Source organism: Dipteris shenzhenensis, chromosome 31, assembly GCF_047967505.1.
Source record: "Dipteris shenzhenensis isolate YYH24624 ecotype China chromosome 31, Dip_SZ_1.0, whole genome shotgun sequence".
Lineage (NCBI taxonomy): Eukaryota > Viridiplantae > Streptophyta > Polypodiopsida > Gleicheniales > Dipteridaceae > Dipteris > Dipteris shenzhenensis.
The window spans coordinates 3,174,910-3,235,857 of NC_141626.1; the positions used below are offsets into that span (position 1 = coordinate 3,174,910).

Here is a 60,948-nt window from a genome sequence, read left to right on the forward strand (position 1 = left end):
AGAAGTGAACGGGACACAAGGTGTTTGAGGAGCACATCATACACATGCTAGATACAATGCAGGTCGGTGGTGCCTAAACCAGCCTGGTGCTTGTTTGTGATTGAGCTTTGGGATAGTTTACTTGTTTCATTTCTTAAACTAGGCTTGGACTAGTTCAGCTCAATCCACTAGTTATGTGATTCTCCTGAACCAGTATGGTTGAATAGACATTAGTTGTTGTCCAGCCCAATGGCATGGTTGAGCAAAAATTAACAGCAATATATTGTTATTTTATTAAACTAGTCCGATGGTTAGAACATCATACAGTCATGGCTGCTTCAGCTCAATCACCAATTATGTGATTGTCCTGAATTAGTGTGGTTGAACATACATTAGTTGTTGACCAGCCCGGTGATTGAAATAATTGTGTTTCTTAGTACTTAAATTCGTTAAATTTAATTTCTTGCTATTCAGGTCATATACCATTGTTAAATTGTGGAATTTAGAAATGAATAGCAATATATTGTTATTTTCTAATGGTATAATTCAGACTGTCAGGCTAAACCATCCTAGTGGTTGAAATTGTGACAGTGTCCTAAACCATCCTGGTGGTTGAAATTATGACTATCCTAAACATGTCCTAAACCAACCCAATAGTTGACTGTCCTAAACGTGTCCTTAAGCAGCCTGATGATTGCAATTGTGTCTATCCTAAACCAGTGCGGTGTTGAAAATTGTTCACGTATAGTCATTTGCTTTTGATTCTTCCATGCCTGATGCCAATCTGCTTGTTGACTCACAGGAGTCCAGGTCAATGCAACACACTTACCATTTCTACATTTTAGATGATAGGGAACATGACACCCTATTTGTACAGCATGCTTTTCTACTGCATTGGGAATGGCTGAAAAAGGAAAATCCCCATGCAGAAAATGTAAAGCAACATTAGGTGTGGTCAGATGGTGCTGCCTCTCAATTTAAATCAGCACATGGATTCTACTTCATCTTAAGGTTCAAATCCTTGATCGGTCTAGACATGATGTGGAATTTCTTTCGGTCTAGCCATGGCAAGCGTGAACATGATGGATGCGGTGTTGTTATTAAGCAAGCTCTGTTTAAACACCAATTAGCATGCCCTCAAGAAAACTCAATGATGCTCATGATGTTGTAACATGGCTTACAACCAACCTCTCCACAGGCGTGCATTCAACATACAGTAAACAAAGCCTTGAGAATACTGTAGTATCTAGAGTGTCCCATGATGTGAAAGTAGATAGTGCAAAGGAGAATCCAGCATGATTGCAAGAAAATTAAAGGAGTTCATGGTCTGCATAGCATATGGGGCTTTTCAAAGAACCAACTGATTAAAACAAGAAAACTTTCTTGTTTTTGCAGTGCATGCATCATAGGGGATCATGACGATTTTGAAAACATTGCAACTGCAAAGACATGGGAGCGAGTTCAAATTTCCCCTCTACATCCAGATGGAGCGACAAACAATGGAGAGACAAACGACTCACCACATTTTGGGGAGAGTTTTGATGACCTCAATAACTATCTGGAAGAGGGGGATAACTTTGCAATTGTCGTAGATTTTGGGGAGAACAAGGAAGATGACCCATACTTTCTATTGCAGTGCATAAAACCTAAGTACAAGGTTGAGGAAATATTTAAGGATAATTGGGGAACAACCTATGAGAAGTGAGATGTAGTAGTCGAAGCTTTTTGGTACAAAAAAACATCCAAGAGAGGCCACAATTACGAACTGCTACATAAGAGTCCACAAACATGTGTGTACTCTCATCTAGTAAGAGCTATTAAGTTCCAGATGCAACCTTTGCCACAATGAAAGAAGGGCAAGAATGTCTTCAAATTGGATTTAGACATGCATGATCACAACAACCATACTTGTTTTTAGTATATCCCAACAACCACCGTGCTGGTTTCCCATAATGAATCTACAAATCCTACAAATCCATTCATCTTGTAATAATAGAAGCAAACCACCACACTGGTGGTTGTTAATATCCTAGTGCAAACCAACCACCATGCTACGATAACTTATCTTGTAACTGTGCTATCCGTACACTACTACCGTGCTATCCTAATATTTGTTGCACAATGCTATACTAAAATAGTGGCCGTTAGACTGTTTATCGTTCCGTTAACCATCATATTTCATCCCATGCTTGCTTTTAGTATATGGATCTCAACAACTACCGCACTGGTTTCCCATAACAAATCCATTCATCTTGTAATAATAGAAGCAAACCACTGCACTGGTGGCTGTTCATATCCTAGTGCAACCAACCACCATGTTGGGCGATAACTTATCATGCACTACTATCGTGCTATCCCTACAATACTGTCGTGCTATCCTAAAATTTATTGTATAGTGCTAGTGCCCTTTAGACTGGTTATAGTTAACCGTCAGATTTTAACCACTGAGCTACTTAAAACATTTAAGTACTAACATGGAAGTAGGTTGATACAAAATCAGGTATTACGAGCACCATGAGAATATCCACAAGTTCAAGAAATGTTTGCAAGATTTGTATTATTCCAAAACACAATGACATTTTGCTTTTTCAAGAAATTCCAAACTTCCAACTATCTTATCGACCTCTCTATAGAAAGCATCTCCTAGCTCTTGAGGCCAGTTTGGTGCACAATGGTAGACCTCTTCACACACTCGGATTACACACTGCTTGCTTGACTCTACTGACTTATACACCCATAGTAACTCCTCCTTTCGTTGGGGGTCATGTCCTACCAAAAGAAGCCTACATCATGAGCTTGACAAGTACCTTAAAGGAGCAGAGTACCTTAAAGGAGCAAGAAAGACAATAGCCAGGGAAATTAATATTCACCATCTGTGCCGACTCTAAGTAATACACCAACAAAAGCATTCCAAAGTCTTTTGGGTATGCCATCAATTCACAGTAGGTGGATCAGTGTACAGAGTTTTGGGGCTAGATTTTGTAATGGGCTCTTAGTTGTGTCTACACTACACTTAAATAGGGAGAGAGTTCATTGAGCCCGACCTTCTCATTCTTCAGTCTCATGTTAGTTGTCTAATCTAAATCTTTTGTCTATTAGTTGTCTAATCGAAATCTTTCGTCTCACTTTAGTTCATTTAAAATCAAAATATTTTAGTCTCACATTAGTGATCTAATTGAAATCTTTCATCTCATTATTATCACCGCACTGGCGTGGATCAAATGATACTATCTAGTCACATGGCTAAGAAAACTATTGTAGCTATCAATATCATAGTCTTGCTCTGTATATGACAAAGTGCTTCTTGATTCCTTCCTCCCTCATCCTAAGGTTGCGTATGTTCTCCTTCATCTCCTCCAATTTTTTCTCTCTGTGCAACAGCTTCATCTAAATCCCTCAGCATCTTTTGAAGTTGCGTAAATTGCTGAAAAACATCTTCATGGGCCATTTCCAAGACTTCCACTCTAGTTTGGAAATATCTCAGGATGATAGACTACTTTTCATAACTGTCAAAAGCCACGACAAGCTCGCGCAAACATCTATCGTGATCTTCTTGCAGGGTCTTGTAGCTTGCTCTTTGGACTTCCAATAGTGTTTCAAAAAAACAACCCTCACCATGGCTACTACAAATTGCTCCACTGCGGTGGCTGGAACTTGCTCCACCGTGGCTGCTCTCTTTTCAATGCTCCATGAGATTTAGCTGAGCAAACCTGCTTGCATGTGAGCAAGCAAAGTCCTTTTTTTAAAGATGCTTTTTTCATAAACATTCCAAAGCCAAAGTCATAAACTGATCAATGTGCTTATGAGACAAATATAGTAATGAGAGATAAAATTGAATGTAAGCTACAATGATGGACTACACAATCCTCAATCTAACATGCAAAGGACCCAAGCAGCTGGGTTAACATTTGCTTGGGTGTAGCCAATCGCGAAACTATTTTTGGGGCCATGATGCGATGCGTCCTTGGGGGAATATTTGAATTTTACGCAGACCCGCACTCTCGTCACAAATTTTTCTAATGTCATGAAGGCGCATTGGTGTAATAATGAGACACAATCTATTTGTTTAGAACACCGCACAGCTCAACACATGGCATCTCTACTCTGCTTCGTGCCTACTTCGTGCAGTGCAATCTCTAGAATATGTTGCCCGATCACTTATCATCACATAGCGTCCTTTTGCTATAGCTTTGCCACATGTCATTGGGCATTGAAGGTTGGCTTGGAGAGACCACCGCGTTGGTTCTTGGCATAATAATTAGATGCAATCCATCATTCTGAACACTGCCACAATGTAGTCTCTGGCCTGACCACATATCATTGTGTAACCTTTTGCCGCATCTTTGCCCACAGCCCATGCGAATCATAGCTTGGCTTGGAGAGACCACCACGTTGGTTTTTGGTAGAATAATGAGATGCAATCTATCATTCTGAGCATCGCCTCAATGCAGTCTCTGGCCTGACGACCTGTCATCGCCTAGAATTCAAGGTTATCTTAGAGAGACCACCGCATAGGTTCTTGGAGTTATAGCTCCGTTACCTATTTTTACCTATTATAGGAGGAGGTCTATGACAACCAGCATGTTGGCAAATAGAAGGAGATCTATGAAAGCTACCGCACTAGTTCTTGGAGTTATATATATGTGTACCAAGGAAAATATATTCCTTTGTGCAACCAAGCAAAATGCAATTGACGATATGGCCCTTGAGGGGTCCCCTTTAGGAGCAAGGGCCATATCGACATGCCATTTCTATCTAGTGGCATCCTTGATATTGTATAATGCACATCGATATGGCCCTTGCCCCTAGAGGGGACCCCTTAAGAGCCATATCATCAATTGCATTTTCTAAAATTTTAATTGTATTTTTCTAGATGTATCTCCATACAACCACAATGGTGGGGTCGTTGGAGTTATTTTAGGGCTATTTTGGTCATAAACCAAGGAAATTATAGTTCTTTCCTAGTATTTTAGTCCTTGTTGCAGTAAATATAAATGAGGACAAAAGTACAATTTATCAAGTGAAAATTGAGCAAAAGAGATTACAATGTACATTTGTGTCCAATAACAGGTTATATAAAAATTATCAACTTATACCGAGCAAAAATTGAACAGAGGATCTTACATTTATAAAAACTCAGTAATTGCTAAGAGCCTTAAAGGCCAAAATATTACAGGTAATGGCCATAACCATTCAAATACAAATATAAAAGTTAACAACAGTGCATACTGAGAGCCTTAAATTGAACAAAAAGAGATTACATAAATGCCTTAGAAACCAAAATATTACATCCAGTGAGCCAAAAGATTGTTGAGAGCCCAAAAGATTACATCCAGCCATTGCTGAGACCCTTGTCTGAGCAAGAGGGGATTTGTACAACTCACTTTTTTGCCAATTTAGCTTGTTGCATTAAAAAATTTTAGGGAGCTAAAGGAGGATACGATGGAGAGGTCAAAGACCATGCACATTACGAAGACTCAGATTACGGACCCCCTAGCAAGTCGACAGTACTCTACTTTAAAAATACTGAGGCCTTTGTCGACATCTAGGGGGAACCCATATAGCACAGCCATAAAGAGTTCCTCTGTGAGTATGTCATCTAAGGTGATGACATTTAGATGTGTGGGGAATCGCCTGTGGGAACGAAGGGTCTCCACTAGTGCTAGCATTTCTACTCCAGGTGAGTGCAACACAATCACCTTATATGAGAAGGTAGATATTATTGGGATCATAGAGCATCGAGGGGGGGTGGTAGTAGGCATGATGAAGATGAGTGCGTGAGCATTAGATGAGCAGGGGAGCAGATGCAGTGACGAGAGTTGGAGGAGGGAGCGTGGAGCAAAGTAGAACAGGGGTGGAAAAGAGCTAGAGGAGGGGTGTGGAGCAAAGTAGCAGAGCATAGGCAGATCAGAGCAATGTAGTAAAATGCCAAATGCCACGGATCTTATATATATTATAAAGTTTGAGCCACCGCCACAGTGGCTAGAGCCCGAGGTTCCATCCATATTAACTATAGGCCACCACAATGGAATCCCCCAGATAGGCTGGTAATCATGAAGAAGACACCATGTGGTGCTACTCTAGTGGCTGGTAATTAACTTTGCTAGCCTGGTGGAATCTTAGCCACGAGTCATTATTAACAAATGCCAGGTCATCCATGTATTTGAATGATAGATAAAAAGATTTAAGCATAGCTTTTTGCTTTAATTTGGAAAGCTTTTAAATAAACTTCAATTCAAACCATGCAAGATAAAGGTTACACCACAAGGGTGAACCGGAGTATCCCATAGGAACACCTTTAGTTTGGATAAATATTTTATCACCATGTTTAGAAAAACAATTATCTAATACAAAGGTATTTAAAGAAATAAAATCATTGAAAGAAATCCCACATTCTTTGTTTTTCTTAGATAGTAGGAATGATTTTCTATGTTTTTTGAACCACAATAGCCAAGGGTTTGTATGATTTTAACAAAACTATGGAGTGCCTTAATAAGACTATTAGGTGCATGATGTGGGATGGCTTCATGGCAAGAAGTAACATCAAATGTAAATAGAGCAAATATGTTTAGGCAGATTCACAAGGAAATCATATTAATTTAATATGCATTAGTCCTCACTCTTGAAAAAGTATATAGGTCTTTATGGAGCCTATCTATATATTCTTGAATACCAATGTCCAACGCCTTAAGTAGTTTAGTGATAAGATCAGTGATGTTAGAGAATATACAATTATGAGCATTAGTCATCCATCTAAAGGAATTTTTATGTATTCTGTATGTGCCCATAATGTATGGGTTAATTTCAATTGAATGTGAAAAAGAGGCAACTAGATAAGCAACTTGATCTACATTCATAGAGGAAAGAGAAAATTCAGGGGAATTAAGTTGCTGCTACTGCAGAGCAACATTTCTAATGAGGGATTTACAAATGAAAGTAGGGGTCTAAGCCGATTTATCAAGTCTACCACAAATGAAAAGGTGGTTTATGAGATAGCTAATTTTGTCCAGAATATCAGGGTCTTGAAACCATGGTGTCTGATTAGATCTATGTAGAGGGAAGAGATCATTAAAGTCTCTTAAAACATTTTTTCTAATAAAACTAAATTGGTCAAAGATTTCATTAATGCACATCCATTTAAGCTTCTTTTATCTTGGTTGGTTTGAGAATTGCTTCAATTGTGTTGGAAACTGGCATATTTAGTAAGTGAGGAAGCAAGGGGGAGTTGGGGGTGTACAGAGCAAGATTGCGGGCTGCACCTAACATGTATTCATGGAACCAAAAGTAAACCAAGAGTGTTGTTCGAATTTCGAATGGAAAAGAAGAAACCCAACCAATAAATGCATACACTAGAGCTAGACCAGAGGAGAAAGGGAAAAAGGGGGCCCAGAGGTTTTAAAACACATACCAAAGGAGGTGATCAAACCAAATGATAGAGGCAGAGCATGATGAATTAGGATTAGTTTTTTTGCATTGACATTTGAGAAAGGGCCTAAACGTGTTCCAGAAATTTTTGAGAAACTTTTTGGGTTCTCGACTTTTATCTTGATTGATTGGTCCTTTAGTTCTAGCAATAAGGGCAAAACTAGAACATTTTGAGGAGTCTATATCTGAGAGTTTAATTTCGCTTAGCTCAAAGCAAAAATCATTGGATAGTAGGTGTTTAGCTTAGATGGCTATTGATTTGCAATAATCAACAAACTCTGAAGAGAAACTACAAATCAAAGCAAGGGAGGTAATAGAAAAAAGGGGCTCTATGATTTATAACCTCAGAATCCCATAATTTAGGTCTAACCGAATAGAGTCCCCAACTCAAGTTGATGAGAGGGGGAGGAGAGGAATGGCACCTAAAAAGGCTTGGGAAATACCTTTCTGGGAGAAAGCAAAGAGTGGCTGGGAAGTTAGGGATGAAAGGGCCTCTTTCTCCTCATTATCCAATAGATCAAAGTCAACGAGGGGTTTAACAATGTCAGGAGCATTTTTTGCTTCTAAGCTATATGAGGCATGTTATTTAATTGGAAGAGTTTGTTGACAATAGAAGGGAGGGTTGAGAAATAGAAATTAAGGTCACAAGAATCTTGGCAGTCTATAATAGGAAGAGAAGAGAGTAGTTTATTGAACGCTTCCAAAAAATCCAATTGGTCCCATTTTGAGGCAACCAACAATGCAATCGAGTCATTCACAGAATAAAAGATGGGGGGGTCTTTTTAAGAGAGGCTCTTATTTCAAAATCTAAGAGTTTTTTTGTGGAAATATGGCCCCTTAAAACAAGACAAGATGCATTGGGTGCCAATAGGAGGAATGAGTAGATTGACATTAGTTGTAGCATATCCCAACTTAACAAGAGAAGGGATCCAATGAATCTGCACAAAGGGAGAAGGTTAGCATAACAAGTGTAAGGTGAGGGGGAAATTTAAAAAAAAACAATAATAACCTTCGAAAGAAATGTATGGTAGTAGCCCGCCCGACCAAAGGCTACTTGGGAAAATTATGTGTGTGTAGATAATTCAATATCCCATCACACTAATGAACCATACATTTGATTCAAAGTAGTATAATTAAAGACAATATTATTAATTTAAAAGAGGGGGGAAATGAGAAGAAAAAAGTGAACATTTTAATCAACATTTGATTACAAAAAAGGAGATCAATATTTGATTACAAAAAAAGAAAAAACCATACAATATTCTAGGTAGTAACAAAGGGATAACACTAGTGTAGCCAGGGTAGTTGTGTCCTTGATGTCAATTATTCAAGGAGGAAGGTTCTTGACTATACCTGCCAACCAACCAAACAATGATCAAAGTTAGAACTTTAATGGTCATTGAATAGGTGATAGGTATCCAAGCATTCCCTCCACACTTGTTATTGTTGTCACAAATAATAATCAACAAGTTAAACAATTAACTCAACAAAAAAAAAGAGAATTTAAGGGAAAGTGTAAATGGAAATCCACCATTATTTAGGAAAAGTCTTTGCTTTTCTAGGAAGGTAATGTCTAGTCCTAAGATTTTCTTTAATTTTTTAAGAATTTTTTCGAGCTTTCTCCATCATTTGGTTGATGAAGGATATTTTGATAGGATCCAGGCAAGCGAACATTCTAATGGTCTTTTTACATGAAGGGGTGTTCGATTCCAACATTTTCTATCAATAATCATATATGTAACAGGCTATAAGACTACATATTTTGAAAAAAAAACATTATTTAAAATCAAAGCAATAAGAATATTAGAATAAATGAAATAATGTATCATTGAGAGGGGGTTTAAGCAAAGAGTTGACACAAAAAAAGGGGGGGGAAAGAAAGAAAGAAAGAAATTAGTGGGTTAATATAAGGTGAGTCAGTTAGTAGTAGAAGGATTAAGAAGGTTAGCATTTGGTTAGTCAACATGGTTAGAGAATAAAGTTAAGAAATAGGCTGCTAATAATAATAGTTAAACAAAGTTCGAAGGATGCAAGGCCAACAGATGGCATATGGGGAATGGGAAAGGCTATCACCAATGTCCATTATGAGGCATAGGAGGGTAGTAGATACAGTAGGGAGTTAGGATGGCTACAGAGAACAGAAAAGAGCAACGAAATAGCTGTCATAAAATATATTACAAGACCCAAATTAGCATATGACTAAAATGAACAAGTGTGTGTTAAACCTAAGAGAGGTCTAAAAGAATTAGAAAAAAACATAAGTGAAAACTTTTGCAGAGATGGTGGAACTCCAAATTATACAAAAAGCCGAGACTTACGTACCTACAGTCTGCCATAAATAGTCAAGACAATTGCAAAAGAGACTATTCTACCAAACTATGAACACCTAAAGCAAGGCAAAACAAATAGTTGACATATAACACTAGCACACGTTAAATTAACAAACAGAACAATACACAACTAACCTACCAGACTAAGCTAAACAATCAACACACAATTGAATCACACATAACAAAACATCATGCGACAACGGCATACCACACCACACAATTTCCGATCAATAGTATATGTTACACAAATGACCAAATCATTACACGTCCAACTTACCAGACCTAGCACCATAACATAGACGGGATGCATACTGCCACAATGGAACTGAGAGAGACAACATATAGCATCTTGGTGAAAACACTAGCGCATACGACAGAGGCAAACGACAAACCATCTGCAAAACTTTACGTAACTGCCAGTAAGGGCAATCGCAAGCAAGAACACGATCATGAAAGGTAAGGATTTGTACAATTTTATACGTAAAAACTTATAGTGGAGAAGCCTTGTGTTGGTGGAGGGATGGGTGCGACCAGGGAGCACGCCATCAAATATGTAGGAGCAAGAGATTAGGGGGGGAGCAAGGAGTGTAGTGTTCAATAGGAAGGTTTGAGGCTAGAGTAGTCGAGAGTATAGAAGGTTGAGGCTAGAGTAGAAGAAAATATAGATATGAAGATAGAGGTCATGTAGGGGGTATAAAATAGGGAGATGATAGCATGAATTTTAAATGCAGCTCAAAGGTGGGTGTGACTCTTTTTTTATCATTTTATTAATTAGAAGCTTATCCAAACGATGGATCCATTATATATACCCATAGCAAAAAAGTCCATGATAAACTCCTTCAATTACCAAAGCTTACAAGGTACCACTAAAGCAATTTCAAAGGTCGTTGCACAAGTGTGTGCTACATCGATATTTGCACAAAGAACATTATGGATACCATGTCTTCTAGGTAAGCTGCATCCCACCAACAAAATATATCAATTAAAAAAAAGGGGGGTGTTTATTTGAGTGTAAGTGTATGTATGTTGGGAAAAAGTGCTAAGTGAGTGAGTGAGTGAGTGAGTGTGTGTGTGTGTGTGTGTGTGTGTGTGTGTACATGCATGCGCATGTACGCATGCACGTTGACATGTGCATCTGCGTGTGCACACACACATGTGTGTGTGTAAAATATATATTTTATACCTTCAAATGAAAGTAAATGTAACCTAATTAATGTGATAATTTGATTAGAGTTGACTTTAATTCAATTACTACTGAATAAGGCACTTCTAGGGTTGGAATGTGGTTGCAAATTTTATTAAAAAGTATAGAAATGTTGAGACTGTAGCCACTTGCTTTCACAAAGAGAGAGAGAGAGAGAGAGAGAGATGTAATGGTAGAAAGAACATTTTGCTCAACTGAATGCTCTTAATAGAGATTAAATTTGAAATTCTTTAGAAATTTCTCAAAGTTTGAGATTTATAAAAAATAAAATTTTAAATTTTACTCCTCAAAATTAAAGGCAAACTATGATCCCAACTATGAGATCCAGCAAAGCAGGTCTCTAACCTGTCGTAGACATGTCATGCTACTCATAATCATTCAAAACCACTTGAAGGATTCAACATCAGATTCTGGAGAGATCTATGCCAAGCGAGTCTAGTTAAAGATGCTTTTGAAATTCAAGAAACCCAAGACTTCAACTAGCCTATTTCAACTATCATGTTGGGAAGAGAAGATTCGATGCTACAAACTAAGAATCATAATGTGACAAAAAGGCAAAAAATTCATAGAAACCCTAAACAAAATTAGAATTGCACGGCATAGTGACAATGGCTTGCAATATTTGAATGAAAATTTTCTCGATCAATGGCCAACTATTACAGATATTTCTCACATTTTCGACACAACCAACATGTCTTCGATAGCCTGCCTGGCACCGGCCACATTCTCATCGCAATCAATAAAAAAAGTAAGACATGTAGCAAGCACCTTAATGCCCTACAAACCCCAAGCAACAGCTGGCTTGCATGCGACTTTATCCTTAAAATCACGGAGGATACTCAAAATCTATAGTGGTAACATAGACATACCTGACAGGCTAGTCAATAACGTTGAGGGCATGTTCTAGTATGTTAGTACCAGCAGCCAACCAACAATAATATAGATAGACTTTCACAACGACTATCACAATGTTGGCTCAAAGGCACGATATAAAAATCATCACCTATACAATGACACAATCTCGTCAACATTGACACCAATACAACAAATCATGAAAGAATTCCAAGTTTGGCAAAAATTCTCTAAACACAATCACAAGAAAACAATTCCCAATATAGCCCACCAATGCAAGAACAATACATAGATCCCAAGGATTGACAATGGCAAGTGTGGCTTTTGACCCACAAAACATACGAACCCATGGGCTAACGTTAATACACAACCCTCTCTCTTGCACTTCGTTCACCAAAAACCTTTTCTTACTTAGCAAACTAGAGAAGCAAAATATCAAGGTCAACATCGACGTCTTGTAAGAGATTGCACGCTTGCAAACGGACGCAAAATGGAACTGCTTTAAAAAAGACTTGTCAGAATATAATGACACCCACACAATATCTTCGAATGCACACTTAGAGGACATACTGCATGACAAAAGTATGGTGGTTGCTAACGTCCTATATGTCCAAGAAACAAAATAGTGAGCATCAAGCAATGTGAATTTGGCCGACTTTGACCAGATATCTTGCTACAGACACAAACCCTAATTACACACACTACCAGTGTCCAGAACAATGTGAAGCTAATAAGCGCAACTTTTCACAACGAAACACACAGCAAACTACACATAGGAGTAGCTTGCAAATTGCCGAAGGCAAGCCTCCATCCCTTCGTGTAGAGCTTGGAAGAAGTTCTAACAACAATAGATACAAATAGCCCGACCATTATGCTTTGAGATGCCAACATTGATTGGTTGAAATTAGCGCACACATTGAGTATTCTAGAGAACACCCTAGGAAAAGCATTGTGCACTCAAACAATCAACCAAGCAACAACAATTTACCAATCAGCTCTAGACCACATTTGGACCAACATCAAAGACCAAGAGACGCTATCCGGCACAATCATTGCTATTGGTCCGACCACTCCAGTATCTACATTCTACTACCAAAGAAGAACTAAACAAAAGACCATCGACAATGCATCGGTAGCACTCTCCACCTACTACGACCTCCTGCATCATACTAGACAATGCACCTTGCTTCTAGTATACATCACCACACCCTTAGGCGGCTCTACTCAAAGGTCCATTAGCACACAGAACAACATGGAGCTGCCAAGCGCAACTTTTTGCAGTATAATAGACATCAAACTACCCATAATAGCAACTTGCAAACAACCCAAGCGAGCAACCAGCTTCCAATACCATACAAGAAGAAACAAACATTAATTGCGCACCACCAATGCGCATAACAACATGGACCTATTAAGCACAAACTCCGAGAATGAACACACAACAGACTTCACATAATAGTACCTTATGGATCACCCAAAGCAAGCATCTAATACTTGAAAGAAAGCCTAATGGATGCTTCGATTCCAACAGGCACCAGTAATTGAGTCACTAGACCTAGGGAGATCAAGATCGTCCCACACATCCTAGCAAGTAATATGCTAACATGAAGCGACACCTTCATTGCGGCTATAAATCTTGAGACCCTTTCGCATGTCTAGTGAAAATTTCACCTTGTTAATTAAAAAAAAAAGAATTTAGAAGAGCTTGCAAATGAACGGACACTAAATATTGATGCCTATCTCGCCTCTATTCACTCGCCTTCGAAAATTCGACTAATTTGTCTCTCCTTTCTCAGCCTCATCGTTGATTAAGGTATGCTATTTAATCTTAATCTATTGATCGCGTAGTCGTTATCCCTATCGCAGGTCTTATCGTAGGCCATGTCTCCTCCGTGTGACAGCCGCCTTTGCCTCTCTAGCCTTGTCTCTGCCATCCTGCTCCGGGGAGGCTGGTTTTTATTGGTGCCCAAGGTCGATGGATCGCAAGCTCCCAGAACCTTGTGGAGATGTCGCATGCTTTCAGCGGTGCAGAACCTTCTCGAGACGTTCATTTTTGCCCTTAATCGTACCATCCTCCCGTCGCGATGACTAATTATTTTTTTTTAACGTAGGGGCCCCTATTTACATTATACCCACATCCGCTCGAACAGATTAAAATCATGACCTTTAATAATTGTTTGCCTTAGGTATCATGACGTTTGTGCGTGTGAGTTGATATTTTACACACGCCAAAATTAAGAAGAGAGGATTTACGATTATTTACGAGAAAGTGAATTTCCAGGGGAGGACACAGGCCTCACTTGACACGTCGTCACCCTACCCCTAGGCCGGGCCGATCAGTAAATTTTAGTTCCAGATTCCAGAACTCACAAAATCATGCACACAACTCGATGTGTGAGAGAGGTGGTACTAACATTTTCCTTGTCTTTCAGAGCTGTCCTCTACGCTAAGATAAATACGCCTTGTATTAAATATGTACTGCGGCAATTAGGGGGCGAAGGTACGTTCCGAAATACAGGATGTAACGGAGCCGGAGGGAATCGATTCTCGGATACCGAAAAGCCAACGTGGAGCGAAGCTAACCGAACTAGGGAGCAGGAATGGCGTTATACTGGTTATAAAAGGTGGGGAAACCGGGGAACTTGGAGCCCCGTGGCCGGGCGGCGGCGAGGCGTCCGAAGTTCAAACTCCAGTCTCCAATATGGATGCCATTATGAGTAATGCGGGTCGAGCGTGCCAGAAGTCGAGGTCGGGAGAATGCCGGCGAACATTCTGTCAACGGTGTAAATGACGGAGGGGGATCTTTTGAGTTTTTACTGCGGCTAGCAACGGCAGGGAAATGATGGTAGGATTAAGTGTGGGAGATTACGGAGGCGCGTAAAGGTTTAAGGTAGAAAAAGGGCGCGGGGAATCGGCGGCCCAATCCCGGCGGGTAGTGTGGAGTACGGGCGGCGGGGCGGCGAGGGGGCGGCCGGGCGGGGGTGGTGCGTTGCATGCAACTCCGCATCCGCAAGTACGGTTGCGCGCGCCGTTAAAGGCCAGGCCGCGCGGACAGTTGGTGGGCCCTACGACGTGACACGTGGGTATGTCCCATTATATATGCGCGGATGGTATCCTATCATTTGCAGCGTTGGCCCTTCGCAGTGACGTGGTTGGAGTGAACGCGCCGACTTTGGCTTGGTTAGAGCTACATTTGGCGTGGTGCGCTAGATTTGGCGTCCACCACCCTGCTGCTTTTCTGCTTCTCCTTCTTCTACATCGACCTTCGCTGTGGCTCTGTAGCTCCAGTTCCCTTCCGCTGCTTCTTTCCTCCGCTCCTCGCCCTCAGGCCTTTGTATCTCCAGCAGCTCCATCGGCGACATGGCTTCCACCCGAGCTCCAGCTCCTCCCCCGTCCATCGATTCCTCCACCACTTCCCACTACCTCGCCATGCTTCTCCTCTCCCATTCCCCTATCTCCTTCTCCCACCTGCTTTTCATTCTCGCCATCGCCTTCCTCATCTCCCTTGTCACCTTCTGGCTCTCCCCTGGTGGACCTGCCTGGGGCCGCTTCCGCCATAGCTACCCTCCATCCAACTCTTCCCTGCCTGCCATTCCCGGGCCCCGTGGCTGGCCCCTCCTCGGCAGCTTGCTGGACATGGGACATGGTCTCGCTCACATCCGCCTCGCTCACCTCGCCAAAATCTACTCCGCATCCACCCTCATGGCTTTCAGCCTCGGTCGCACCCGTGTCGTCCTCACTTCCGCTCCCTGCATTGCCAGAGAGCTTCTGAATAGCTCCGCATTTGCTGACCGTCCCATCAAGCAGTCCGCCAAGCTGTTGCTCTTCCACCGCGCAATTGGCTTCGCGCCCTACGGTGATTACTGGCGCAGCCTCAGACGAATCGCTGCCACCCACCTTTTCGCACCCAAGAGAATCGCCGCCCTCGAAGCTTGCAGGCAACACGAAACTTCGCACTTGCTCCAGGCCATAGCAGACTCTGCGTCTGGCGACGATGGCGTTGTCCAAGTCCGTAGGTTCCTACAAATGGCCTCCGTCAATAACATCATGAGAAGCGTATTTGGTCGTCGCTACGATTTTGGAACTTCTTGCGAAGAGGGTGCTCAGCTGCAGCGTATGATACGAGAGGGTTTCGACTTATTGGGCGTTTTCAATTGGGGTGATCACCTCCCAATTCTTCGATTTTTCGATCCTCAGAGAATTGACGAACGATGCCGTAAGCTAGCGATTGAGGTGCGCCAAGTTGTGCAAGCGATTATTGATGAACATAGGCGAAATCTCACTGGTGAAGACAAACTCTCAGGAGCAGACTTCGTGGATGTAATGCTATTCCTCCAACGTTCAGAGAAGTTGTCCGACTCGGACTTGATAGCCGTTCTTTGGGTAAATGACTCTTTCTGACTAGTCTCTGGCATTTTATTTCGTGGGAATGTATCACAATTTAGATTGCAGCTGCATTGGATTTCCGTCCCCGTCTGGTTTGGCATGGCTCAAAAATCTGTTAGTGCATGGCTGTTTGTACGTGTACATAATGTTATGAGTAGCTATTCATAAGCACAATGTGGAGACTCTCGGCGACGTTTCATCAGAGTTTTTGGTTGTAATAGGTTAAATCTCTCCGTGCGGTCTGCTGTGAAAAGGTGGTTTCCCATGGCGATAACGCTAGATGCCTTCGAGCTGTCGATTTTAACGTACGTCTTGCCATTTCGTTCGACGTGATTGCCTACCAAGCTGATACCGATACGTTCTACCGTGTGTTACAGGAGATGATATTCAGGGGTACCGATACTACGGCTATCTTGATGGAATGGATCTTAGCCGAGCTTGTGCTGCATCCTGAAGTTCAGGCACGGGCGCACAGTGAGCTTGATAGCGTAGTTGGATCTTCCAGAACTGTAGCGGAGGCTGACATCGCCAACCTTACCTATTTGCAAGCCATCGTAAAAGAAACACTCCGAGTGCATCCACCAGGCCCTCTGCTCTCGTGGGCTCGGTTGGCCATCCACGACGTGAACATCGCCGGCTTTCACATACCCGAAGGTACCACGGCTATGGTGAACATGTGGGCTATCACTCACGACCCAAACGTATGGTGCCACCCTTATGAGTTCAAGCCTGAAAGGTTCCTCGTTGAGGAAGGTGGAATTGATGTGGATGTTCGTGGGAATGATCTGAGGTTAGCCCCATTTGGTGCTGGTCGCCGAGTATGTCCAGGAAGAGCATTAGGCCTTGCTACCGTTCATCTGTGGGCAGCTCGCCTCCTGCATCATTTCAAATGGGTTCCTGCTCCTAAGTGTCCTGTAGATCTAAGTGAAATCCTGAAGCTGTCCTGCGAGATGAAAACTCCTTTGTCTGCCCGCGCCGTTCGAAGGATTCCGCTTGCGTTTCAGTAGTTTTCGAGCGACTGGACAAATCACAATTTTGCAGATATCAGAGGACACGATGGGAGGATAGGCTATATCTGTGATGCCTGTTTTTGTAACGTATCATAGTAGGATCATGCATGGCTTCAACAGTAAAACCTGCAAACCCGATCACGGTTTTTGGCACCTGAACACGAAAAATTTTGGAAGCAAAAGGGTACTATATTGTAGTTTGTTTAAGTTTATGTGATCATCGAAGCTGTTTACCTGACTTGTACAATAGTACCCTTTTGGAAGCAAAACGGTACTCTTAAGTTTATGTAACCAAGTCTTTGCATCCAAAGTGCCATCGAAGCTGTTCTCCTGACTTGTACAGCGTAAGTTCAGTTGATTGGTCTGGAGTGGACGAATAGAACGGCATCTAATTTCATGTAGGATCAACTCATGCTAGTGTTACATTTGATTGAAGTTAGCACAATGCAACGAGCCTTCCAGGATGGGGCTTTGATTATAAAGAGCCTTCCCGTTGATTGCAGAGTTAATAGGATGGGACTTTGAGAAATAGCTTAGCTTATTAATTGGGGTCAGGCTCCCTAAAAAATCTCAATACAATTGATAAAGGGCACACTAAGGGGCTTAGCACATGGGAAGAAATAGGATGGGAATAGGAAAAGGTGGTCCCAAGTGGTCCTATGCATATTCTTATCCTATTCCCATCCCACCATGTGCTAACAAAAAAAGAACTAGGGATGGGTTTAGGAGGAAGAGGACACATGGCATCATTTCATGTGTTTAGGAGGTGGGGACTACATTGGGACAAGGATACATGTCATCCTTGCATGTTTTTAAATCCCTAAAAAAGGGGAACCCATTCTGGTCTAGAGGCCATGGTCCAAGAATATGGGAGGCCATGGTCCAAGATAGGAGAAAAAGTGGCTACTCCCATTCTAAATCCCTCCTAGACTACTTGGTGTAGGATGGGAGTATGATGATAGATTCCCATCCTAAACCCATGCTAGCCCCATCCATGTGCTAAGGCCCTAACTAGGGCCTAGGGCCTACAAGTATGCAAGATTTAAAGCTTGGGAAGAAATTACCTAACATGTGAGCTATTAAATCTTGGAAAGAAATTACTCATTTGACATGTCAGCTAATGAGCTCGTCACTCTTATCTAACATGCGAGCTAATGAGCTCACTCTTACCCACCACCCAAATGAGGTCTTGTACATGTGAGCTATTAAATCTTGGAAAGAAAAATTACTTGATGTGCTAGCTCTCTTACCTAACATGCGAGCTAATGAGCTCACTCTTACCCACCACCCAAATGAGGTCTTGTACATGTGAGCTATTAAATCTTGGAAAGAAAAATTACTTGATGTGCTAGCTCATTTGACATGTCAGCTAATGAGCTCGTCACTCTTACCTAACATGCGAGCTAATGAGCTCACTCTTACCCACCATCGAAATGAGGTCTTGTAAAGTGACACTAACCCCATAGAAGAGAGTGCTTCTAGTGCCATGATTGTAGACTTAAAAGGATGGCACTTTAAGTAATAGATTGGCTTATATTAATGGGTAGTCAAGCCCAAAAAAGGTCCCAAAAAGACCCCAAGACAATTGAGAAAGGGCACACTAATAATACTAACAGTTGCCCTCAAGCCTTACGTTGTGAGATTTTAAAGCTAGAAAGAAATGACCTTAACATAAATGCTAATAAGCTCATCACTCTTTCCCACAACCCTACTCAGGTCTTGCAAACTCACACAAACCGTAACTAAGATAGCCTACTCACAAGCACATAGCCCAAGCTAATCAGCTCATCATTCTTACCCAATGCCCAACTAAGGGCATTATGGCTTAGAGGGAAAAAAGAGGGAAATAGGGGTTAATAGAGTGGAACTTGTAGGGAAAATAGGACCCCATGCTCTAGATCTCATGGTGCTATTTTCTCTACCCTTGAGTTCAAACCATTGTTGTAATATGTCTACATTATTGATGTATGAGGTGCTATTTCCCCTACCTTTAAGAACCACTAATGTGATATTTCTACACTATATTGATGTGACATTTCCTAGAGTCCTCATTCGCCTAGGATCATTATGTCATGCACCAAAGGAAAAATAGATCTAAACTAGGCTCTTTCAAGGTAAAAACATTCAAAATAGCCAATGCTTTACCTCCTCCACCACGCCACCACATAGGGGGCACACAATCTTCATTGTTGACCATCTTGACAATTGTCCTCAGATCGGTAACCATAAGTGCATAGCCTTTCACAACAATCGAAAACTAGCCCTCTTCACTTTGCAACCCTTTTGGATATTCCATAAGTTTAGCTATCCACCTTTTAGGACCTCTTCTTTGGCTCCACTACTTATTGAATAAGAGAACAATGGAGTTTGGATCATCAGCCTCTTATAGACTACCCTTGGGGAGATCTTAGGCAGACAATTGTATCTCAAGCACCATTGATTTACCAACCATCCCTGAGACTTGATGACGTTAGATAGGCACTAGTCCCAACACTGTCCCAAGGAGACAGTTCTCGATTATACAGAGCAAACCGATCTCGAAGGACCTCAAGAGGCAATCATTGAACTCTCCCTTCATTCCATCACACTACAAGACACGGGCCACTTTTTGACACCGATACCGATGCTAAATACGAAGAAATATTTTTTTAAACAAGTGGAAAGTGTTAGAATGTCCGTCAGTGTGGACATCGCAAAGAAACTATCGGTGTGGAGTCGTCATCGTCACAGTAACATATGGCCAATAGTGTTGGTGTGGATGTCAGTGTAGTTGGTATATAGCGACACTGCAGTGTCGATATAGGCATCAGTATATACTGATGTTTTTACAAAAGGTAAAAAAAATTCTTTGAGGCACGATGGGCTTGCTTCAGTCCAATCTTGCCCCACATAATTTTTTTCCATTAAAATCACTATTAAATGTTACAAATGAGGAGGTGTACATGTTACAATTTTGCAAAGGTCTACAAAGTAATGGCGAATCAACCGAAGCAATGCGCTACAAAATGGCAAAAGTGCCAAACTCCAAACTTGCAAATCCATCGAAGTAATGTGCTAATGCGCTACAAAATGGCAAAAGTGCCAAACTCCAAAATGGCAAATCCACTGAAGTTATGTGCTACAAAAGGGTAGAAGTGCCAAAATATTGAACGACTAAATGTGATGTCCTACTATTGCTCCTCTTCGCCCTCTACATGCTCCTCGCCCTCGGTCTCTCTACGTGCGCCTAATCCCTCGCCCTCCTCTTCTGCGAGCCTCACCGATTCTTCTTTAGATCCAGTCTCTCTGTTCGGATCCCCGGATGGGTCAAACGTGTCTCCCTAAGAATGAAACAAGTTAAGAAAAATAAGAGCATGTCGATTCTAAGACAACGGTGATAGTCAAAATGATGCGCCGCCACGGTCCTTTCCTAATCAATGTGAACTCCTTTTCTCTCCTTCTCCTTAAACCATGCCTTGGCTCCAATCATGAACGCCCTTTTGTACTCGTTGTCTAGAGGCCTTCTAATCACAGATTCCTATGGATCCAAATTCAATTAGTTAGATATGAATGACAAAACATTTGAACGATTGAACATATTAGAAATTCAGTAGAAGATAAATATATACTTACGACCCATGCCTCGTTGTTGAGTCTATCATCGCTCCCAAGGTGCGAAGGACCTACGATCTCTAGGTGTATCCTTGTTGCCATCTGCTAAGGCTCAAATGCACTTGGATTCTCCTTGTGCTCCTTCTTCGCTCTCTTCCAATCTTTCAAGTCCTCCCACCCTGGCCTGTGCTTACCCTCCTTGACAACCTTCCTTAATTCATATCTATGAGACTTAAGGAGCTCCCCCATGCATGTAAGCATGGCATTTCAATCAAACTCATACCCTTTAGGATTTGGAAATTGTCTCTTGAGGGCATCTATGATGGCCTCCTTGGGTTTATTATCCTGTTGGTTCCAAGGTCTGAATATATCCTTGGGGAAGTGGGTGCTCACCAACCTCCTCATGTATCTTGTGACCACCTTCTCATCATCATTCTGTATAACCTCCCCAATGATGTTCACTCTATAGGATAGGTCCTCAGGCAAAACAAAGTCTGAAGGATGCATGGTGGATGGAGTAGAAGAGCTAGAGCGAGGGGTGGAGAGAGCGCTTAAGGATCAAGGAGTAGGGGAGCGAGTGCTCTCTGGGTTACTACGGCCTATGATTGGAGAGGGCAAGGAACTAGACTGGTACTGCATCTCATAATATAGAGGAGACTTGAAGTGGTGGGAGTGTGCAGACTCGTCTACATATCCTGTGCCACCACAGCAGCCTCGACCCTTACTACTCTTTCTGGACCTACGATGGGTACACCTAGGTGATGATCCCTCGAAAGGGCGACTGTCGAGTAGGTAAAGTTGTCGATGTCCTTGATCTACCCCCAAGGGGTGTAGGAGAAGGAATAGTGGAGGCCCTATGGGACAAGAGAGAGAAGAATCTTGCTACCTCCATGTCGCTCATGGTTGTGACAAACTCATCGGGACTCTCGACGAAGCTATGGGCTACTAGTAAAGGGGTTACTTGAGGAGTAGTCCCCTGAGGAGTTGGTCCGTGGGGAGTCCACCCAAGGGTAGTCCCAATGGTAGGCCCCTCAAGAGTCGATTGAGTGGAATTGAAGTCCTTTGGAGAGTAGATCCCATGACATCTCCTCCTACGAAGAGTCCGATGACCATGGGGAGTGTACTCTCCAGACGTGCGATGTATTAACATGTTTAATTTAATGGGATTGGACAAACACACACACAAACAAGAAAACAAACATAAACACAAGAGCAGGTAAGGAGAGAAAAAAGAAATAAATACTTACACTTTACTTAAAAGACAATTTACTACTTAAAACTCAAGTTCAATTTACCAAAACTATGAAAAGACAATTTACTTAAGACATGATCATATGTTATCATATATCTCCATAAAATACATTACCATATGTATCCAAAAGAGTATTCATATACAAAATTTGGATCCAAAAGAGTGTTCAGATACAAAAATTATATCCAAAAGAGTGTTCATATACAAAAATTGCAAAAAGTCTAGTCTTCATAAACAAAAATTGTCTCCAAAGGAGACATTCTCATGCATATGCTAAAGATAGGAGGTCTAATGCTCTGTGTTACCAGCACTCGTACTGTCCTCCTCCTCATGGCTAGACGGGTCACTCGAGACCTCATCTTGCACGTCTTCTAATATATATTGAAACTCTTATTGGATGATGTACCCACAGTCCAATAAGATGTCTACACAAACCATGATGTCTTTGACAGTGTGGACTCCTTATTAATTTGTGCCTCAAAGCAGTCACTCCAAAGCTTGCAAACATCTCGTAGGTCGGTTCGTGTTACCCTCAAGTAATGTTGCTCCCGTGATAATTGGTCTCGATCCACCCATGCGCTTGCACTTTGACATTAAACTTTTTCCAATCTGCATCATGCGTAATTGTTTCTGCTACATGTCATAGCAGACTATCCATGTGCCAAATGGTGGCAACATGGGAAAGCAAGTTGGGGTTGAGGGAAGACTACCAAGGAGGAGGGCGTTCCATTTATAATATGTTGGAAGAAAACAACCAAATACAGGCATATAAAAACATTACAAATCATATCAGGGCACTCATTCAAGAAGTGTAAAAAAATTCAGGATACAAACAAGCTACAATCACATTCACTTCTATTCAAAAAATTAAGGATATCAACAAGCCAATATATATCGCACAAACCAATATATTCCGAAATGACAATTCTAAAAAACTTTATTGCATCCACTCTCCTTTATTTTACAATCTTTGCCAATCACATCCCCTATCACTTTATTCCACTTTATCCTCCTCAGCTTTGGTACATTTGATTCTTTGCCATTCCCTTCTCCACTTTATCCTCCTTAGATCTTTAAAGTCTCCCCTCCTCTCTTCCTTGTCTCATACCACCCTCCTGCTATATATCTCACCGTTCCCTTCCGATCTATTGCTCGTTCCCTTCTTGTAACTCTCTCATTATTCCCTTCTTATCGTTCCCCTCCTTCCACTCCTTCCACTCTGCTAGTCGTCGCTCCCTTCTCATCGTTCTCATTTTGCTACTCCCAATGGCCCCTAGCAAAGAAGCTATGATAGCATACTTGGAGGAGTTGTGCCATCAGTATTATGATATAAAGGATGAGGAGGTAGATGTAGCATCGATCCCTATGGCTACATCTAAGATAAAGGCCACACACCCAACAAGGAAGCTCCTTGGAGTAAGGAGCAAAAGGAAAAAGAAGTGAAGGACAACAAGAAGAAGAAAGATGACAAAGGAGAGGGTAGCACTTCATTGAAGACCAAAGTATTATAGAGTACTCCGATTTGACAAATGTAATTATAATTTCTATTATATGAGAGGGAGCCCTCTCTTTGATATTTGTTATGCTCTAAGATATGATTATGTTGTATCCCCCTCTTGGATATTTGTTATGCTCTATGAAGAGATTATGTTGTTTCCCTCTCTTGGTTATTTGTTATGCTCTATGTTTTTGAAAAGCTAAAAGAAGATGAGATGCTGAAAGAGGGAAGAGAAGAGAGGAGGGAAAGAGAGAGCGGAGGGAAAGAGAGAAAGAGGGAAGAGAGGAGGGAAAGAGAGAGCGGAGGGAAAGAGAGAAAGAGGGAAGAGAGGAGGGCACGATGTGAAAAGAGGGGGGAAAGAGGGGAGAAAGAGAGAAAGAGAGGAAATAAGAGAAGAGAAAATAAGAGAGAGAGAGGAGGGAAAAGAGGGGAAAAGAAAATAAGAGAAAGGGAAAAGAGAGGAGAGAATGAGATAGGAAAGAGAAAGAGGAAAAGAGAGGGGAGAAAGAGGGAAAAGAGAGGGGAGAAAGAGGGAGAAGAGAAGAGAAAAGAGGGGAAAAAGATGGGTGAAAGAGAGGAAATAAGAGAGAAAGAGAGGAGGGAAAAGAGGGGAAGGAGGGAAAAGAGAGGGGAAAAAAATAAGACAAAGGGGAAAAGAGAGGAGGGAGGGAAAAGAGAGGAGAGAAAGACCAAAAGAGGGGAGAAAGAGGGAAAAGAGAGGGGAGAAAGAGGGAAAGAGAGGGGGGGAAGAGGGAGAAGAGAAGAGGAAAGAGAGGGGAAAAATAGGGGAGAAAGAAAGGAAATAAAAAAAGAGAAAAAAAGAGAGAAAGAGAAAAGGGAAAAGAGGGGGAGGGAAAAGAGAGGAAAAGAAAATAAGAGAAAGGGGAAAAGAGAGGAGTGAGGGAAAAGAGAGGAGAGAAAGAGATAGGAAAGAGAAAGAGGAAAAGAGAGGGGAGAAAGAGGGAAAAGAGAGGGGGAAAAGAGGGAGAAGAGAAGAGGAAAGAGAGGAGAGAAAGAAAGAAAGACAGAAAATAAGAGAGAAAGAGAGGATTGAAAAGGGAGCACGTGCACCACCACCACAGTTTGATCAAGATAATCTTGAGGATGATCCTCTAGTGGAGGATGAGGATATGGCAGACATGATGGATTCTATTTTTGGAGGCACCATGGGAGATGGGGGTGAGATGTCTAAGCATGAGACCATGATGCAAGATTTGGCATCAACATGCTTGTATGATGGTGCAAGTATGACCAAAGTATGAGCTTGTCTCTCAATCTTGAATTTGCAAGCAAATTATGGATGGTCAAACACAAGTGTCTAAGCCTTCATGAGGTTTGGAGCCTTGATCTTAGTATCTCATTCCTGATTGTTTTAATTAATATCTCATTCACAAGTTTCTTGGATATGTAAATTGTAATAGGTTGCTCCTCTAGAAGATGTTGCTTGTCCAAATGCCATGCCCAATTCTAGAGACGAAGTGAAGAAGATGTTGACAATGGTTGGGATGGATTATGACACCATCCATGCTTGCCCTAATGATTGTATTTTGTTTCGTCATGAGTATGGCGATTTGGTTAATTGCTCGGAGTGTGGAGCACATCGCTACATATAGGACTTACTGGGGGGAGACGATCCTAGTGAAGGTCTTGACATCTTTCCATCATCCCCAGAATACAACACATGTTCAGATGCAAGTCCATTGTGCAACTGATGATGTGGCATGCTACACACCGGTCCACTGATGATAATTTGAGGATCCCTATAGATTGTGCTGCTTGGAAGCACATAGACAACATGTGGCCAGACTTTGCGAGGGATCCATGTAATTTACATCTCGGGCTCACAATGGATGGTATGAACCCTTTCGAGTTACGCTCTACATCTTGGTCAACATGGCCCATAGTCTTGGTGAACTAGAATATCCTGCCATGGCTAACAATAAAGAAGGGACACCTCATGCTTGCCCTACTTGTGCTGGGAAGTACAAGGCTGCAAATATGGACGTGTACATGGCACCCTTGATCAAGGAGCTATAGAACTTGTGGAGGGGCATACGTGTCTAATATTTATAGAGCCTCGAGGCGGGGTGTAGACATGTGCATCAAGAGAATTTTGATGTGGACCATGCATGAGTATTCAGCATATTGGGAGTGCACATGTACATGCTTTTGCATGCCTATTTATACCTTTATGCTTTATTGTGGTATGATCCATAATGTATGTCTAATTAAAACACAAGGATACCATGCTTGTCCTATTTGTGGCCCTAGTTTGAATGCGCGACACTCTAAACATATGAGAAAGATGGTTTATGAAGGTCATGCTCAATATCTTCCGCTTGATCATCATGCATGTGAAGGTCAACTTGATCCACCACCGGTCTTTACGAAGGCAAGTGACTAGATTCGGGATTGGAGAGCTAATAGTGAGGAGCCTCCTCTTGGTATGGACTGGCTGTCTATCTTTCATGAGCTTCCATATTAGGGCGACTTACAAATCAATCACCTCTTGGATCCCATGCATATCTTTAAGAATGTGGGGGCTTCTATTTGGGCACACTTGATTGGTGACAAAGACACAGGGGGAGTGCAAGAAGAATTTTACGAGATGGGTGTTGTGGCCCCAAGAGCATGTGTGTAGAACTCAAGAGCATGGTTCTACCACTGATGAGGGTGGTTTAGGAACCCAAGAGTGTCCCCCTAGAATTTTTCTCCTAAAGGCACCATGGATCCTTTCCAAGGTAGAGGAGACAAGGGTCAAGGTGAATATTGCATCTTTTTGGACACCCATGGGACACATGCATTGCTTGAGGGGAGCATTTACAAAGGACAATAAGCATAGTGGCCTCAAGTCCCATGATTGGCACAAGGTCTTATAGGTATTCTACATGTTAGTTTGAAAGAAGAGTAGAACTAAGATTGTGATGTTTTCATGTAACTTATATGATTGTGACGCATTGCTATAACTCCTTTGTAACTTATATGATTGTGACATATTGTTATAACTCCTTTGTTGCTTGGACAGTTTATCCTCCCAATTACAATGAGAGAATGCTTATCAAAAGATGTTAGAATCGCTATCTACAATATCAGTGGCATTGTCAGGTATGCTTACTATCATATCACCTTCATTATATTTCATACAATTTTAAATGATGGGTATAAAATATTGAATCTTACAAATGCATGCAAAATAGGTGGATCTCAAAAAGAGATCTTTGTATAGAGTATCAAAAGGGCTAAGGTGGAATCCATTGAAGTTGTGTGCTTGCTTGAGAATCACTTTCCCTCAAGCATTATGACAACTTAGGTGCACTTGCTTGTACACGTAGTTGATGAGGTCGCCATTGCAAAAACCGTTCATAGTTGTTGGATGTTTTTCCTTGAATGGTTTATGAAAACTTTGAAGGGATTTGTAAGACAAAGAGCTAGACCTGAAGCAAGCATGATGGAGGGATGGCTTGTGCAAGAGTCATTAGTATACATCACAAAGTTTCATGCATCCATGGATCCCAATATGCCGCATGCTTGGAACATCAAGGATGATGATCGTGTCATTGCGGAGGTTCCCCAAGGTAAAGGGGTTGAAAGAAAGATGAGCAAAGTGCAAAGAGAGAAATTCAATAAGTTTTGTGCCCTCAATAGTCTCAAGATGCAAAGATGGGTGGAGAGATATGAAGAGGCCAAAGCAAAAAGAATAAATGAGAGGACGAGATTTAGAGTCATCCATAGCTGGAGGGTGCCATATCCACCATATCTTGCTCTTCTCCCCAAACACATGTCGCGTGGCATACTGTGTTTTGTCTTGTTTTGGTAGTGCAAAAAGGGGGCTCAGTGTACTGTTGTTCCATTTAAAAGAGGGCTCATTGTTCCATTGTTCCTACATGTTGGGTTAGTAGACGGAGTTGTATCTCAAGTTTATGGATCAGAATCGTGACATTTCAATTGGGTAAAGGAGCTTTGAGCATTGTAAGCCCTAGTACGTCAAAAAACTCAAAGACAGGAATGTTTATTATTGCAAAACACACATAGACTTGAGATCTAGTCATGTTGGGGCATTGGTCCATGGGCATCGATGCCCATGTCTCTCCGATGAATGCGCACTCTATAGGCCACATGGATCCTCATCATGTGTTGCAACGGAGAGCAAGATTTGTAGCCTAAGGCCTTTATGGGAGCCAGTGGTTTGTCCAAAGGAAGACCATGAGTGGCACAGCATTGAATGCATTTGTGGCACATGCAAGCAACAAAAAAAGGACAAGAGTGTCTTCAAATTGGATTTGGACATGCATGAGCACATCTTGGGATGTTTTGGAGTGGTGGATGAGGACTACTAAGATAGTGAGAGTGCTCTCAACGGAAGCAAGAACGAAAGAAGGAGAGAGAGAGAGACAGAGAGCCACACAAGTTTTGGTGGGTGCAAAAACCACCCTAATCTTCTTTTCATTCATTTATATATGTGTTTGAGTATTGTACATAACCAGGGTTAAGGCACAGTGACCTTTAACCCCCACAACCTCCCACTTAAAGGACAATGTGCCTTTAAGGGAGAATAACTAGTGAGCATACTATCCAATGCCCATCAATACACGACAATACTCAAACCGCTGACTAGGTAGACTCTTCGTCAGCATATCTGCACGGTTATCATCTGTATGAACCTTGACAAGCTCTATGCGCTTGTCCTCAAGTACCTCCCTGATGAAATGGTACCTGACCTCAATGTGTTTGGTCTTTGCATGAAAGACCGGATTCCGTGCTAGCTGAATAGCACTCATGGAATCACTATGCAATGTCGGTACACCTGTATGAATCCCCAAATCTCCCACTAGCCGATCAAGCCATATAGCCTCCTTGCAACCCTCTGTGGCTGCAACATACTCAGCCTCTGTGGTAGACAAAGCAACGCACTTCTGTGCGCGAGACATCCACGACACTGCACCACCTGCAAAGGTGAACACATAACCAGAAGTGGATCTCCTACTATCCACATGCCCTCCTGCATAGTCTGAATCTGTGTACCCAAGTACACGCATGTCTCCTTTACCAAAGCAAATGCACATCTCCTTGGTACCCTTCATGTACCTCATGATGCACTTAACTGCCTCCCAATGCCTCTTTCCTGGATTAGCCATATACCGGCTAACAACTCCCACTGCAAATGCAATGTCTAGTCTAGTAGCTATCATAGCATACATAAGACTCCCAACTGCTGATGCATAAGGAACCTTGGCCATCATGGCCCTCTCCTCATCTGATTTGGGACTATCTGTATGACTCAGTTTCACATATGGAGGCAATGGAGTACTCACTGCCTTCCCCCCCTCCATATTGAAACGCTGCAATACTTTTGTAACATACTCTTTTTGTGAAAGCCAAAGGAGTTTCCTACTCCGATCACGCATGATGCGCATACCAAGAATATGACCTGCAAGTCCCAAATCCTTCATATCAAAGGCCTCATGCAACTTGGCCTTTAATGCATCTAGCTCATAAGTATTCTTGCTAGCCAATAGCATATCATCCACATATAGTGCCAAGATTATCAGGCTATTATCCTTAGCCCTTTTAGTATAGAGGCAGTGATCAATTTCACTCCTTCTAAAACCCTGGGACCGAATGAAAGCATCAAACTTCTGATACCATTCTCTAGGTGCTTGCTTAAGACCATAGAGACTCTTCTCAGCTTGCAAACTAAATGCTCTTTGCCCTTTTCTTCAAAGCCTTCCGGCTGCACCATGTAAATTTCCTCATGCAAATCCCCATGCAAGAAAGCTGTCTTGACATCCATTTGCATAAGCTCCATATCCTCTGATGCCACTAGTCCAAGCATGCATCTAAGTGTGGTCATCTTCACAACCGGAGAGAATATCTCATCAAAGTCCACACCCTTCTCTTGCTTGAACCCTTTAGCAACCAATCGGGCCTTGTACCTAGGCACATCATCACCTGTGACCTTCATTTTGTAGACCCATTTACATGGCAATGCTTTCTTTCCAGGTGGCAAAGAAACCAAGTCCCAAGTCTTATTCTTCATAAGTGAACTCATCTCTGATCGCATAGCATACTCCCACTTGCGTTGATCCTCACGCATCATAGCCTCTCTATACCAAGAAGGCTCCCCGCAATCAGTAAGCATCACATAGTCTACCCCTGGAACAAACCTATCAGGCGGTCTAGACACTCTAGATGATCTTCTCAAGGGCATTTCAGCTTGCTGTCCCACTTGCATATCAGCCACATTTGGCTCATCATTTCCACCAATAGATGATCCATCATCTACCCTTGATTGTATACCTGTGGGAGTACTTGGTGGTACCATTTCTTGCACATTTGGTGCATGGACAGCTTGTTGTCTATCAACATAGGCAGGTGGATTCACATCCTGGAAAGTGATTCTCCTCATTTCCACATCCCTCATGGGTGCCTTATGCATCTTCTTCTCATTGAAGACCACATCATGGCTGCGTATGATCTTCTTTGCTTCTGGATCCCAGAGACGATAGCCCATCTCTCCACTTTCACCATAACCCAGAAAGATGCATTTCCTAGACTTAGGATCTAGCTTCTTTCAAAGCTCTTTTGGCACATGTGCATATGCCTCACACCCAAATATACGCAAATGAGAGTAAGAGGGCTTCTTGCCACTCCATGCCTCTTCAGGAATACCACCATCCAAACTCTTACTAGGTGATCTATTGATCACATGCACTGCAGTCTTCATTGCCTCAGCCCAAAAACCACTAGAAAGACTTGCATTGGAAAGCATGCATTGCAACCTTTCTTGAATGGTACGATTCATCTTTTCTGGAACTGGATTTTGCTCTGGAGTACGAGGGGATGTGAGCTCCCTCTTAATCCCACGTGTATCACAGAAATGCTGAAAGTCATGAGAGAGATACTCTCCACCATTGTCAGTCCGTAGGCATTTAAGCATTCTACCTGACTGATTCTCAACCAAGGCCAGCCATTTCTGAAATACCTGGAACACATCACTCTTCCGAGCTATAGCATAAGCCCACACTTTCCTAGTTGCATCATCAATGAATGTCACATAGTATTCAGCCCCGCCTAATGACCGTGTAGGCATGGGACCACATACGTCTGAATGCACCAAATCAAGCATTTCAAACTCTTTCTTTCCCCTTCTTTTATGAGCTGATTTAGTCTGCTTCCCATAGAGACAATGCTCACAAAATTCAAAATCAGAGAAACTCAAATGCGGTACATAACCCAAACGGCATAAGAGTTTCATTCCATTCTGGCTCATGTGCCCCAACCTGCAATGCCACAAAGAAGTGCTTGGCTGCTCGGTTATTGCAACAACATGATCAAATACCCCTGATACATGTAAGGGATACAAAGTCCCACACTTGGCACCCCTGGCCAAAAGCATAGAGCCCTTCTGAATTTTCCAACTCTGAAAGCCAAAAGTGGTGTGAAAACCAGCATCATCTAGCTGACCCACTGAAATAAGACTCTTGGTCAGCTTAGGCACATGTCTCACATGTTTCAAAACAAATGCAGACCCATTTGCAAAAGAAAACTTTATGTCACCTGCTCCCACTATGTCACATGCATAGTCATTTCCAAGATGCACACAACTTGTCTTTCCACTATCATAAGTGGAGAACCATTCCCTATGGGGAGTAACATGGAATGAAGCACCAAAATCCAAAATCCAATTCTGGGAATATGCATCATCTGAAGTGGTAAGCAACTCTGCAGATAAACTAGACATGAAGAGAACATCATTGTCACTATCACGTGTGACTGCATTGATCTCCTCGATCTTCACTTTTCCTTTGTCCTCCCTTGGACTCTCTTCCTTTTGATTTGCACCCCAATTTGCATTCTTTTTCTTATCCTTTTGCTCTCTTTTCAGCTTGTAGCAATCCTTTTTCATATGGCCCTTCTTGCCACAGTGGTAACACTCAATGTTTCGTGCCCTGGATTTGCTACGAGACTTCCCTCTTTCTTGGGACTTCCCCCTGAACTGTGATCTGCCCCTTTGCACATTTAAGGCTGCATCCTGCTTGTTGCCATCCATAGACTTCTGTCTAATCTCCTCGGCCAACAAGCTACCCACAACATCATCAAATTTCAGTACTCCACCAGGTGTAGAGTTACTGACAGCTGTACGGAAGGTATCCCATGAGGATGGCAATGAACATAAGAGAAATATTGCCTTAGTCTCCGCATCAAAATTCATTTTCTGAGCCTGAAGCTGGCTGAAAATAATATTGAATTCATTCAAGTGAGAAGCAATGGAGACCCCTTCCTTCATCTGCAGCTCAAACAACCTCTTCATGAGGTAAACTTTATTAGAGGCAGTTTCCTTCTCATAAGTGGCACACAGTTTCTTCCACAAATCTTCCGTAGTCTGCTCATTTACTATTGTGAAATAAACTGACTCTGCAAGATGAAGTCTAATAGTAGACTTTGCTAATGCATCCAACTCATTCCAATCATCCTCAGACATATCCGCAGGCTTAGCTTCAATACCTGCCAAGGGTTTAATCTGCTTCTTTTGAATAAGCACATCCCTTATTTGTTCTTTCCATAAAGAAAAGTTTGTCCCATCAAACTTTTTAATGCTGAAAAACTCCTTTTCAGGCATGGAAGAGGATGCCATGATGCAAATAAAGCAAAATCCCAAATGCTAGTGCCTGCAAGAGAGAATCACACCAAATACCAGGTGCACCCAAATGTGTATGCCACAATAGAGTGAAATATCACCAAAATTCAAAGCTCAAAGCATCAAAAGATGCATCTGACTCATGTGCATATACTATGCATCCATATGAGCAAATCTGGCCCAAAAGAAAATGCCAATAAGTGCCAAATGACTCAAGCATAAACACTGTCCACTGGCATATGCATCAATAATGTCTCATCCAAGAGAGCATAGCACTATCAGTGCATCACCTGCAATGTGTCAAAGCTGTCCCTCAGCTTAAAATAGCATCCATGTGCAAAGCGTCCATAAAAAATAGCATCCCACAAGGCAATTTGGCCTATCAGCGCATCCAACAAGGACCGCAATGCATCCAAATGGCCTATAAATCATCCACTGCAACCCAATGCATACCACGAATGAGCGCACACTGCTCAAACTGCAACCAGAGTGATCTGCATAAGGTATGCTCAAGAAATCATAGTCCCACGGTAATGAGCGCTACTGAAAATAGAACCTGAGATGCCTCAAAACATGGGCGCCATTGCATAATCGGACTCAACAAGAAAATCTGCAAATATCTCTCTTCTGCCAGAACTCCAAAATCCCAACCGATGAGTGAGAAATGGGAGTCAACACTTATCCACTGCCATGTGGCATAAATCTAAGGTTTCAAAACCTTAGTATGAAAAAATGCATAACAGAGAGACGAAATCGAATACACAGAGATTTATAACTCTGAAATTCCTCCACCGAATCACGCAAGAACTGATAGGTAGGGGTTTTTGGGCGTCCGGAACACAATGGGACAGACGGTTTTGGAAACCGTGGTCTCAATCCCTGGGTCCAACACACGGACTGAAAAACGTTTTTGGAAACAGAGCTATTTGTAAATTCCACCGGAGTGCGAATGATGAGCAACATAGAAGTTTTAGGACCTCCTGAGTCCACCGGAACTGACAGATCTGCAAATGGTTGCTCCAAACTTGAGTTCCAACACCCGGGCAAAAAACGCAGGAATTGACACAGTGAGTCAGAAATCCACTGAAATGATCTCAGATTCAAGAATGAAGGTGTTTCCAAGCTCCTGAAGTAATGTGGACACCAAAAGCAAGCAATAGTTGCCTCCACAAGTCAATACGGAGTCTCTGTCATCGAACGGAACAGGGAAAAGCTCAAAAAACGACTTTTTCTTTGAAAGCTCTTAACAGGCTCTCAAAACCACTTCGTAAAGCCAAAGTGACTTTTCCAAAGATTCCTCCAAGGTCTCTGCACACTCGGATGCAAGTAAAGTCACCCACAAAGCTTCCCACAGAGCTTCTCCTTCCTCCCACAGAGCTGCTGAGCTTCAAGCATTCACACACGCTCAGCTAGATCACCCGGGCTCTGATACCAGTTGAGAGTGCTCTCAACGGAAGCAAGAACGAAAGAAGGAGAGAGAGAGAGACAGAGAGCCACACAAGTTTTGGTGGGTGCAAAAACCACCCTAATCTTCTTTTCATTCATTTATATATGTGTTTGAGTATTGTACATAACCAGGGTTAAGGCACAGTGACCTTTAACCCCCACAGATAGTACTAAGAAAATGTAGTCTCATTGCAAGGAAACAATATTCCACTTATCCTAGAAAATGGAAAATGTATTTGAGACCGCTTCTTTTAGTAAATCCCAAACTAACCACCGCACTTGTTTTTTTTGGTAAGTCCCAAACGATAAATCTCGTGCTTGTTTTTAGTATATCCCAAACAATCACCGTGCTAGTTTTATTAAATCCCATAACGAATCCACACATCCACAAATCCATCATCTTGTAATAATAGAAGCAAACCACCATGCTGGTGGCTATTAATATCCTAGTGTGTAGCCAACCACTTATCCTCCACTACCACCATGCTATCCTAAAATTCATTGCATAATGCTATACTAAAATAGTGTCCTTTAGACTGGTTATCTTTAACTATCAGATTTCAACCATCGAGCTACTTTAAACATTTAAGTATTAACATGGAAGCAAGTCGACACAAAATCAAGTATTATGAGCACCATAGATTATGGATGATGGTAGTCCGAGAAAGTCCACAAGTTTAAAAAATGCATGCAAGATTTTTACTTTTTCAAAAACACGACGACATTTTGCGGCTCAAGGAAATTCCAAACTCCCAATTATCTTATCAACCTCTCCATAGCAAGCATCTCCCATCTCTTTAGGCCAGTCTGATGAGCTATCACAGACCTCATTACTACACACTCTAACCCCACCAGCTGCTTGCTTGCCTCTAAGTACTTGTATGCCCATAGTAACTCCTCCTTCGCTTGAGGTCCTCTTCATCCTAGTATTGGCACTCTATACAACTTTGCGCCACCATCATGTCCTACCAAAAGAAACCTACATCATGATCTTGACAAGTACCTTAAAGGACTAGGAAAAATGATAGCCAAGGAAATTAATATTCACTATCTTTGCTGACCCCAAGTCATACACCCATTGCGAAGCATGTCCTCCTTGTAGCTATTTTCCTCCCTCTTCTCTGGGTCTATTTTTGTGAGGAGGTCATCCAACATTCTTAACCACTGCACTTACATTGAGAAATATGAAATCCCATAACTAATCCACAATTTCTAAATGAATGAATTGGATGCCATTCATCTTGTCTTGTAATAATAATAATAATATAAGCAAATCACCGTGCTGGTGGTAGTTATATTCTTCATGTGAAACCAACCACTGTGATGGCGACCAACCACCGCGTTGGTGGTATTTAAGTTAATATCCTCGTAATAATAGAAGCAAACCACCACACTAGTGGCAGTTAATTTTTGGGTGTAGCAATTTTTCGAGTGTAGCGATTGGCTGTGCCCAAGCAAGCGGTGACCAACGTAATAATAGAAGCAAACCACCATGTTGGGGTTATCCTAAAATAGATACATTGCCCAAGTAAACTCTGGAGAAAATTAATAATTCAATGGATTACACACACATTACATAGATTACATCTCAAAGACTCCTTTCCTTCATATTACATCTCAAGGACTCCTTTTCTCCAGGGGGTTGGTTCCACATTGCTTTGAGTAGGTCACCTTTTTTAGCTCCCTGATTGTAGGCTCGACCCTCCTAGCTTCTTTCCTGAAGGGAGCTGGTTCCTTTCTTCAGGGGTCTGGCCCCTCCCTTCATGTCACTTCCTCTTTCCTTACTTTGAGCTTCCTAGTTGCAGGCTTGGCCCTTCTTGCTCCTTTCCTGAAGGGGGCTCATTTCTCTGTTCAAGTTCCCTTTCCTTGCAGTCAAGCTCATCTTGGCATTCTTCAATTTGAGCTCCTTATCTTTTGCATTTTGTGCTCGAATGGCAAATTGAACTGCAGCATCTACTTTCTTATCATAGTAGATAGCTGTAGCAGGTAGGCACATTTGATCTGTCCATGACCTGGGCAATGGCAAATGACATTCTCTACATAACGATCTTACATGCACAAACATTTTAAAGGAAAAAAACATGTATAGGGTGGTAGCATGCAAGCCATCGGATCATGCAGTCATCTATGATGGGGGTATGGCAGACCGTCCTCTCCCTCTTCTTCTCCATATGGGTCCACGATTGCAACAAGTCGGGAGTCACTAGAGTGACACTAGTGGATGTCATTTGCATGCATGCTCTCAAACCAAAGTAGCTTGGAGGAGTACTCCATCAGTGTTCCTGCAAGATCCCCATGACATGTGAGTCTCAGTGTCGGAGACTACACACTGTGAGACCTCTCAAAATAGGTGATCATCTAGTGATTCCAATCCAACACCCTCCTTTATGACTGACATATCCATTAGCAGTGCTTGTGTCACACAAGACTCAATATTCTTGCAAGATGTGTTCTCATTTAGCCTTGCTTGCATCAAAAGCATCTAGTTATGGGCTAGCCTAGATATATGGATGATTCAAGGCTTAAGTTTTTTTTTTGTCATAGAAGCATGAGTACATTTCATTCTGTATGGCCTATGATCCTTTATGATTCATAAGTAGTGAAAGCATTTGTGGGTTTTTTGAATTTACAAAATAATATTTGTAAAAGCATGTGTGTTTTAATCAAATAATATTATTGTTGTACTACCGTAAAAATTTAGTTGCCCTTAGCTCTCCACTTATGTTAGCTAGACTATGGAAGGGTATCATAATTTTGCTCATGAGTGTGGCATTCAAGCCGAGCTAGATCTAAGCTATGAACATCTACTGGTTACACTCAAATGAAAAATAAGGGAAGCCTACTCTTAAACCCCCTTGCTAACTACTTAAGATTAATTCTTTCTTAGGAAAGAACATCTTGTCAAATCATTTACTGTACTAACAATTGTAGTATGTTATTTCAATACTATAATAGGGCATAGTGCTCGATTTTGTTATTATAATAGAGTTTTAGCAATGTGGCAAAGACATGTCCATGGACCATCATCAATCAAAGATGGACCAATTTGTTACAGACAAACATGCAAAAGCATCATATATTTGTTGATTTATATCTATTGTTCGAGAGTTCATTATTTCCTAAAACATTACAAATAGGTCAATAACATGAACACACATAAAAATGCTTGGAAAAAGACAATAGTCTCTGTATTTCACTTCCCTTTCACTCCAATGCAAGAAACAATGATACTTGAGCCTTTTGGAAAAAGCACAATGCTTGAAATTCATAAATGAAAACCCTTCTAGCTAACTGGAGAAGTGAACGACAAGATATCATAGACTTCAGTCATCATGATCATAATATAAAGAGCAATCTTAACATATACATTCAGTGATTGTATATAGGAATGTACTACAAAATTAATCAAATCTAAAAATATAAACTTTGTTCTTAAAAAAGAAACCTTGTGATATATGGATAGATGTCATTGCAAAATTAGCTACACCATTATGGAAAGCAAATATAGATGCACAATTTATACTTATCCAAATGCAACGGCTACATATCATACATCTTATATAATAAAAGTTGACAATATTATAATGAAACACATCACGCAAATAATTGACAAATGCAAACATGAAAATGATAGTGCAATAACATAGCTTAAAAGGCTTTCTTAAACCTACAACAAAGATCATTCTAGTAAATTGTTTACATTGTTTTATCATTGCTACTCCATCATGCATATAAATGCTCAATTTGTAAATATGTCATCAGTCGATGGGCAAATAGGAGCACTAAAACCACACAACTTTTACAACCATTGCCTAACGGTCTATTGGTATCATGTGCAGACAATAATAGATCGGTACATAAACCAACCACTTTCAATGGACAAATTGATACTTGTTGAATTCACACATCTCTCATAATCTTTTAAAAAGATATTATGTGAGAAAAAGAATGAATGACAGGTTTTACTCACTATAGCAAGCATAATGGTCCCAATAATTACTACATAGAACAAATAATGCTATACCTTCCTTTTTGGGATTTCGATAATATACTAAAACCACTTGAGGCATTCAATGTTAAAAAAAGTTTACACAAAGTTTTTTATTTGTATTATTGATATATTCACACAATCTAGGTGCACAATTCATATATTATATTACACACTTTTTCCTAAATGTTATTACAAACCTCACTATGTTAATATTTTAAACTAGGTGTTTGCTAACACATCAGTCCACTATGAAATTCAAGTGTCTCCTCTCCTTATATATTAGTGTAAAACTCCACTATATTATTTTTTAAAACTAGATGTCTGCTAGCACATCAATCTAGGACATACATACATACATACATATACTAGTGGGAAGCCCATGGCAAGCCACAAAGTAAAGCATACCATTGCTTACTTAGAAAGGTTTTTCTTGGAAGGATTCTCAATTGCTCATATATTATTGAATCTATTGAGAGACTATCTTAGAGAAACAAAGACTACCAAAGAGAAACACATATTAAGAGAGAAGGGAGAAGTTGAGAGGTGATGTTAGACATGAGAAGTTGAGAGGCAGAATCTACAAGGTTTTAAGAGAAATTCATATGTAGAAATCTGTCATGAATAGTCTTTCCGACTAGAAATTGATCACACTCACTCCGTGGTGGTACATCGCTGCCCCTTCTTGCCGATGCTTGCACTAAACTTAGGAATGCTCACATTGACATTCATGTGAAGACTCATCCTGAAAATGTTAAATTGTTGTAAAAGTCACTCTTTCTCAAGTTAGGAATGAAAGAAATGGTGGTGCATGTACAAGTAATCTATTACATCTTGAATGATCTAGTGACTACCTTTTATAGATCGCCTTTTCAAAGAAGAGGAGGAAGAGTTGTCCTTGATCACAAGCGGGCCTTCATTCATGCACACCAAGACTGTTTACTAGTTATCCACTTACTTGCGAAGGTGCTTTGAAGCTCGAGAGTTGAGTTTCCTGGTTACATTGAACAAAGCCCATGATGATCTATTGAACCTGTAAATTTGGAAGCACTTCATTTTAGTTGAGTTAAAAGCATTCCTTCATGTTATGAAATATTCATTCATCACGTTCAATCCATGCAAAGGGAAGATCACACACTTGATGCAATCCTTCTCGTACCACTCATCTTAGTCAATCCTCAAACCCAAATCGATAATGTTTGTGAGCATTTGCATGCCTCTTTAATTGTCGATAGGTTGCTGGAACGTATGCTCATCTTCTAAATGAATGTTATATGAGTATTTTTGAATGGTTATAGAGTTCTATGTCGAGCAACATGAAGGCTCTATAGATAGAGGATAGGAATGACTTGTTTGCACATTAAAGAGGGCTCTGAATCATGCACCAAGGGCATGGTATGCTAGGTTTCCTTTAGGGCTATAAGGAAGACTTTTGAAGATTTAAAGCTCTACTTTCTGAAGAAGGCTGTAGATTTGTGCTTGTAGTTTCATATTTTGATGATATACTCGTTACTGGTAACAATATTGCACTTGTGGCAGTAGTAAAGGATGATTTGTTTAAGTCATTTGAAATGTCAGATTTGGGGTTTACGCATTATTATTTGAGTGTAGAAGTGTGGCATCTTCAAGATAGGAACATCCGGTCACAGGTTAAATATTGAAATTATATTGTGAAGAGGTTGAACATGGATGGATGTAAGGCTCTAAAGGTCCCGTGGATGACAGTGACAAGCTGACTGCGCAGCTTTAGTAGCTACCACACTATGTAGGCAGCATAGTGGGCATCCTAATATTTTGACATCTACAAGGCCTACACAATGTAGAAAGTGAGTCATTTTGTGCAGCAGCCTGATGGACCTTCATTAGAGAGCAGTCAATAAAATATTCAGGTATCTGAAGTGTGCCAAACACTTGGGGGGCTGGTTTATACGAGAGCTGAAGACAGATTTTCATGGATTTATAACTTCAGACTGGGCAGGCTAGTGGATGAAAGCAGTCTATTGCATTGGTTATATGTTCTCACTTGGGTCAGGTTTAGTGACATGGAGTACTAAGCAGCAACTAGTAGTTGCATCATCTTGCACTGAAGCAGAGCAAAGCATCTAGCATGGCAATGTTGGGATGTCCTTTCCTCTTTAATGCCCTTCATAAGTGGTCCCCCCCTCCAATCTCACACGTCCTCCTCTCCCCCCCCGCCTTTTATTTTATTCAAGCTCTCCCCCTCCCCCATGTAAGACTAATTAACCCCCTTCTCCCCCCTTTATTTAATTCAAGCCCTCCTCCCTTTATGCCTGAATATTGGCCATCATATACCACTCCCCTTTCCCCCCCTCCCCAACTAATTAATTAATGATAACGATTTTCTCTTATCACGTTTTCATTGGTAGATTGAGAAAATAGTCTTTAACTTTGATTTGTATAAGCATTTACCTAGAGTGGACTGTAAGAGACAACGTATAAAATGCCTGGAAGCTAATTTGGAGATGATCGAAGCTATGCATCAGAAGTTTGCCGCTTGCAGTTTGCAACAGGAACACTGAGAGGATTATGCATTACAGACAATAGAGCAACACCTCCAAATGCATGGCCATATCAAATGCAACAGAGGATAAACTAAAGGTTGAATAACATAGAGACACCTCCATAACGCACGGTAGTAGGATCAACAATAGACATTAGTACAAGACAACTGCACCCCAAATGCACGCAGGGCACGAACACATCCACTGCAAATTGGTGAAGAGAACGGCGAGAAAATCCATCGAGAAACATTACATCCTTTGCAGATTTGCGATCTTACATTGAGAAAGTACACCCACTGGCCTTTGCACATCCTCTCCCGTGTAGTTTTCGGCCCTTGTCATCATGCAGCATACTGCATACATTGCCGTGGCATCTGCTTCTGCCGATATTGCCATTGCTTTAGGCATTTTTAAGGTGATTAATATCACGGAGGAAGCATTAGCAAAGTTAGGAATTAGTGGGCCAGCATTAGGATTCAAGCTCATAGATGGTGAAGAAGAAGGGATGTAAGGCGATGCGGCGCAATCCGTTACAGTTGGAAGCTTGGACAGCAGGGCCTAGCGGCTCGACATGGACGAGAGGACGTGCTGCGGGTTTCTAGAATGAGCAGCAGGAGGAGAATTGTACGAGGACAAGCCATTGCTTTAAAGCATGGAAGCATCAAGTAATTGGTTGCTGTGATGGAAGCGACGAAAACATTGTAGGAACATTGAAGCAGGACAGAACGTTAGGGTCGAAATCTGTAAGAGGACGCTTCATCCCTAGGATTTGGCTTTGATCCGGCATGAAGATCGGCTTTCTACAGCTTGCTTTAGTGTTGTGATGCGTCAATTGAGAATTGGATCGGTGGAGGATTGACAACATTGACATACGAGAAGAAACGAAACGGTAAAAGATTACAAGAAATGAAACAGTATGGGTGCACAAGAAATGCATCCTACGAACAAAATCATTCCCCTAGATCCAACTATCAAGATTGCTCCAATATGTCCTACCCCAAACCTCTCCTTAATAGAGAAAAATATATATATATTCAAATTCTACTTATCTTTTTTGTCATAGACTATAATGAATCTAATTACATTTTTCCCATTTTATAGGTTCTTTCAACATATTTATCAAATATAAACTATGGTAACATAACTTCATAGCTTGGTCATACACATATGTATGTAAATTTGATTGTATGTACCTTATCTTTTTTATTATATAGTATTGAGAATCTAATTACATTTCCCCTTTTATAGCTTCTTTCAATGTACCTATTAAATATAAATAATGGTACATTGAATCTAATGGCCTTGTTTGGGGTTGTCTCTAAACGATAGACTGTGCCTGTGAAGATTTGGTTCGTTGTTTGTGCTGCGATGCTGATGGTAATCTGGACTGCTCGAAATTCCATGGTGTTCAAGGAGGTTCTGCCGAGTCATGTGAAAAACTTTCTACAGGATGTGGGCATAGTAATTGTTGAAAAAGATGAGAATCTGGGCGAGATGTATGTGAGGATGAGTAGCCTGTTATTTGTTGGGTAATTCTGACATAAAAGCATTGGGGCTTTTTGTTGTAATAGCATTGGGGAATTTTGTTGCTGTAATAGCGTTGGCCACGGGTTGTTGCCCCTACCTTTTAATATCAAAGCCGGCTATTAAAAGAATAAATCGTGGTATTGTCTAAACCAAATACGATGTACACTCATCAAAACATAAAGTTCACAATTATATCATACTTTAAAATAACACTTTGTCTCATGCAATGTTTGATTCTTCTATGCTTAAAATATATTTCCATTTATTTAAAGTTAATAGAAAAATCTTATACTTAACTTTCAAGAAACAATCTTTGATTTTTTCTTAAAATTTAGTAGCCGTGGACCAGCGTCCTAACTGTGGTACACACACACACTACTTATGTGCTTCCACAAGTGCGCCACGTGGTAGATGAGACTTCCCAAGTGGTCATTTTTCTGTAGCTGCTGCACCATCTGCGCTGCTGAAACGACCTTCTTCTTACCCCGCTGTCATGGCGGTTATCGCATCTCAGGGGCGATCTTCCTTGGCTCGCATTGGCATGCGAATCTTTGCCCTTCGCTTCTACAGCTCGGCCGGGTGGAACTCCAATTCTTGCTCTAGTTGGATCTTAATTGAGGAAGCCTCCGAGCTAGAATCCGAGGCCTCTCCTCTTGCGAGAGCCATCGACCAGGCCTACAGGGATTACAGGTTCCGACAGTTGGCTCCCAGTTGGTTGCCCCTGCGTCCTGAGGCGTCCTTCTTCATCCCCCCTACTCCTCCCCTTACTAAAATATTAGAACAGCGAGGATGTACTCCCACCGCCTCCGCCATGAGCATCGACGTTATCAAGTTCGCCATTAATCCTTTGGGGTGGTCTTCCTCCGAGGCACTTGAGGATCTGGGCAATTTCGCAAACTCAGAGCCTACGAGCCCAGATTTAAACAAAGGTAAGGAGTAGTCAGTTATTGTAATCTATGCAAGAAATTGTATGACTTGAATGTTATTGAGAGGTATTCGGAAGTGCGAAACTACACTTCGTGAATATAACATACGTTTGAGGATCTTCCAGTTCTTAGCGAACATTAAAATTTTAAATTTTCTTTCCTTCCTGGAAAATAATATTGGCACAAGGGGAGGCCAAAAACAGTGATGTAGGCTGGTTGTGTTCCTGATGAATGGGTTTTCCTTGTGTCTTCTCTCTTTCTAGGAAGTTTTGTTTATAAGAGTAGGCTGGCTTCTAGCTTCCAGATGCCGGTACAGCCCCACTGTTTTGTGTGGTTGACAACATCCCCATTCCTTTATGAGGGGATTCATCTAGCTGAGTACAGTTACGACCAGTTTGTTTCCGTTTACTTCGATTTTTTGAAATGAGAAACAATGCAGCTGATGTTATGCAGATTTAATTTGGGGGTCCACATTTGTAAGAGCTGCTGGATTAAGGTACTAGTTGTAAGAGCTGAGGTACTAAGAGCTGAGGTGCCAGTTGGTAGGGCATATCAAGAAAGGTGTTCTTATTCAATTTTGTGTGTTGGGTGTTACTGTGTAGAATATGATTTTTAAAGACAGTTTGTCATACGAGTTTTTTCCCTAGGTTGTCGTTTTGAAGACTGTGTTGGATTAATATTTTAGATTACTGGGCCTGCTGTAATGCACTAGACCCGCTTGCTTGTATCCATGCACGTTAGTTACTTCTCTCAATTAACCCTCAATTTATTGAGAGTAACTGTGTGAGAGAGATTATCATGAAATATGGAGTACAACGGCAGTCAAGGACCTTGCTGGTGCCCTGCCTGCCTGTTTTGTGTGCTGCTCGTGCTGGTTGAGGTAGGTCCTGAAGTGTGGGGTGGAGGCCTCACATTTATGCACATCTTTTCCAGTCCTCAACCCTGCGGCAGGGCAGAGTACTTGACTAGTTGTCTGACTGGTTAGGTGATCCATCATTTGGCTCAATGATTGTCTCTCGGTTGACTGGCTGATAGTCCTTGTTGTGTCGAGCTTGGGCTACTTTGCTTGCCTGTAGTAGCTGCAAACCATGCCCACAGGATGGACCCAACGGATGGGCTCATTGGATGGCACATGCGGATGAAGCTCTCCTTTCAAGGACTACCAGGCCACAAATTGGGGCAATGTATGATGCCTTCCACATACTCTGAATTGGCACGCTGATGCTACCCTTCACCCTACAGTTTGGCCGGATGGATATGCTTATGAGGCCCATTATGTGAGGCTCTCATTGGGACAGAAAGAGGCAGGTAGCCAGTAGGTAGCAGCCCTTGGTTAGAAAAGAATCCCTCCTTCTCATTATATGCAATGGTCTAGTTGGGAGAGAGGTCCCGCTTTCTCTATGGGTTCTTGGAATTTCAAAAACCTTCCAGATGATCACAGAAGAATTATCATGTCACCTCAGAGGAAGTGCATGGAGAATCCACCAGATTGATGCAGCCATACCCTTGGATTTCGGTTCTTCTATGTGAGAGGCTGTCATACCCTTCTATCTCTAACCTGAATCTCTTTTCCTACGTTCGTACAATCACGGGCGATGGCATTCAATTTTTCCACCCAGCCAAACTCTCATGGATAGCCGTCGTCAGATTACGTACCTTTTCATCGTTGTTTTCCTTCATGCTTATCCATGAGACCCTCAATTCCCTAGATAGTTCTCCTTGCCAAATGTCAGCATTTTGGCCTCTCCACTTGGTGCACCTTTTTACCCCTCTCTTGGGGCACATTAAAACCCACTTGCCCCTTGGCATTCTTGCACATTTAGGTGCACCTAGGCCTTAGCACTCAGAACTATCTAGTCAATGCCATTCCGCCCTCACCTAGGACCTTGGCAGTTACTTCTCTTGACCATTTTAATTACGCACATTAACTATTACAAAAGTTGGTCATCTAAGAGAAAATGCCCACCGATCTATCCGAGGTCATGCTATCTCGGCTAGAGCATAACATTCCTTCCCTCTTCAAGCATCAGCGTCCTCGATGGTGAAATCTGGGAACACTCTCCATAACTGGTATACAGATTCCCAGGTAGCTTCCGATAGAGGCTGACCATGCCATGCAACCAACACCGTGGGTATCTTCCGATTTCGTATTTGCATTGTTTCTCGGTCCAGGATTCTTGTTGGCTGGCGCCTTGCAATATCCTCTATCTCCTGAAACAAAACCACACCTTCGATTAGTGAGTCACCTGTATGCAAAAATTTCTTTAAGCGCGAAACATGAAAAACTGGGTGCACCTTACACCCTTGTGGCAATTCTAATTTATAGGCTACACTGCCTATTCTCTTTAGAATTAACCACGGCCCACAGTATCGAGGTGATAACTTAGCACACTCTTCTGAAATCAACGACTTCGAGTGCGAAGGAATTCTGAGAAAAACTTTTTCTCCTTCTTCAAATACTCTTATAGACCGATTTTCATCCGCATACACCTTGGCTCTATCCATAGCCTGGCGGATATTAGCTCTCGCAAGTGCTAGCATCTCCCGCATTTGAACTACAAAGTTCGCGGCACTAGGCACTTTCTGAGGTACTCCAACTATAGTTGGATTGGCTGGTCTATAACCATAGTTCAGCTCAAACGGACTGAACCCGGTAGATGAATGTTTCCTATCATTGTAGGCGAACTCCTACAATGGCAACCACTTGTCCCATGTATGTTGCCTCAATGACACATATCCCTCAGCATATCCTCTAAAGTCTGGTTGACTCTCTCCGTCTGACCATCTGTCTCAGGATGATCCCCACTACTCATTCCCAACTCAGTCCTTAGTGTCTTAAATACCGCTGTCCAAAAATGACCGGTAAATCTAACATCTCTGTCTGACACTATGGATCTAGGCAATCCATGCAGACGAAATATATGTCTAATAAACAAATCCGCCACTTGCGGGGCACTAACAGACTCTCTAGTCGGAATGAAGTGAGCCATCTTGGTTAGACGATCAACCACCACAAGGATAGAATTATACCCTCCTTGTGTTGCAGGTAGCCCTACAATAAAATCCATGGAAATGCTCTCCCACTTACTTAGTGGTATTTCTAAGGGCTGTAAAAGTCTGGGTGGCTTCACCCGCTCGGCCTTACTTACCTGACACGAGAAACACCGTGTCACATATTCATGAATATGCTTTTTCATCCTTGGCCAAAAGAAATCTCGCTTCACGAGATCATATGTCTTCTCGACTCCTGGATGTCCCGCACACGGGCTATCATGGCATTGTCGAATGACTCTCTGCCTGAGATCATTTTGACCAGGTACTACAACCTTGCCATTTCTAACTAGCATACCATCTCTTATGGTATCTCTTGCATAAGTTTGGCCTTTTCTGGATGCCAAGTCATCCTTTTCATTTTCCCCGGGTTTTAACACATGAGCTTTAGGCCACAAGCTCTGGACAAACTCGTCCACTTTTTGAGTTTCTCTTATCTCGGTCATTAGAGCACTCTCTAATACCGTGAAACTCAGGTTGTGCATAATGCGAGACAACGCATCAGCAACCTTATTGTCTTTTCCTCTTCGGTACCGAATCGTTAGATGAAACTCCTGCATGAGCTCTGCCCACCTAGCTTGGCGGCCCCTCAAGTCAGGCTATTTACAAAAATGTTTCAGAGTATCATGATCCACATCCACATAAAACTCTGAACCATACAAATAATGCCTCCATGTTTTCAAAGCATGGATAACTGCATACAACTCCAATTCATGAGTTGGCCAATTCCTTTGAGAGGGAGAAAGCTTCTTGCTTTCAAAGGCTACTGGCCTTCCCTCTTGAAGGAGAACTGCTCCTACCGCAATGCCACTTGCATCGGTTTCTAGGAACAACGGTTTCTGGGGATCAACTATTTTTAACACCGGTCCTGAGACCACAGCTTGTTTTATGGTGTTAAAACTTTCCTGTTGACTCTGTCCCCAAATAAAAGGTACTTTATCTGAGGTCAGATCAGTCAATGGCGATACTATTCCGGAATATCCTTTGATATGCCTTCTATAAAATTGGACAAATCCCAAGAATGATCGCAACGCGGTCAGACTCTGAGGGATTGGCCAAGTTAGTATCAGAGCCACTTTCTTCGGATCCATTTCTACCCCCTGTGGAGTAATTATGAACCCTAAGTATTCAAGCCTAACCATACACAGTATATTTTTCTTTTTATTCACATAAAGACTGGCTTTCCTTAAAGTACTGAACACTATCTTTAAGTGTTCACGATGTTCAGTAACACTCTTACTGAATATCAGGATATCGTCAATAAAATGTACTACGAACTTTTCGATATACGGACGTAGTAAATCGTTCATAAGCATGACGAAGGTCGCTGGAGCATTGGTAACTCCGAAGGGCATTACCAAAAACTCATAATGACCAAACCTGCTCCTGAAAGCGGTTTTATGCACATCCTCGGCTCTAATCCGGATCTGATGGTAGCCACACTTAAGATCTATTTTACTGAAAATCACGGCTCCATGTAATGCATCTAGCAAATCATCAATCCGAGCCATCGGATACCTGTGCTTAACAGTGATATTATTCAATGCTCTGTAATCTATACAGAGGCGAAACGTATCATCCTTTTTCCTCTTTAATATCACTAACGAAGCAAAAGGTGAGAAACTTGGTTGAATCTGCCCCAACTTGAGATATTCTTCCAGTTGCCTACGCACCTCCGCTTCTTCAGCAAAACTCATTCTATAGGGAGGTCTATTTACAGGTTTTGCCCCCGGGATCAGTTCAATCTTATGCTGAACTTTCCGCTCTGGAGGTAACCCATAAGGTAGTTCATCCCTAAAACATTCAGAGAACTCCTCTGTTATAAGATTAGCCAGCTTGGCCATCTCACCACTTTGCGTAACATCAGTGCTAGCCGAAGAATCATCCACCGGTTCTACCGATGCTGTGCAAAGGAATAAAAACTCTACTTGAGCTTTTCTGATTTCCATCACGGAAACCAACGGTCCCTGAGGTATATCTTTTTCACCTCGCAAGACATAAAGCACATCATTCATCTTGAATTGATATACGTGCTTTTTCCAATCAATGGCTGGATTCTTTCTAGAATGCCACGCCATTCCCAGGGCTATATCTGCATGAGCAAGCTTGGTCATTTCAAAATCAAGCTTCTCAACATAGTCCTGAATCCAGAGCTCCAACTGGGTAACCCTTTGGTCCCATACTTCAGTTGGCCATCCTGACTGTATACGCATAGTCAGATGGACTTGTCTTTAATTTCAGCCTCTTCACGAGCTTGGAGTTAATCACATTGTGAGTTGACGCCGAGTCAAACAACACAATGACATCATGACTGGCCACTTGCCCTTTCATTTTAATTAACTCCGTATCATTAAAGGCCGTATACCCCGTTGCTGCAAGCTTCGATAGGATGTTATCAGGTGCACTCGTCACTAACTTAGCAACAAATACACATAACAAACAAGGTACTAACCTCTGAGAAGGTCCCGCCAGTTGCATCTGCATATGTTCCGCACTGGGACTCTCTTGCATTTCTACGTCGCATTCAGATATTATCATATTAGCCGTGCGACGGTCTTTATTCAGTGGACAATCCTTCCACTGATGTCGCTGAAGGCAGCCGAAGCACAATTCTTCTTTTCTAGCTTTCTCTTTTTGTTCAGGGGTCAACGAGGACTTTGACCAAGCCCGGGCTGCCATTGGAGTTATTTTCCTTTTCACCCCAATGGTGGTACTTGTTTTTACTGGTCCGTCAACCGGCTTCACCTGCTTGGTTTGGCCACTTGGCTGCGAGACACTTGTCTTTAAAACCCATTTCCTCTGAAATCCCCCTTTTCTCGGGTGCTCATACTGAGTCTCTGCCTGCACAAATCCACCAGATCTGCCTTTGGCATCCTCATAGTTCAGGGCTACTGCAATAGATTCATCTAATGTAGTCACATATTTAGCCCGAACTTCCATTTTGATCTTGTCGTTCAGTCCATAGATATAGTCTTTTAACTGAACCGACATAGGGAGAGGGTCTGTTATTTTCATGACACATTCTCTGAATTTGTCAGTGTATTCTGCCACTGACAGACTCCTCTGACGAAGATTTCTATAAGCGTCCCAAGCTCGGGATTCTTCATCAGGTGGAAGAAAGTGTTTCTTGAATTCAGCTTTAAACCCTTCCCAGGTGGTTGGAGCAACTTGATCCTTCTGTTGCTTTATCCACCATCTGTCCGCTGCCTCAATAAACAAGTGTGTGGCCTCGCGGATTTTCTTTAGATCGGATCTAATTTCACAAATGGCGAAGGCTTCTTCCCACTTGTGTATCCAAACCTCGATCACATCAGAGCTGCGCTCGGTCATCCGACCAGCGTACTTCTCCGGTCTATAATTAGCGATATTGGGCACTTTGACCCTTGCGCGCTCTAAGGAATGTATACTGGGCTCTGGCTCTGCTGGAGCTTTGCCCTTATCAATCCTAGACGGTCTAGCCGACAAGGCTTGCACCATCTCCCTGATCTCATTTTGACCAGCATTCACTTGAAGCTGCTGGTTCATAATCTGCTGTAAAGCATCTTCTAATATCGAAATCCTACCGATCAAAGTAGGTGCTGCATGATGTGACATCTGTTGTGTAGACTGCACTCTAGACTCGCTAGGATTTACCCTAGAATTCTGCCCTTCTGCCTCCATTTTGTTGAAAAGGGAAATAAAAATTTTTTTCTCTCTTTTTAAAAAAAAAAATAAATAAATAAAAATTTCTTTCTTCTCTTCTTACGCGAAAACTCCAAAAGTACAGCACTTCAAAATCCCTTTCTGTACAGGAACAACTACTGCAAACTGAAAACTTGAAATATATATAATAAAGGGAAAGAGATGCCCCCTGGATATCCTCGAAACTCGCAAATTGACTCTGCCCTATTATATATACGGTTTGCAATCTTCACAGACTGAACCCCTTCAGAATTCCCAGTCCAAGTGCTGGCGACAATCCTGTATTTTCTTCCGATTAAACTTATCGAGGACGGTGCTCTATCATGGGTAGTGTCGAATGCCAGCAGCGAAGCATCGCCAATCAGACGGCACTTAGAACTTGCTCTTTGTCATCTGGCTCAGCATGGTAACGAATCATCCCTCACTTCCGGCCTATCAGTAAACTTCCGTAGGACCTCCAGCTTTCCTGTATGAACAGGTATCCGATTACAGAAGGTCCCGCTACCCATTATCCTACGCCTTCACCTAATTCGTCGTAGATCGTGCACGTCGCTCAATCACAAACCATAACAAGGTTTTCACGCCTCCCTTCTCCGTCGATCCTCGTCGAACTGCGCTCCAATTTCAATTTAGAAAAACCCGCCTGGTTTTCTTTCCCGTCGACTGCCGAACCACCCCGCTATTCCAAACTCAGCCGTTCGTTGGCCACGGTAGCCAACCTGCGCTGCGTCCCTTTCGCTTCATAGGCCACTTTGGACCTCCCTCGACGTTGGTCTGTTTATGCAGCCTTTAGAATCTAACTTCACCGCCTACGTGCCCGTTCTTATGCTCTATGACCTGCTGGTGTAGGTCTGCGTCAATAGTTTGACGCTCACGTCCCTTGATCTCTCCACCTGCTGTCCGTCACAAACCGACGGGTTCTACCCTTACCTCAGCTCTGATACCAAAATGTCATACCCTTCTATCTCTAACCTGAATCTCTTTTCCTACGTTCGTACAATCACGGGCGATGGCATTCAATTTTTCCACCCAGCCAAACTCTCATGGATAGCCGTCGTCAGATTACGTACCTTTTCATCGTTGTTTTCCTTCATGCTTATCCATGAGACCCTCAATTCCCTAGATAGTTCTCCTTGCCAAATGTTAGCATTTTGGCCTCTCCACTTGGTGCACCTTTTTACCCCTCTCTTGGGGCACATTAAAACCCACTTGCCCCTTGGCATTCTTGCACATTTAGGTGCACCTAGGCCTTAGCACTCAGAACTATCTAGTCAATGCCATTCCGCCCTCACCTAGGACCTTGGCAGTTACTTCTCTTGACCATTTTAATTACGCACATTAACTATTACAAAAGTTGGTCATCTAAGAGAAAATGCCCACCGATCTATCTGAGGTCATGCTATCTCGGCTAGAGCATAACAGAGGCCTTCTTGGTCTACTTCGACACCTAGTATGAGGTGCAGCTCCCCACTGGGAAGCAGTTTTGGGATCACAAAGGTTCATGATCTTCCACTTCAGATTCAAGATGACAGGGACATTTTGAGGTGCCATGTGATACACCTACACCATGTAGACTTGTTGTTAGGATAGAGTGGTTTAAACCCCACGACATCCACATAGGGTGGAAGGATCATACTCTTTCTTTTTTGGATAAAGGCACTCATATATGTATTTGATGGTGATGCTATTCCGTCTTCTTAGAGACCTATTGTATGCGATGCAGCTTCAGAATATATTACAAACTTCTTCTTATGATGTGTATCAGTGTGTTTTGATTCCACTTTCTTCATTTGTTGTTCGAGTAATTTACAAAAATGATTTAAGCGTGTATGAACACCAAGAATTAAGGAAGGTATTAGTATTCCACCTTATAGGATGAGCCAGTTCGAGGAGGACGAGTTAGCTAGACAACTTCAGGATTACTTGATGATGGGTGCTATATACGCCCGAGTAAATCACCTTGGGGTGGACCTATTCTTTTGAGAAAGAGAAAGGAATGTTCATGGAGAATGCGTGTAGACTAAAAACGTTTGAATAAAGTGAAAATTAAGAATAGATACCCTCTTTCCCACTTAGACGATCTAATAGACAGTTTGGCAGGAGTGAAGTATTTCACAAAGATTAATTTGCGTACTGGCTACCACGAAATATGCATCTATGTGAAACACATAGAAAGAACTACTTTTTGCACTAGGTACGGCCATTACGAGTTTTTTGTATTACCTTTTGGCTTGACCAATGCGCCCACTACTTTCTTGCAAATGATGACGACTTGTTTGGAGACTATTTGGGCAAGTTCGTTGTTGTGTTCCTTGATGAAATCCTTTCCTGCAAATGATGACGACTTGTTTAGAGACTATTTGGGCTGTGTTTTTAGAGGATGAGTTTGGGAATGTTCCTAGATTCATCTAGGTATATGTTGGAGGACCATATTGGCCATCTCAAGATTGTCTTGATTCTCTTAAGATAATATAAGCTATATGCTAAGATCAGTAAGTGTGACTTCTTCATGAAGGAGATCATTTACTTGGGACACAGATTTATAGGAAAGGTATTAGCATTGATCTCGATCGTATTCAAACGGTTTTAGACTAGCGAGTACCTCAGATTATGAGACAACTTTGTTCTTTCCTAGGATTTATTGTCTTTCTCAGGAAGCCCGTTTGAGATTATTGCAAGGTCACAATTTCTCTGATCAACGTATTGAAAGGTCTTGGACGTAAGCCAAGCAGTCTATCTCTTGGAATGAAGATTTGAACAAGGCTTTTCACACCTGAAGACTATGTGTCAAGGAAGCACCTGTTCTTGCAATGCCTGATCCTACTCGGCCTTATGTTTTAGAGGCCGATGCGAGTGATTATGTGATTGGGACAGCATTGTTCCAAGAGTATAGACCTTTAGCTTTTGAGAGTAAAAAGTTAGATGTCACTCAATACTATTGCCCCTCGATGGAAAAAGAACTTTACGCCGTAGTGTGTGCTCTCAAGGTTTGGCGACACCACCACTATGGTTCTAATTTTGTTATATTGACTGATTATCAGTCAATTAAGTATGTCTGTGATGGTTCGGATTTGAGGGAAGAATGGCTAGATGCGTTGAGCTTTGAAATACGTTATCGTAAAGGTTCCTTGATTAGCGTGGCTGATGCCTTAAGTCAGATCAAGTTTGTAAATGCTCTATCATTTAGTGAAATATTCACTCCTTGAGAGGGCTATGTGCGGCTGATAGTCATTTATGTAAATATTGGCTCAATGATTGACCATGACTCAGTGATCATGCCACCTACTGTACAGGCGGCAAGAGATAGTGGATGATTTGGAATGGCTTCCTGTTTCGAAATGATAAAATTTGTGTACTGGATGTGTCGGATCTTTGAGCCAAGATTTTCCGGGAGTGTCATGATGCACCTAGTGCGGGACATCTTGGAGTACACAAGATTCTCTCTCATGAAACATACTTTTTATTGGGCTAAGGTTCAAGAATTTGTTCAGAACTATGTAGTACGTTGCCGCACTTGTCAAGTGACCAAGGCTGAACGCCTTCAAAGCATAGGGTATTACAGCCCTTGGATATCCCTGGTAATAAATGGAAAAGTATTTCCATGGATTTTATCACGGGATTGCCACGAACGCGCAAGGGTCATGATCCCATATGGGTTATCGTGGATTGACTGACAAAGATGGCTAGATTTCTACCTATTAGATCAACTGTTACAGCAATTCAATTGGCTCAGCAGTTCATATTGACCAATTGTCTCGTCTATGGGTTGCCTTCTGACATTGTCAGTGATAGGGATTCTCAGTTTACAAGTGAATTATGGACGCTTGTCTTTCCCAAGTTAGATACCACTCTTAGTTTGAGCTCCTCTAAACATGCCCAGTTTGATGGCTTGGCAGAAGTTGTGAACCAACTTCTAGAGGATATGCTTTGTGCATATGTTTCCAAGAGGCAGTCTTCATGGGAAGAATATTTACCCATGGTTGAATTTGCTTATAACAGTGTAAAGCATTCAAGTATTGGCTTAAGTCCTTTTATGCTTATGTACACTTGTAAGGCTTGGATTCAAGGGAATCAAGAATGATGCTACTAAGACATTCTTGCAAGACATGCAATAGATGTTGCTGTTTGCCAAGGAGTCTATTAGAAGTGCCCAAGACAAGGACATATTTTATGCTTATAGACATCGTTCACCTAGAGAGTTCTCTATTGGAACGATGGTATATTTGCATATTCCCAAGGAGCCCAAGAGCCAAGTATTGGACAGGTTAAGAAATTATCCCCTAGATACTATGGTCCATTTAAGATTATCCGAAGAATTGGCCAAGTTGCATATGAACTGGAATTGCATCCTATTGTAAGAATTCATCTAGTCTTTCATGTCAGTATACTAAAAGAATTACTGGGTGCTAAGGATCAGGTAGTAACTCCTCGAGAACTTATAAAGGTTGAAGATTTGACCTTTGTACCACATGAACCTGAAAGTATCCTTGGATTTTGTGAACATCAAGTTAGAAATAAGACAATATCTGAATACAAGATTAAGTGGAAGGATCATGTAGAGGAGGATTCCATATGGGAGACATTGACTAACCTTTAGAGAGTCTTCGGGCTTTCTTCTGAACTCAGGAGTAGAGAGAATTTTCAGACTTTCTTCTAAACTCAGGAGTGGGTTCTTAGAGGAAGGGGAGTCATACGGTATCTGACGTGTGCTCTACGCACGCAGGACTAGCTCAGGTAGCTTGGGAAGGCTAGGGGCTAGGTAGGTGATTCTTAGGTTGAGTTGCAAGGTCAACGGACAAGTTAGGGTTTCTGGTATTTTTAGCAGCATTGGGCTCGAGCCTATATAAAGAGTCCAGTGGTTCAGGTTTCAGTCACGCAAGTCAGAGCAAGTTTGACTCTTCCTGGATCTTGGATCTTGTTGTTGGCGCGCACCTGGTTTCTAGCGTAGCCTGAGGCCCAATAGTAGATCCAGGGCCCCTGTGGGCGTGCACCTATTGGTATGGGACGCCAGGCTGGTTGGGAGATGTGCCATTCTGCCAGCAGCTCAGCCTGTGGCTCGGAGGGGACACCCAAGTCCTGGATGTCGTGGTTGGATGGTGAGCATGCTTGCAATGTCAATCGTTGTTCTATGGTTGCTTTTCTGTGTTTGTTTGCAGGTCTGGGTTCTCAGGAGCAGGTTGGGGTTGTGTCATTGGGGCCAGGAAAGGCAGGGAAAGGGGCTGCAAGGGGCAGTCCTCTTGCCCTTATATAGGGCCTAGGCTGGCTGGTTGGCTGGCCAAGCAGGTCAGCCAGCACACAAACCCATTAAAGGTCCCCACAGCCCCAAAACAAGGCTAGTGGGCCAGTCGGCCTACTTTAGGGGGCATCCAGCCCCTATAAAAGGGGCCCCTTGGGACCTCATTGAGCATCCACTGCAGCAGCAGACACAGAGCAGATTTGGAGCAGCAGAGCAGCAAGATCTGGACCACCATCTAGGTGATCCAGTGGGGTTGAAGAAGCTGCAGACATAGCTCAGCAAGGGGGGGCTGCACCCTTGGGCTGTCTTCCGGGGCAGCAAGGAGCAGGGATCGAAGCAGACTTAAAGTCTACTGAAGCTCAGAGAGGAGCCCACAGGCTACGGATCTAGAAGTGCTATGGAGGTAGTAGGACATCATCCTTTTAGTCTTCACAAGCATTTGTAGCTGGAATGAAGAGATTTTGGACTGCTTTTTGATTAGCCTTCTCCTTTAGTGCTAGCCTTCGTCATGGCTGAGTCTGCCCTTCACCTCCGGAGTGTCGACAGAAACTCAGTACGAAGTTTTTGTATAATAGGATGCTCAAGTATGTGTGGGTTTGTGGATTTGTATATGTGAGAGCATATGTTTATACTATGGTCTACACCCACTGTTGGGCGCTGATGACGTCAGTGGGGATGTCATAGTAGCTAGTGCTTGCAATGCGTGATGGAGTTAATGGTTTTCAACCTTATGAGTGACTATCATGAGATTGAAACTGCACTATGTCGTGTTTTTAGAGGATGAGTTTGGGCATGTTCCTCGATTCATCTAGATATACTCCTTTGGTAAGGGCAGAGGACCACGATTTGGTCACTGGTGGGACTCTGGACTCTTTGTTTATTGTGTCTTTTGGACAGAAATATCTTGTTGGCTCTATATATCTCTTGAAGCATTGTCTATTTACTGGCTTGCACATGTTTGATGAGCACACAAAGTTAAGAAGTTTGTGATTCCTCCCCCAATCCCACCGTGTGAGGTCTTGGGCTATTCTATCAGTCTTCTGCTGTGTGTATACCCTTTGTTGTCTATTCTAACATATTCTACTAGTGTAAGCCTTTGAATGAGAGAATGTGGACTACTTTTTGATTAGTCTTCTCCTTTAGCGCTAGCCTTTGTCATGCTGAGTGTGCTTTTCACCTCTAGAGTGCCAACAGAAACTCAGTACGAAGAGCTTTGTATAATTGGAAGCTCAAGTATGTGTGGGTGTGTGCATTTGTTATGGTCTACACCTGTTGGGCATTGCTGCTATGTGTGGGTCTGTGCATTTGTTATGGTCTACACTTGTTGGGCATTGATGACGTCAGTGGGGATGTCATAGTAGCTAGTCCTTGCTATGTGTGATGGAGTTTATGGTTTTCAACCTTATGAGTGACTATCATGAGATTGAAACTGCACTATGTGTTGTGTTTTTAGAGGATGAGTTTGGACATGTTCCTTGATTCATGTAGATATTAAGCCTTTGTTCTATTAGTGTATGATTATTTACATTATTGCATGAGCATTTTCAATTAATATGATATATTACATATGTGCATATGTGGCATTTGCAAACGAATACACCTATATGTAACCTATATGAGTGGCATTTGCAAACTAATATATCTATAGGTTACTATATTAAAGCATCAAGTACATACACGTCGTGTTATTTATTCTTTGTTACTTAAGATGTGACATGTACATTCCGACATATGGATTTTTCAAGGAGGTGTTTGCTAGCTAGTGTGTATGTGTGTGTAAGATGACATTTGTTGACAAAACAATATGCCTTGGTTAGGTTATACGTGGTATACCCTTTAGCATGAGAATGTTTTAGCTGATTTTCATTAAATGGTTAGACCTTATAGCTGATTTCCATGAAATGGTAAATTTAGAGGTCATATACACTTAAGACATGAGAATGATTGTATGGTTTAGGTTCTCTTTAGATATAGATTTAGCTAGCATGACAAATAAAATGTCTTATTCTAGTTCACAGTTGTCAAGACCTAAGTATTAGGAAAAGAAGATGTTTGAAGATAAGTTCACGATTCCATGAGCAGACAAAAGAACATATCTTTGAGGCTATTTATCGCGCTAGGTACTCTCTAAACATGGTACAAAGCCCTCATTTGCAAAAAGCCATGGCTTCGGTTGCAAGAGCTAGACCTGACTTTACTATGGCATCCTACAATGATGTTCACAATGAGATGTCGGATAGTTATTATTGAAAGGAAGATGCATCAAGTTGCTTATGATGGCATCAAGAGAAGACTCTTGTACTATTGTGATTGACATTGGAAGAACGTATTTGATTAATTAATATCATGGTCTTTACTCCCAAAGGTGAGGTCTTTCGTAAGTCTATTGACACGAGTATAGATAGTAAGACAGGTGAATACATTGTCGAAGAGCTTTGTGAAGCAATTGGTAATATAATCTAGGTCATCATAGATATTGCTAAAAAATGTAGAAGGGCTGAAAAAATATTAAAAGAAAAATATCCCATCGTTTGGGTGTTGTTATGCTCTTGTCATTGCCTTGATCTTGTCTTGAAGGATTATTGGGAACCCAATTCTTCAAAATAGCGGTGGATGTAGGGTGAAAAGTTGTTTTGTGTTTCCTGAATCACAACTGATCGGTAGACATTTTCAAGGCCAAACAGTTTGCTTCAAGATCTTTGTTGAGAGACACTTTGGAACTATGTCATGTTGGAGCATTTGCACGAATTGCAGCTAGCAGCAGCGAGCTCTAGGCTGAAATCCATACTTTCACATAAATGGTCTATAGCTTGTAGCGAAATGCTTTGCACTTTATAGGCAAACTATAAAATTGGAAGGTACTCGTCCCAATTGGTTTGTCGTTTTACTAACATAAGCTTGTAACATATCTTCTAGAGTTTGATTGACCCTTTAGTCTAACCAACCGATTGGATTGAACGTGTTCAATATGCAACTTATATTTCAACTTGTGAAAAACAACCCGCTATCAAATTTATTGTCCCGGTCACTAATAATACCAATATAATAAAAACTCATTTGATAAAAAATCTTGCCAACTTAAATGGTAAGATACTTTGGAAACATGAGTAGCTCTTGGAACTAACTCTATGGTATGATCTATTAATAGTTTGCTAAGGAGGTAATGATCTGGAAGTCTTCAAGAAAAACTTCAAGAAAAACATTGTAACCATACGTTCAACTGATGAGAGGAGCGTTAGGAATACCAAGTTTACCGTGGAGGTGGATCAATTGTCCATCCTCCTCAAAAGTAAGAGAGTTATTTAAATAACTCCTTTGTAAGGTATGGACAAACTAGTAGAGCCATTCCTTGCCCAAGTCTGCATCAATTGTGTCCAATTGCGTGATTCGATAATTAAGAGTATCTTTATACCCTTGTATTTTCAAATTTATAGTATTAATTTTCACGATCCATACAATTTTTGTCTCGACCCTTGGGCCAACGAGCCCAGAGACATGAAAAGAATTGTGGATCCTAGAGGAAGATGGTAACTCTAATTGATAAGCTACCTCCCCGACCTTCGAGTGATACAGTAAGGACCATGATACCACTGAGCTAGTTTGGTGTTGGTGTTACCATTTAGGGTGGCATCGTATTTCTTGTAAAGTCATAGATGCACATAGAAGTCTTCTTTTAGGACCAAGTGCCTCCTATGCCCATCTGCATTTTTTTTTCCTTGGCTTTGGCCTCAAGCATGTTCATTTGGTAAGATGTAGAAGAGCTTCCATCCCTTTCAAATCTTCTAATGTTGCTGACAATCTCTTGAGGAAATCCATAATGCTTGAACACATGATCAAATGAATTCCCAGGTCACCTGAGATGCTTTGCTTACTAAATTATTTTTAGCACTGCCTTGCAAGGAAGCACTTTACTGAGACTTTTGCAAAAAAGTGTCCTCCCAATAGATTTTGGACACCCCATGCCTTGATTAACTACTTTCTAACTTATTTTTGCTCACTTCCAAGAGACTCTGTGTCTATAATTGATGTTGGTGTTTATCCTTTTGTGTGTGCTTTATCACAGAGACCTGTGAGGCCTCCTACAGACGTTAATACATCTTTCTTTCTTTCTTTCTCCTCTCCCCCCAATCAGCATGTAGCATCATCCTCCTCCATCCATATACTCCAACGCTCCATAAAAGCTGAAAATTTTGAAATTATGAAGACAATGCTATCGAGCACATCATTTTTTTCACTCACACACAAAGTTTGCACATCACTTTGCATTTGCCAGCGGTTGTATTATAGCACTCAAGCTTTCCAATGGTTCTACACATGGGCTTCCATTGCAGGTGCTGCAAAGTAATCATCCATTCATCTTGATGATAATTTGCGTCTAGCAGAACCTAAGGGAATGCTCACGAGTATTTGTACCCGCGTGTTATTTATCTCTTTTACTCTTGGTTTTGTTTCTTGTCAGATCCCCTTCTTCCCTTGTTTCTTGTTCCCTCTTCTTTAATCTTTCAATCATTTTACAAAACATCAATTGTAAGATCGGACATGTTCTACTCTCATGAAGGTATTTAGCTTTACTCATTCTCCTTCTCTTCTGAATGGGACCTAGTTGACTACATATCTCAGTTACAGGCATGAGAGAGAAGTAGAAGTAGAATTTATTGGCGTTCTCGGGGGGCCAAAAATGACCCATGGGACCCGTCTCGATACAATGTAAAAAGAGTCTCCTCAAGGAGAGGGGTCAGGAGTCTATGAGTTCCTGACGACAGGTAAAAAGACGAGTGACAAAAGATGCCAATGCTGCCGGAGAGGCAGTGGAGAGAACTGATGTCAACTGAGCGGAGTCCCCCAATATCTGCTGGTAGTCCTCCCTGATATGTGCATATCGGGGGCACTGTAGAGCTACATGTGCCTCCGTCTCAACTGTCTGCATGTCACAAAGGGTACAGACTCTAGCATGTCTAGGCTGGTGTATCCAAGCTCCCTGCTCAATGGCAAATGTAAGATCTGGTACGGAACCTTGCAATGTTTCTGCGATATAGAAGGGGGATAGGTGTGCTAATATGAGAGAGAGAGAGAGATTTATGCTATTCACGAGTCTGTTCTAAATCAGGAGTTTCAGATCTGAAAGTTGCAGCTGGAATATCAAGAAAGAAGGGTGAATGATTCTCCTAAATAAATCCCAACAGAGGTAATCTTTGAATGAGACTTCTATTTTCATATCATTCTGTCAATGCTGTTGCTTCTTTACGACTTGATAATGCTCTGCTGCTGATTCATGCTATGCTTATAAATTAGCTATTCTAAAAGCTGTGATGTATTGTTACAAGGACCTTAAAGGCTATTTTTCTGTTGGCCAGGCTTTTTTCAGTATGCTGAGTACAATTACAAGCCAGACTACAAAATCACTGTATATGTAGAAGGCATCATTCAGCACTTTTGGCCACTTTCTGAAATTTGCCAGTGCAATTTCAACCCTGACTTAAATCAACTTGACTTCACATACACAAGGCATCAGTCCAGCTCTTTTTGAATGATCCCTTCTCCCCTATTTCAAATCTAATCAACATTGCCCGGGAAAATTGTATCTTTAACGATGTTTTCATATGTTTGAACATTGATGTTGTAGAAATCCAATAAACAAATTTGTATGTCTGTAAGAACTAGGGCTGTAACTAATGATAGGAGGGTGACGTTTTTTTGTAGTCCTATGGGTTGTACTGCTTTCGATAGATCACCAATACAATTCTCCTTCAAGGCATTTGTCAAGTTGAGCTTGAGGTGTTGTTTGTTACTAACGCAGCATCATTATTCTCATCATTTTCTCCTGGTCATTTTAAAAAATTCCCACTCTTTCGTGATTTTTTGGGTCTTGATGGAGAGAATCTGAATATTAGAATTGCAGCAGTAATTGTTGTAGTAGAAGCGGGTGTCTGATTAGGTGTCATGCACTAGTTCTTGTGAAGTACATTTGATGCAGTGCTTTATCAAGTGCTATTACGGCTCTCCTTGCTGCTTCTGCCAGCTCTCCCTTTGACTCCCAACCATTAGTGGCTCCCCCCCCCCCCGAAAAAAAAACACTCTTTTTTTTTTGGCGGGGGGTGAAAAGATTCATCTTTTATATTACAGAGTCACAATCCCAAAGCACATCCACAATCCCAAAGCAGGATGTGCTCAAGTACACGTAGGGAAGATGTCAAGATATGACAGATATACATCAAGATCAAAAGTCCCTATTTGCAAGCAATAAAAAAAAGAATGCTACAAAGAGTGCTTGAAAAAAGAGTATAGGGGGGAAATGGGATCACCAAAGACTATGATTTTTATCTTTCCAGAGAGGTCCATAGAGTCTAATACTGAACACATACAAAAAGCAAATCATAACCTTGCCCATGTGGGTGAATCCTAAATA

At 41.7% G+C, this 60,948-nt stretch overlaps 2 protein-coding genes across 4 annotated transcripts; both read left to right on the forward strand.

Moving 5' to 3' along the window:
- Positions 1-15,097: 15,097 nt before the first annotated feature.
- On the forward strand, positions 15,098-17,415 carry LOC147880908 (cytochrome P450 78A4-like). The gene is made up of 2 exons (XM_087369845.1): positions 15,098-16,173; positions 16,554-17,415. Exons 1-2 carry the CDS (start codon positions 15,151-15,153, stop codon positions 17,181-17,183), a joined length of 1,653 nt encoding a protein of 550 aa, XP_087225971.1. The 5' UTR covers positions 15,098-15,150; the 3' UTR covers positions 17,184-17,415.
- Positions 17,416-42,066: 24,651 nt separating this feature from the next.
- On the forward strand, positions 42,067-60,268 carry LOC147880909 (uncharacterized). Of its 3 annotated transcripts, none has more exons than XM_087370113.1 (3): positions 42,067-42,577; positions 59,659-59,727; positions 59,897-60,268. In XM_087370113.1, exons 1-2 carry the CDS (start codon positions 42,142-42,144, stop codon positions 59,700-59,702), a joined length of 480 nt encoding a protein of 159 aa, XP_087226239.1. In that variant the 5' UTR covers positions 42,067-42,141; the 3' UTR covers positions 59,703-59,727; positions 59,897-60,268. The 3 variants fall into 3 exon arrangements, with proteins under 3 accessions (XP_087226239.1, XP_087226240.1, XP_087226237.1); XM_087370114.1 differs by having other exon boundaries at positions 59,668-59,727; XM_087370111.1 differs by having other exon boundaries at positions 59,650-59,727; positions 59,897-60,263.
- The last annotated feature ends 680 nt before the right edge of the window (positions 60,269-60,948 follow it).

What these genes read in the sequence shown, in the direction of transcription:
- LOC147880908 (XM_087369845.1), top strand. Translation starts at nt 15,151, where the DNA reads ATGGCTTCCACCCGAGCTCCAGCTCCTCCCCCGTCCATCGATTCCTCC. An exon ending in ACTTGATAGCCGTTCTTTGG is followed by an intron (nt 16,174 to 16,553) that starts GTAAATGACTCT and finishes CGTGTGTTACAG; the next exon opens with GAGATGATATTCAGGGGTAC.
- LOC147880909 (XM_087370111.1), top strand. Translation starts at nt 42,142, where the DNA reads ATGGCGGTTATCGCATCTCAGGGGCGATCTTCCTTGGCTCGCATTGGC. An exon ending in GAGCCCAGATTTAAACAAAG is followed by an intron (nt 42,578 to 59,649) that starts GTAAGGAGTAGT and finishes GTTCTAAATCAG; the next exon opens with GAGTTTCAGATCTGAAAGTT.